This window comes from Chionomys nivalis, chromosome 25, assembly GCF_950005125.1.
Source record: "Chionomys nivalis chromosome 25, mChiNiv1.1, whole genome shotgun sequence".
Lineage (NCBI taxonomy): Eukaryota > Metazoa > Chordata > Mammalia > Rodentia > Cricetidae > Chionomys > Chionomys nivalis.
In genome coordinates this window covers 12,213,035-12,285,123 of record NC_080110.1, presented here as the reverse complement: position 1 = coordinate 12,285,123, position 72,089 = coordinate 12,213,035, and the positions used below count along the sequence as shown (strand labels likewise).

The following is a 72,089-nucleotide window of genomic DNA, read 5'->3' as shown; positions in this document are numbered from 1 at the left end:
CTGGATAAAAAAATCCAGAGTCACATAGCAATATGTTGAAATAAATATATAATTATAGTGCATTTTGCCAACACAATCAGATTATTTATTAATATTCTGTTTTTCTTTTTTTTCTTGAATGAACTGATTATTTTAAATTAGGAGATCCACAATTATTAAATACTTAAGGTGTGCCAATTTCTTTTTATGTTCATGCATGCGTTGTTAGTTCATGGCTACTGACACATAGAGAGGTGACCAGTCCCATCTGTGCTCTTTCAAAAATGCTACTAGGTATGGCACAGTTTTCTCCCACGGGTCATGTGCATCATGGCCACTAGGTGGCAGATGTATATCGAACTAGGGAATTTAAGTTTTTCAGAGCCTTTAAGACATAGCAGTTAAAAAAAAATAGTCAGTTTGATTAACAGTGTTTTCTATTTAAATATTTGTGCAGAAAGTAGTTTGGGACAACATAATATTTTAAAGAAGAGATAAAAGCCTTGACATTTTACTTTCTTTTAAAAATGAAAATACTAAAAAAAATTAAAATAAAATTTAAAAAATTAAAATAAAATAAAATAAATGAGAATACTGACTTTGAAAAAAAAAAGGTGGGATATAAAGCCAGAACACAGAAGCCATTTCATTTCGTCTTAACTTCAGTTTGCCATTATGATCTCCAAGTTCAAGGAGATCCCACCATTAATAAGAAGTTAACAAAATACAAAACCCCTGACTGCATTTGGAGCATTGAATTTCTGACTTTGGTGGTGGTGTTTAGTTATGGTAAATGTTAAAGGATAGAAGGTAATTGGAGCATTTTGAGAAATAGCAAATTATATAGGCAAACATTTTAAATTAATAGAATTAAAATACACATGGAACATATGAATATATCCATAGGTAAGAATTCTCCACCATAGATACTTCAAATGCCTTTGAGACTGTGAAAGCATGTGCATATCAATAGCACATAGCTCCATACATGGCACTTAATGTCTGGAACATGTAAAAAGGAATATAAAACTTAATTCTTACATGTTACAAATATATTCCCATTAACTATACTGAGATAGTCAATATCTCCCATCAAATTTGAACAGTTTGAAAAAATTAAAATATATTAGAGCAAGCATCCAGCTTGTGTTACAGCCATTCCTACCGATTCTCTTCTTAAAATGAATTTTTTAAAACTGTAATGTTGAATGGATGTAGTATTGACTCAATGTGAGGTAGCAATATAAAGCTATTCAACATTCAAATCATGAGATGTGTCTGTTGTAGTCTGGAATCATCAGTGTCTTAAATCTGGAAAAAGCCCATTTTAAAAGCAACATCAAAGAAAAAATTCAGAATATAGAAACCCAGCAGGATGACTTGTAGGGACACATGTACAAGAAGCAGTGGTTCAGATAGTTCATGATCTGTCTGTGAAAGATATTTTAAATGCCTCACACCCTTACCTTTTTTAAAATATATTACATTTTCTATATTTTCTTGTAGAGAAAATTTGGGGCAAATTGGTGTACAAAGGCTTGTCCAATTTATTTTTTGTATGTTTATAGTATGGTTGTGTGTGTGTGTGTTTATGTGTGTGTGCCAAAGAGACAGAGAGGTTCTTCATTGATTTTGTCTATTTGAGACAAGCTATCTCACCTCTGAATGTAGAGCACATCAGTAGCTGGCTAGGTGGTCAGTGACCTCCAGGCATCTACCTGTATACCTATCTACAGATAGGTATATCTCTACTTCTTCAGGCTTGGGGTTTCAGATGCATAGCTATCTGTAGACAGAGACCGCACTTTCACTTTTCAGTCACCCAGACCTGAATAATCACACAGGGACTATATTAATTACACCACTGTTTGGCCAATGGCTGAGGCGTATTTCTAGCTAGATCTTACATCTTAAATTAACCTGATTTTATTACTCTATATATTGCCATGAGGCTGTGACTTACCCGTAATGTTCTGGCACGTTCTCCTTTGATGGCTACCTGTCATCTCTTTGACTCCACCTACTGTCTCCATATATGTCTGTTCAGATTTCCCACCTGGCTTTAGTCTGCTAAAACAACCTTATTAATCAACCAGTAAATGCTACACATATATAGAAAGATATTCCACATTATCTATCCACTCAGCTTTTTATATAAATACTTGGAATCTGAACTTGGGTCTTCATGTCTGTGAGTCATGTCCACCATCCCTGAGAGTTCTCATAGCTGGAACTATGACTATGCATTTAAACATGCTATACATACCTCTGCAAGTGTCCTTCACATGGGAAATAATCCAGGCATGATTTACATAAAGCAAGATGAAAGAGGCTTGAACCTATGACTTATCAACACAAATATCTGTAAGCCTTTGATTCGGGGTCATTTATTGTCTAAAAATTTACAGTCCCAAGTGAGTAATTGGAAAACAAAGTGACAAATGCATTCACAGCCTGCATCCTTGAGATCAGCTTCTCATTTGAAGGGAGACTTGCTCATGGAGGTAACCATCTACCATAGCGAAATGGCCCTTTCTCATTACTGAAAAGCCTCGAGGAGACAAAGTGTTAAGAAATCAGAGCTAGTGCTCATAGCTATGGAAGAGTGCTGTTCCGTAACATTCTGTAGCTCTTTACCACCTGCATGTCAGAATGTCTGCTTGGACAATCTTCTCAATGTGCAGTCTTCCTTTAGAGGAAGTCTTCTCTGTGCCTCTGTTCAGGCATGTAGCTGTATATGGTGATTTTTCAAAAAGTAACTAATATCTACTAGCTAAATATTGAGTATGTTTTGAGGTAAAAGATGAGTTCCCAAAAAAATATTTAATTGTAGCTTGTTTCAGCAATAAATTTGTCTCAAATCTTTCTTCTTTCTCCCAGTAATGAAACAATTATAACTATCTCTACACCAATGTGAATGCAAGTAGAGAAATATAGTCTAACATTTTTTCTTGTGTCCTAATGATTCCAAAAAGATCACCATTAATTCTGCTTGATTATATGAAAAGAATATACTCTAGCAATACTGACTTGTGTCTAATAGCCTGGAGAGAATCAACCTTGCACATGACATAAGACTTGTATATATACTACCAGAAGGTAGGAATGTTGGTTTATTTCTTAGGTGTCTATTTGTTGTTGGTCTCGTACTGAAGAAACTATTTTGCTACTCAGAATTCAGCTCAAACTTAGGTTGTTCCTAAATTGTTTTATTTACCTTCTCCATACTTTTCTCCTTTCCTTTCTTTCTTCTGTTTTGGATAAAGTTCCAAATTGACTACAGGGAAGTATATTCAAGTAAGAAAGCATATATACAATTTTGATCTAAAAGTAAACAACTTGGGACTGAAAACAATTTCTTCATTTGATTTTTCCTTTATATGTAACTGGTAAGTAAAATATTAGTTGTGAGGGTGGTTATATGCTTAAAATGGATAATGTTTACCGAAGACCTTATATATGCTCAAATATTTTTTTTGGAATATGAGTTGGATTTTTTTATACTCATACTGTTTACTGATATTACTCAGGATTGTCATTGTTTTTTATCTATAATGAAATTTTAAAAGTGCGGCATAAACAGAATTTTCAGCTATTAACTTACAAATGATATTGTTGCGTTGCAAACTTAGAACATCACCTATAAAATCATGAGTATTTTTAAGTGAAAGTTTGTTACAGTTATTAATGAGATGTAATAAAATTAGACTACTTTACCTGGTATTTTCTACCAAAAAATATATGTAATTATTTAAACCTATACATATAAGCAAATGTATATACTATATACATATATATTGGTAATTTGTTCAGTTGTGTTCATATAACTGACACAAAGCATTTAACAAATATTAACTGAAATGTTTCCTTCAAATATCATATTAGTTTTAGAAATGAGTGCATCTAATATCTCATGTTTATATAGAACATAATGGATAAAGCTTAGCACCTATTATCAAAGTACTATGTCAGCCCTAAAAATAAAGAGAGGAGGAGGAGAAGAAAAGAATTAGTTTCCTTGAGACATGTTTTTTTTTCCTTCCAATGCTCAAGTCAACTAAACCATCCTTAGGTTAGCAGAATAAGCTATGTGGAATTCCTGAATGGATGGTAAGAAGTAGGTACAACAGTCATGCTAAGTGAACTCAACATACTTCATTGAGTGATAGAGTGAGATGATCTGGTCTATGAAATATATAATGGTGTACTGTGTTGCTGGTCACCTCAGTTCTCAACATGATTTTATTTTTTCATATTAACCTATAGGATCATATTGTGTCTGTTTCTAAAATAAGTTTAGGTAGGGAGTCAACAGTGAGCAGTTTTTCTTTGTTTTGCTCATGTCTTTCAAAAGATAGAGATGAGCACAGAGATTTAGTAGATAATGACCAGGGAGGGGAGCAAAGAAAAATGTAGAGCTCAATAAAAATCAGTTTTAAAAAGGGAAATAAAAAGTAGATAATGACTTCTGCCTACTTCTTTGGCTTCTTATTGACTGCTTCTTCCTCCAGACTCTATTCCTTAGGTCATCCAGATCCCCAATGTCACAAAGCTTCTCCCAGATGCTGGCCATCTTGGGCTCCAATCTCCCCATCCCCAGACACATAGCAAACATCCCAGCCTCACTCTAAGGTTTCCTTAGGGTTTGAGCTTTCATAGTCTTCCTTCAGAGGAATGTGTTTTAGTGGATCATCACTGTGCCATTATTTTTCACATTGTTTAGTTAATCATAGTAAATAATAGTAGTGCAGTAACTATTGAATGACAGTCCCTAGATTAGAATGTAAACTTCTAAATAGTTGCTTATATCCCTGTGATAGTTGATATAAATTCCTCCCCTCCCTGCAGGCTCATATCTTTACTCAGCCACCAGTGAGTGGCACCATTGGAAAGGATTAGAAGGATTAAATGTTGCCTTGTTGGAGGAAATGTTTCAATGGAGGTGGGTTTTTAGGTCTCAAAAATTAATGGTAGTCTGAGGTGCTCTCTCTCTCTCTTCTCTTCCTCCTTCTTCCCCCCTCCTCTTTCTCTACCTGTAGATCCGGATGCAGGTATCAAGTCTTCTCTATCATCTTCCCCTGCCACTCCTGCTGCCTTGCTCCTTGTCATGATGATTATGGACTAAACCTCTGAAACTCTAAGAAAGCCCCAAATTAAATGACTTGGTCATGGTGTCTTTTCAAAATGGTAGTGTAGTAAGAGCTGTGGGCCTCTTCCCACGGCCCAGCTCATGGTCACCTGGCTAGCTTATGCCCCGAAATAACGACACGCAAACTATTCTTTTAAACACTGCCTGGCCCATTATATCTAGCCTTTTCTTGGCTAATTCTCACATATTAATTTAGCCCATTTCTAATAATCTCAGTAGCACCCCAAGGTGTGCTTACCGGGAAGATTCTAGCCTACGTCCATCCTGGGTCGGAGCTTTATTGTGTCTGCTGGGAAGAGGGGAGCATGGCGTCTGCTCCAGAGAGCAGAGCTGTCGAGTCTGAGCTCACTTTCTCTTCCTCCCAGCATTCTATTCTGTTTACTCCACCCACCTAAAGGTTGGCCAATCAAATGGGCCAAGGCAGTTTCTTTATTAGCCAATGACCTTCCTCCATCATGGTAGGACAGAGACTAAGGCAATCCGTAGTAGTGATCTAAAAAAAGAAAAGCTTTGGAATCATTTAATTTGCTGAATTTAATTTTTAGAAGCTACAAAGTTAGGAAGATGTTAAGATGGTGTGTCAGGAAACCAAGGGAGGTAATTGAGTGGCGTGGGTATGATTCTAATGCATTGCATACATGGATAAAATTCACAAATAATAAAAATTAGAAGTTTTAAATTTACAAGAAGTATCTCTTACAAGGAGAGATTGAGAATTTTCTAGGTGTGATATTGTAAAGACAGTCAAAGCTAGATAGCTTTCTTAAATAGAAAGCTATACTCATTTGCCATAGTGATTTTTTCACAAATGTTTTGAACGAAGCACATTTGACTTTTAATGTATATGGAATAGCCAGTATCAGTGGTGTAGAGTTTTTTCCCCATATATGTGTATAATAAATGCATTAGGAAGGCATATAGTAGCTAATTTAAATCAATTTGATAGGATATTTAGACTGAGTCATACATAAAGTAATACTTTCCTAGCTTACCATAAAATGTTTGATATTTATTGATGTAATTTGTAATGTGTGGTGTGGTTTGTAGAATCTTACAAAGAGGGTTTTTTTTTTCCCTTCATCCCGTTGGACCCTGGAGAACAGCTGCATAGATTTGAGATGTTTAAATACAAATGAGGACATTTTTAATAATTTTATTACTCAATTGCCCAAAATCCTGCAAATAAATCAATACCTACCCAAGAAAGAGATCAACAAGAAAATAGTCTGTTCAACCAACAAATACTAGTGTATCAAGTTAAGAAGCCTAACTGACAAGGTGGAATTCTGAAGCCTTTGTAGTCAAATTCTTCATCATGGATGACTCTAAACAAATGCTGTCAGTGGAATTTACACAATTGGAGGGAGATATGTTTTTACTCCTTAAAACTCTTTGTACCCTGGTAGCTATTTGGAATGATGTGTTCTCCATAGATTATCAAAAACTATTCACACATCATTTTTACTCTCTTTTTTTAAAGAAGACAAACTGGGAAGCAAAATTAGATATTCTACCCCCGTGAAAAAGTCAACAATCATTTCTTTAATCCATTCTGCAAAACTAAGTTTCTATTTTCCTCTGAACGTATGCAAGAAATATATTCATGAACAAGGCTTCAAAATCTAAGCCATTGTTTGCAGTTACCTTGGATCTTAACTAGATGTACAAGTTGACTTCTGACCATGGGGAATCCTCTCCATGCATGGATTATGGATTGCTGAGGCCATGGCAAATAACCAGTTCCACAGAAGCAACTTCATGTTCCTCTGAGGAAGATCCATAGCACTGTGGAATAAGGAATATAAATGAGCAATGGCACAACAGCCTGCAAACGGGGTTACAAAAATACAGCCCTCAAAAATGAACTCTGAGGGTGGAAAATCTACAGCTGTGGAAAAGGACTGTTCTCAGTGCCCTCAGTGACAAAAGCAGTGGTAAATATTCAGTGGTCACCATGCATGTTTCTTAAGCATGTGACAGCCAAAAATCTGTTTTGATATTGCAAAAAAAATTTTGAACTACAAATCTCAGTTGTCTGAAGAGGGAGACAGCAAATGAAAATATTCAAACTGTAGTAATAAAATATTTGGCCTTTAATCATTTCCAATAAAATATATCTGAAATCTTTCCCTCCCCCACCCATCACAGTCATACACAAACACACCAATGTTTAAATATTTTATAGTGATCAACGAAGGTGTTTACATTGATGTTTATTAATGGAACTCACTTTTGAATTTGCATTTAATAAGTTGTTAATCCCCATTAGCCCTCAAATCAGTTTCATTTTTGTTTCTCAGTTCCCTTCCTGATGGCTAATGGCTAATGTCCGATGTCTGGTACCATAAACAGATCTGCCTCCGGCACATTGGGAATTCTTTGTTCTCGGCTTAATAAATCATAGTTTATAAAGTTCTCTCTTTCCTCTTCGTCCCCTACTAGGATTGACAAAGGCATTCCCAGAGGCAAGAATTTGTCTTCCTCTCTCTGCTGCCCCGCCTCCAGCCCCTCCTCTTCCAACATATCCTCATCTTCTTGGTCGTCTTCTCCTTCCATATTGTCAGTCTCTTCGACTTCCTCTTCATCTACATCTTCATCCTCTGCCTCTCTATCCTCCTCCTCGTCCTCCTCGCTCTCCTCCTTTTCATCACACACCTCTCCACACTCATCATTTTTCTCCTCCTCCTCTCCCCGCTGTGGGGTGGGAGACGGGATTTGCTGCACTGGAGCAGGACTGAAGGTTAGAGAGGGATCCTGCATGAAGCCATACAGATCTTCAGGCAATTGGGCGTCTTCCTCGACGCTGCAGTGAGGTGCCTCGTTGACAGTGAAGCCTCCCAGCGTTGTGCCACTGGCCTGGGCTTGCTGTGCTCTCAACACCGCCTGCTGGCGCTCCATCTTCTCTTGCTGCCTCATGTCTTCATAGACCTGGTTCATGATGAACTGAGTGGTGTTCCGAGGCGCTCTCATCCCAGGCGCTCGCCACCCATAAAGGTTGACCGGCCGCAGCAGCTTGCTCAGGTCTATAGGTGGGCTCCTCGGGAAGGAGCGACGAGGTTGGCGGCGCAGGCCACGGCTCCTGCGTCCCCAGCGCTTCTTTCTGCCAGGGGGTCTCTCCCAACAGGGGTTCCAGGGCCCGCTCCAGTAGCAACAGCAGCAAAGGCAGACCGGGTGCAGACCGTAGGCTCGGATCATCTGCGCTGGGCACAGGGGGCTATGGAATGCCATCAGAGGTGGGCGCCAGGGCTCTCCACAGCGTCCCCAGTTGGAGTACACCGCCGAGTAGGGCCCTCTGGGAGGTTGGAACCATGGGCCAGGGCTATGCTGTTGCTTGGGTTGTTTCCTGGGAGCTTCATACTCAGCTTTGGTGCCATCACGGTACCGCCGCTTGGACATCTGAGAGCCCCTCTGCCTTCGATGGTAGGAGGACCAAGTGCGCAATGGAATGGAGGATGCCCAGCCGCCTCCTCCCAGATTGAGGGGATCTTCCCTTTCGTTGACCGTCTGGGTCATGGTTTAGGGATCTCCACGAGTCTTGCTAGTGGTAGCCTCCTAGGAGCTGTCACTTTGGCCAGATCAGATGGTCAATCAGAAGAGCCTTTCTGTTGGTCCCTAGGGCCAGGTGCTAGTGTCTCTGACCTCGCCTGCCCTCTTTCTTCTCCACTTGCTAGCTCTTCCTTCAGAATCACTTTCTTTTCGCACCTGGGTTGTCTTGCCCAGGTGATTTGGGTAGGGTAAGGATGGTGGGGGAGGAAGGTGTTGGTGGGCTATGAGCTGTGAGAGCCACTCCCGGGTCCCTCACACACCCGCCTCACAGGAGGCTTGGGCTGGGGACTGGAGAGGCAGGGATCGCGTGTTACCTTACTCCTCCCTCTCAACCCAGGTGCTTCACCGTCGCCGTCCTGGCCGGACTGAATGGGCGTGGGCAGTGGCAGCCTTTATATACCTCCAGGGCCCCTCCACCCCCACCCCCGCATTCCCACCGCGTCCTTGGTTACCAAGGACGACAGCCAATTGGAGTGGACTTGGCATTGTCTGTGAGGAGGCGGGGTTCCCGCTGGAACTAGATGTGCAGTGAACATTCGCAAGGGGTTTTGTGACGCAGGATTTGAGGCAGAGGTAAAGGTGGGCAATGCTCACACCCTGGCAACGCTTGGGGAAGGGAGGTGTTTGCAATTTCTATTTTAAATCTGTTGGGATCTGTTGGAATATGGGCCTTCTCCTTCAGCAGAGTAGAATGGGAGAATGCTTTTTCTACCGCTCTGAGAGCGGCTGCAGTAAAGTGGAACCCCATTTCTTCCCTACTCTTATAAGTTCAGAAGTCGGATTGGTGGTACATGAAACATGACCACAAACATTTACTTCGTGTGCATCCCAAACGTATAATATCCTTGCCTACTGCCGGCCGTTGCGGCGAACACCATTAATCCCAGAACTCGGGAGGAAGAGGCAGGCACATTTGGGAGTTCTAGGCCAGCCTGGTCTACAAGATAGTTCCAGGATAGGTTCCAAAACTACAGAGACACTCGATAAACAAAACAAAACAACAACAACAAAAAAGTCCATGACCATTTTTCATAGATTCTGGAACTGAAGTGACTCTGCCCAGGGTCTTGGAGACTGATGAACTTCACAGTTAGCCTTTAAACCCAAGCCTGTTTGACCGTAGAGATAAGTTCATAACATCATCCTCCTATCAACTCATCTTTAGTAGACCCCTTATGATACAATGGAATATATATGAGAAAGCACCGTACTTAGTTCTAGTATCCCCCAGATAAATCTGTTGGTTAAACATTACCATAGAACACAACATGAAGCTGATTTTGACAACAGGACTCTTTTGTGGCTGTGAGTGGAGATATAGCCATTATTCTCTTAACTGGAAGTTAATGTCATAACTGAAAGGCCATCTGCAAGAACTCGGAACAAATGTCAGCTACAAGCACTGGACTTAATGCACATAGTTTCTCACGTTATTAAACAGTAAAAAAAAATCACTTTAATTTTTCCTAGAAAAACAGCTTTCAGGTTGTGTGTGTGTGTATGTGTGTGTGTGTGTCTGCCTGTCTGTTTGCCATAACAATGTCCATGGCATTTGTGGAAACAAAATCATTGATGTTCATCTTATACTTTGTTTACTAAGTGCATCAAGTAGATCCAGTAAAATATATTTTATATATTCATTAGTATTCACTTTATTTGAACAGTTTTGTGATATTCTACATTGGCATAGGTTAGCATGCTTTATACTTCATTTTCGATGGAAAAACATCTATAACTGTGTTGGAATCCTAACACTTGGTGGCAGTAGTAGTTCATCCCAAATCAGTCAGCATTTTTCTTTATTCAGAATAAAGAGACACAAATGCCTCACTTAACAAATATATACATTTTAAATTATAATAGAATTATGTTTCCTCCTTCCCCTTTTCTCCCTCCAGTTCCTTCCATGTACCCACCCTCCAACCCCTGCCTGACACCCCACTCTCAAATCAATACCCCTTTCTTTGATTATTATTGTTACATGCACACATATACTGTATGTGTGGTTTCGTATATTTTATATATTGTATTGGGTAACCAGTAAGGGCACTCATCTCTGTGACAGGCTAATTTTCCCTCTTCCAGCAGTCATTAGTTTCCTGTAGTTCTCTGTTTAGGGGTGGGGCCCCCAAATGCACTCCCTGTCACATTAGTCTGTCTACTGATACTGACATTCTTCTGGTCTTCATATAGTCATCCCACAGCCAACTTCCTGGTATTTTAACTCTTATGATCCCTATGCTCCCTCTCCTGTGATGTTCCCAGAACCATAGGTACAGGGGCTGTGGTACAGATGTATACATTGGGGCTGAGCTCCCCACCATCTATCTCTTCACCTATGCATAGTGTAGAGTTGCAGTTTTCTCTCATGATCTCCATTTGTTGTAAAAGAGAAATTTCTCGGATGAAGGGTGGTAGCTACATTCATCTATGGGTATAAGGGTAAGAGTTGGAATGTAGTAAGGCAGCGTGCTGGTCTAGCAGAGTGCTGAGAGTAACTTCTCTTCTAGGATGCCTGCATTACTAAGATAAAAAGGCCAACTGAAGCAGGAAAACTGATCCCTGAGCAGGAAACCAACCAAGCCCTGAGACCCTGGACTCAACCCAGAGTCAGTGAAAGAAACACAGTTTGGCCATGAAATCAGAGCCATCTCTGCCCCTGCCCTTTACCAGGGAAAGCTAACCGATCCTTTTTCTCTCTGGGAAAACTCTGCCCTTAGGAAGCCCTATATTAGCCTCTCTGCCTGTTCAGTTGAAGGCCTTTCACCACTCTGGCAGAGGTAGCCACTCTCCTGGACTCCTTTCCCAAATAAATCTCATTCTCAAAAGAGTCTTGGGTGATGATCTTCATTCGCCATTGCAGAAGAGAAGAACCTGATTGAGATGTTCCTTAGGGGACAGAACTGAAAAACATTGCTGAGACCATCCTTTGGGGAGCTGAGCATGGCTGAGCAGAGAAAGTAATAACTTTTTTGACAGAGCCAGAGGAGATTGCTACATTTCTTCAGGGGCTTCCCCTTTAACAGAATGTTAGCCAAACAAGTAACATCTTGGACTGAAGAAGAAGCTGATAGGACTGCTAGGACATTCCCTTAAGGGAACAGAAACGATCTCATCTGTAGCTGCTGTCCAGGAGAGGAGTGAGATTGCTATATCCTGCAGGGAGACCATCCCCCACTGCACCCCAACTTCAGGTAACCTGGCTTCTGGACAAGTCAGGACACCTTTCTCTCCAGGCCTGAGCTGTCCTATTGCGGCTCCAGCCTCCAGAGATGCCCCTTTGCAGCTCTAAGTACAGCCTGGCTATCTGATTGGTCAGGATATCGTTACAGTTCCACAGCTGTTAACACTTACAGTCCCCTACAGTTAGGATTGCTATTGCTCTGGTGAAGCATTTTGGCCAATAGTAAATTGAGAATGAAAGGTTTATTTAGCTTAGATTTCCACATCTTAGTCCATCTTAGGAACTCAGAGGCAGGAGCTGATGCAGAATCCATAGAGGAATGCTGATTACCGGCTTGTGCTCTGATTTGCTCAGTTTTGGCTTTCTTAAGGAACCCAAGAATACCAGCCCAAGGATGGCACCACCCACAATGGGCTAGGCCCTTCTGTATCAATCACTAGTTAAGAAAATGTCTTAGAAGTCTGTTTACAGCCCAGTTTTATAGAGACATTTTCATAACTGAGTTTTCCTTTTCCCAGAGGACTCTTCCTTTTGTCAAGTTGACGTAGAACTAGACAGGACAACTGACCCCTTTGTCAACTTGACACAGCAATATACTACTGCTAAGCCACAATATTTCCTATCTTGTTCATTTCCGAGATCATATACTAATATCAACATTGCATTATAAGCATTCCAACTTTTAAATGTCCCATGGTCTTTTAAACTTTCAAACACTTAAAAATTCAGTCTCTAAAGTATCCAGTCTCTTTTAAAGTCCAAAGTCTTTTAAAATCCATTATCTCTCAGCTGTGGTCTCCTTTCAAAAATCAAAAGTTATTTAAAGGCTTTGTTACTTCAAGAGGGAAGAACCAGGGCACAGTCACAACCTGAACAAAGCGAAACCAAACTCCCTCCAAAGGCTTAGGAATCACTGAAGAAGAGGGGCCAGGAAGAGTGTAAGTGCCTGAAGGAATAAATGACCACAAGGAAACTTTAACTTCTGCAAGGTAGTGGCACATATGAACTCACAATTTTTTCAGCAGCTTGTTTAACACCAATACAAGACACAATCCCAGACAAATAGCAATGCAAGACACAATCCCAAACAAATACCCAAAGCCATAGAGATGTTGGCAGTTACTAGCTGTGAGAGAAGGGAGGCAGCTAGTATTCTTTAAGAGTCTAACCCCCCGGTAAGCTGACTGCTCTCCAGTGACAGACCACACATCCAAGAATATGTGAGCAGCAAATATTGATCTTGAAGGATTAAAAACATACATACAAAGTTACATGAATATACAAAGCGTTAGTGATAGAAGGTTTTTTTTCAGGGAGGGATGTTGGGCAGAAATGATCAAAAACTTGCATGAAATTCTCAAAGATATAATAAAAAGATGTTTTAATTGTTTGGATACAGGTGATTATGAAAGGGGTATTGAAAAGAGGGGGACGAGTGGCTTTAACTGGGAAGGTGTAAGGGAACATTATAGAAAGAAGGAGGGAACAGGGATAAAGAACACTAAGGATATTTGAAAAAACATAAAGAATCATATTTTATGTGTGTCTAAAATTGTACACACACACACATGAAGTTAAGTCACTTAGGATGAAAATGTTCCTCCTAAAAGTCATTAACTAGCAAGAAACTCTGGTGAGAAACTTCTGTTTCAGTTGTTGGTTGGGTGAAACCAAGAAACTCCCCAAACATTATAGGCTATAGTGCTCAACCTTGGTTGCCTCCTAGATGTTCAGTGTAGGTCCCTATTGCAGAAGACACCACATAATTCAGACAGAGGATCCAGAAGATTCATGTTATATCTGACTCACCAACCTCCTCCCTGAGAACTAAGGTTCTAGTACTTGGTGGGGGCATTATATAACTGCAAAGACAGGGATGGAAACAATAGCCCCACCCAACTGTGGCTCTTCTGAATCCCAACAAAGATCAGAGTGGCAATATGTCCCTAAAAATGCAGCAGTAGCGCTTATAACTTGGCAGTCGCCAACATCTATCTAATGGACGTAAGACCCACTTAACAGAAGGGAAATACCATATGGTACTGGAAACTCAGCAATTTACCACAGCCAGTGTTTTACAGTATGGCTGCTTGATCAAGACTGGAATAATTCTAACACCAGGCAGATGGAGGAAATCTAATGGGGCTCCAAACTTAGATAAAGAACTGTAGAAAATTATCAGCTACTGAGACAGGAAGAATCAATCAGTCTTGCCCTAGGGATAATTTCCCTCATTGGGTTATCTAATACTAAGTGGTCGGCCCTGAAAACATATAAATAATATACTTACTCATATGTATACAATTAAAGGAAAAGAAGTGAGTATTTGTGAGGGAGTGAGAGAGCTTGGGGAAATTACTTATTCCTTGGGGATTTGGGAAGATATACAGCAATTTACAAATTTATGAGGTATGGGTTTTCCCATCTAGCAACCATTAAGTCATCTTATAAAGAGATGCTTAATGTTATGGTAAATACAGAGAGTGTTTTTTATTCCTATCAAGGCAATGTACTTAAAAATAAAACTGTCATCTGTATAGTGTCATTCAGTATCAGCTTTTGAAAATGCTATTAATCTTGCAATAACTAAGGACTTTCTGAAAACCGATAAGATAGACAGTATGAATAACACAGGGGAAATGTGTGCTCCGTGCAGGAATTCAAGGAAGGAAACTGGAGTCAGCAACCATAGAGGAAGACTTCTTACTCCTTGACCCACTGGCTCAGCCAGTTCTGTTGTATAAGCCACACCCATCTGCCTAGGAATGGTGCTGCCTGAAATAGGTAGGGTTCTCCCACATCAATTATGTTTCTCAAGAAGGCCTCTCCATTTAGAAAGAGGCATGCTTTTCATGGACTTCAACAAAGTATCACACATCAAGTTGAGACAGGACCAAGCCCCTCTCCTCAACCCATCAAGGTTGGGTTAGGCAACTCAGCAAGGGGAATGTGTTCCAAAAATCCAGCTTAAGCACCAGAGTGAATCCTGATTTCACTGCAAGAGCTCTACAAATAGACCGAGCTACACAACTGTCACATACATGCAGAGGGTCTTGGTCAGTCCCATGCCAGCTCCCATATTAGAAAAACTGCTCTAAAATTTGAATAATCATTTTAATGTTTATGGGTAGTGGATATATAAATGATATAGAACAAGGGGAAATTTGGTTTTTGTGATGTAGCTGAGGAGTCTAGAGGAGAGCCTTCTATTTTATTTTATTAAGAGCACATGGTATCGTTGCCGTCTAGATACGTATTTTTATAGCTGTAGATTGGTGCAGCTCTCAACCTTTATCAGAGAAGCTTCTTTTTCAGCAGATGGAGGTTAATACAGAAACATAAAACTGGTCAAAATGAGTGTAAGTGTTAATGGTGCCCAACCCTAGGTGCAGAATCTGTAACAAACTCTACCCTGCTCAAGGCGGAACAAAATACATTTGATATCTTGTATGTCAATTTCATAATACTTATTAAGAACTTAATAGTATTTCACCCAGAATCCTATTTCTTTGACTTTATCCATAGAGGTACTCTCAAGCATATAGTTATGTATGCTCAAGCATGGCCATTATTTATAATTTTGGTATAAATGCAAAATTTGAGTATCTATGAAATGGGATGACAACGCCTCAGAATTCCAGGGACTGTACTCGTGTGGAAATGTCCCCAGAAACTATTTTGAAATTTCACAAGTAAGGTTCAGGATACTTAGTACCTTTTGCACTTAAAAATGAATGCTCATGTATGCAGACATGTAACAGTACCGGGTACTATGCGCGCACACATATATACATATATTACATTTGCAGAAATATATTTCTTTTCTTTCTTTTCTTTTTCTTCATTTTATTTTTTTTTTTGAGACAGGATTTGCCCATGTAACTGGAATGTTCTTGGTAGACAAGTCTGACCTCGAACTCAACTGAGATCTGCCTGCCTCTGCCTCCCAAGTACTGGGTGGAATTTAAGCTGTGCACCACTACCAACCAACAGAAATACATTTCTAAAGAAGGAGGAATTACTTTCCTTTTTTCCTGGGAGAATTTTTTATGGAGGTCTATAAGATCAGTGACTGGAACCCGGGGTCTTGTACCCAGGAGCAAGTCGTTTCCATTGTTTCAGATTTTAGCCATGTGCTCACATCATTATTCATTTTCAAAGATTTAAAAAAATCCAGTCCCCTTATAAAGTTTTTTCTCCTGCTCTTCTCTGGTGTTGTTACCATGGCATCTTCAGTATGTTGCTTATTCTATACATTATTTTCAAAGGTAGAGAAACACAGGTCTTACAGATGATAGATGTCCCATGCATGCTCCCGGCTGTCAGTCTAGAGTTCTTGAGCTCCCACACAGGTCTCAGGTCAGCTGTCTCTGTGGGTTTCCCCATCATGATTATGACTGTCCTTGCTCATATAATCCCTCCCCCCTCTCTTTGCACTTGGGGAGCTCTGCCTGGTCCTTGACTGTGGATCTCTGCATCTGCTTCCATCAGTTACTGTATGGAGGTTCTGTGATGACAGTTAGGGTAGTCATGAGCTGGCGTTTTGGAGCCCATTCTCTATGGTGGGATGCCTTGCTCAGCCTTAATGAAGAGGGAAGGAGCTTGGTTCTACTTTAACTTAATGTGCCAGGTTTTGTTCACTTCCTATGGGAGACCTTACCCTTTCTGAGGAGTGAATGGGGGGTCGGTAGGAGAGGAGGTGGGGAGGAAGTAGAAAGAGGGGAAGGGGGAACTAGGGTTGGTATACAAAGTGAATAAAAAATAATTGAAAATTACATGAGAAAGATGATAGATATCATTAGGAAAGTGCACACTGTGCTTATAAGAAATACTTTCTCACAAGACCATGTATTTTTCAAACACATTTATTATTTTCTTTGTGTTCTTAAATGAATTAGGTGGGAAACATATATCAATGAAAATTAAGACTAAAATGTTTAATTAAAATGTACACATCTTATCAGCTTATCTAAAGTATTCATTTCAAATGTTTTCTTTCTTATTCAACTTGATATGATACCTAAAATTTTCAAATCATATGTGATTTGTAAGAATAGCTGAAATATGTTATCATTTAATTTACTTTCTATATGTTTTATAGATTTATACCTAATTCATGTTTAGTTAAATTATTAAATTCTTATCTTAACACCTTCAGCTTATTGTTTTATATAATCATGCCACATTCTTTACTGCATCTGAAATATACTGAGTTTGGTTTTGAAGAGATCGATGTGTCACTTGGCTACAAAAAGCATCACAATTCAGACGTTTGCCTAACATTCTAACACTAGACAAAACTTCCAATGGGCAAACGAGGTAGACACATGTATGCTTGAGGAGTTTTGCTGAGATTGATAGGGTTTCCATCCAGTCGAATGTCCTCTAATGCCTTACGAACATAGGTTAAATTTTTAACATTGCAGAAAGTATCCTCATGCATTTCTAGAATGTTGTTATTCTAAAAAAAAAAGACAAAAAAGTGAAAAGACAAGACTATAAACCTAAGGTATTGAGCAAAACTGTAGTACATTGTAATATGCAAAATGTATTAATTCTTGTATTTGTTCCACTAGTCCAGACTATTCAGTGTATGATTATTATACATGAAGCATTGTTTGTACAATAGGGATAAATTAATTAACTAAATAGACTTATTCTTACCAGTACAGAGCACATGATAAATACAAGTAGGTGAGGAAGATTATTGAAAGAAAGAAGTTATTCTTAAAATGATAAAAAAAAATTAAGACAATGTAGTGTAGCAGGAAGACACAGGCTTGGGGAGAGCCAAGGGAGGAATATCCAGGGAAGAGAAAGAGCAAGCAAAAAGTCCCAAGCATCTTCATGGTATGACTTCTGCACAATTCACACTCAGGTCAACCTGGCTGCAGTAAAGTGAGAGACTAAGCAAGCAGATTTTGGGGAAATACACTTTTCTATTTTTCCCCAACTCCTGGACAGTGACTGACATACTTTCTGTTTTTATAGATTTCTCAGTTCTGAGATTTTATGCATGTGGCATTATGAAGTGCTATCTCCTGAAATAAATGCATGTTTCCAAAAAATATTGAATACTAGAAGAAAGAGGAGGTGGTCTTTTCAAGCTGGCTTAAGAGGCAGCATTGAGGTTTGTTCACTTACTGTCGTGTCTTTGAGTTGTAACTTTTTTTTTGTATTTGGCGGAACTGTTGATGTATTTTTCAAGTAGCTAGAATGTTTTACACCCTAAACAGCAGAATGCAATTTCCTTGAAACCTAAAAAAGTTGTAGGTATGAATATTAGCTACAGTTGATCTTATAATATTATGGAATAATATATTATGGATTATGGGTCTTACAATAATATGAAAAATACAGATATGAGTTGATCTCATGTCTGTTACACCGCTGAACTCCTCTGCTATACCAAAAGCTTAGTAAGTTACTCATAATTTGCTACATGCAAAACTTGTAGGTGAATCTAAGAAGTACGTGCACCTTAATAACCCAGGTTTCTGATTTGTGGTATTAGGACATTATCCAGATATTCTTCCTTGTTTCACTCCATATTGCAGTTGTGACTGCACAATGCTTATCATTGTTTTGATAAGTGTAATCTATGTATTTAAGATATCTGACATTTTAAAAGAGAATATCTTTTGTGTGTGTGTGGTAGGGCACCCTGTAAAGTTGTACACTGAAAAGGCAAAAACAAGAAGCTCTCTGGCAAGTTTAAGTTCAGTTTGTTATATATAGACAATTCCAAGATAGCAAAGCTACATAATAAGACTCTGTGCCAAAGATCAGATAGATATAGATAGATGACAGATAGTTGGATAGATAGATAGATAGATAGATAGATAGATAGATAGATAGATAGATAGATAGATAGATAGATAGATAGACAAACATAGACAGGTGATAGATGTTAGTTTAATGTATGACAGATGATAGTGACAGATTATAAATAGTGAAAATAATTTTAATGTAGTTTTCAGGATGATTATTGTTAATGAACAAGAAGTATAATTGGCATTTGCATAATTATTTTACAGCTTGTCTCATTGCTAAACTCATGAGTTATGGTAGCTTTTAATGGATTCCTTGAGATTTTCTGTATACAAGATTTTGTCATTTGAAAGCGAAGGAAGAAAATCTAATTCATTCTTTAAAAATATAGAACAATAAACCCTTTATTAGATGAGTTATGAATGATGGTTTATTTTCCTTTCCAGGCTTTGATCTTCCTCAGATAGAGCTCCATCTCTTTGCCTTCTAACATAGCCATCTGTTCTGCCACATTGGCCTGGTCTTGAGGCAATACAGGTAAGAAGCTTGCCCTGCTGAAACTACTCCTCAAGAAGACTGCTGATACTGTTGCTCTTTTTCCTTTCATCATATTTCTTTTGAATTTTCTTTGGTCATTTATTGCTTAATATTTCTCCATCCTCAGGAGTCAGCTTGGCTTCCTTCTTGCGGTTCAGGTTCAGTGCATAGTGGGACTCATACCACTGTCAGTGCACAATGCAGTTCTTTACCATGTTCGTTATTGGATGTATATAGATGACATCAATGATCCTTGTTTTGCGAGTACAACACTCAGAACCCCAGGAAAAGTTTCCCACATCCAATTGTAGGACACAGTACTTCTTATTGCCTGCTAGCACTCGGACTGTGTGCATATGATGAGGGCCAATCTTAGTGTCGGAGTAGGATGTCCCAGCTCATAATTCTCCTTGTGGTAGGGCTTTCTCTTACCCCTGGTCTTGTGGTGCTTGTGCCAGTTATCCCAAGAGATGCCCATTGCTCAGCACTGGCTTGAAAACCTATTTCTTTTGCCATCTATGTGTTCCTTTCTAGTTTAATTATTTTTCTATTTTTCGCATTAGAACCTTCAAACATAATATTTAATAAGACATTAAGACCAAACATTCCCTATCTTTTTTTTTTTGAGCTTATCAAGAAAGTGTTGAGTGTTTCTCTATTAAATACTAACTTTCTGTGTGTTTGGAATACATATTCTTTATTGGGTTGTGGAACTTCCTTAGTTTTTGTTTCTTCTGATACTTAATGATAAAGGGTTATTGAGTTTTGACAAATGCATTCTTTGTATCTATTTAAATAATCAGGAAGTTTTATTCTGTTATTATATCATATTTATATCTGATAATGTTTAAACTATTATTTTATTCTTGAAGTAAATGCTACAGTCTAGTGGCGTGTCATTTATTTTACACATTAGTAGATTTGTTGCATGCCATGCTGCATTATGTTCATAACATGCATTGATCTACAGTTTCCTCTTCTGCTGATTGCTTTGTTTAAGTCTAATTTTGTTATTAGGATGGAATTAACTTTAGGGTGATGACATATTCTTCTTTTCCATTATTTGGGATTGTTTGTAAGAGATCATAAAATATTAAAGAAATGAGTATGGTCAGAAAAAAAAATCAAGAGATCATTATCCAGATCTCACATATTTACATAAATACAAGAAAAGTGTAGAAATATAATCATTACTAGGAATAAGAAAAATGCAGAAGTAAACATTAACATAATGTACAGAGAAAATCACTAGAACCAGAGATTACTTCTTGCAAAGTAAAATCCCTTATTATAATGGGTTATAATTCAGCAAATAATGAATATTTTTCCTATTTGTTTATCCCATAAAAATTAGAAAATACCAGAGAAAGCAAATTGTAGCTATAAAGCAAGTTACTTTCATGTGGTTTGAAGCAAATCCCATTGTTTCAAAAACTAAGTGTTTTACTGAACACATTGTAACCATATGGATGACAATGAAGCATATTTAGAAACTATTAGAACATGGCATTTTGAAAATGTGTTTTCACTTATCTCTCTAAAAATAGAATGCTGCTTATTAGGAGCAGAAACAATGTAAACTTCCAAGTGTGTGTGTGTATGTTGATTTAAAAAAAGAAGTTAAAGAAAAAGACTGAAGTTTCTTTAACTTAAAAATTGGAGAAATGCCACTTTTAGGACATGTCGATGGCTTTGCATGGTACTTAATTCAATATGAAATCTGATAACTATGAGAAAATAAAATTGACATATTTTTATGAAGACTAGACATCAAGGTAGATTGTTGTCTTCCCTTTATGGTTCTTATGTATTTTTTCAGTAAGTGGAAGCTCTTGCTTTAAAGAAAAGTTTATTATCTAAATCTTATTTCTAAAATAACAAAATAATGACTGAAGGTTCCAGCGTGTTAGTAGAATAGATAATAAGATGAAGGTGTGAACACTTTGTTAGCTGACAGAATGAATGGGTGGAGAAGCAGAAGAATGTATGCTCATGTCAATATGTCATGACAGATAAATTTGTTAGTCCTTGCTCCCTTCTGTTTCTGGTTGTTCTCCCTGGAGTTTTAAGGCTCACTTTATCATACAAAACCTACCTGAAGGTGAAGAGCCTGTAGACTTTCTGGAAGTGGCAGAGGGATGTGGTCCAAGCTGTTATCCGTGATATAGAGATGGTGGAGGTCATACATGTCCTGTAAACATTCATATGGAAAACTTACCTGAAGTTTCTTCTCTATGCAGTGATTAGTAAGCTAGCATGCCTCTGTCAGTATCCTCTAAATCACTAGGCAATTCAATGCAATTTTGGAAAATTTGACTGTAGGCATATTTCTTTAAGAAAATGAAATTATTTTCAGTCTCTTATAAAAACACTTATGTTCAATATACTTTCATAGTTTCCACAGGCAGTTCTTTTCCATGGAATACTATTTGAAATTAGTTCCTTAAGATTTATTTTTGATGCATAGCAAGATCGTCCTTTATTTTATAGGTTTGGAGAAATGAAAATTTCTTTTTAGCCAAAGACTAGTTACTTAGTAAGGAAAATGGTAGGAAGCCAAGACAGAAAACATTTAGACAATAACTGGTCTATGTTAAGGAAACAGCACAGTAAAACAGCAATTCATCTAGTTTAGTGCCCTCTCATTTAAACCCTTGCCAGTCAGACTACTGTGAGAGTCCCTTGCTCAGCTACCATCGACAGAATAATTAACAGAGAATCTTAAGAACAAGCTCACACTACCCATCACCATCTCCCTGAGTATATGTTTCTTTTCAAAGACCAAGTAAAAACTTGTGTAAGAAACTCAGCTGATCATTGTTCCTGAATTGTGGCACTGTTCTAAGCAGGAACTCCAAATTCAAACCTGTTTTCTTCACTTCCAAAACACGTTCCCACAGGATGACTCTATCTAGACTCCTTATGGCCTTCTGTCTTTAGAGCACTGCACTACTGCTCCCTGCCCAATCACCTAACATCTTATCTGCCCCTGGGGGAATTCTTTTTTTTTTTTTTTTTTTTTTGGTTTTTCGAGACAGGGTTTCTCTGTGGTTTTGGAGCCTGTCCTGGAACTAGCTCTTGTAGACCAGGCTGGTCTCGAACTCACAGAGATCCGCCTGCCTCTGCCTCCCAAGTGCTGGGATTAAATGCATGCGCCACCACCGCCCGGCCCCAGGGGGAATTCTAAGTAAACCCAAATTTTCTGGATTGAGCCTCTTCCAGGAGCTTTTTGCATGTGGCCAAGAACTATCCACTTCTAATTCAAGCCCCACTTTCCATTCTTGGTGCTTGACCAATCTCAAAATGAACCAGAAGATATCTTATTTTCAAAGTTTTCATAGATAATGCAGAGAAGTTTGCTTTAGAAGGTAGAGGCAACGTTCCAGGAAATGCTTTCAGAGAAATGAAAAGGCTAGTCCAGGACAGAGGGGGGGAAGAGAAAGATGAGGGCTACCACGTGGACGTAAAACTTACTTTAAATGCTTCTTGCTTAATCCCTTTTCTTCCTAGTCTATTGTTGCTGATATCGATAAATGTCAAAGTGGCTGGGAGTTCTGGAAGCTGCTTTATTTTATTGTCACGTAGGACAAGCTCTTGGAGATGGGGCAGCTTGCGGAATGCATCTTCATCAATCTCCGAAATTAAATTTGATGTCAGATCAATCCTTTTTAAGTCACCTAGTAGAAAAAGGGACGTCAGTAGCTAAACATGCTTGAATGTGGTTTACTCAAATAAAACACGAATAAACAGAAATCACAAATATAAATAAGAATGTAATTTGTATTAGTTCTGCACTATAATATCCATACTTAGGCTTGCAAAGTCATTTTGGTTGATCTTCTTAATTCTGTTGAAGCGCGAATAGAAGTACGCAGTCTTCTTAGGGAGTGGAGGAATGGCATCAAGTTCATGGTCATCACAGTATACAGTGGTACTTATACAAGTACACAGAAGGCAGGTTGGAAAGTCTGAAATGTATAGGTGAGTAATTATATTCACTAAAAGAATTCTAAGAATAATGTAGTTCTGGTTATTTAGCAATTAATATTAAAATATCACTCAGAGCATCCTGATATAGTTCACATTTTCTCAAAGCAGAAAATTAAAGCACATTAAAGTCAAATCTATAAGCTAAAGCATCTATATACTATTGCTTGGAAAACCTATTTAAGTGAATATATTACGGCTGTTACATTACCTAGTATGAATTCTGTTTTTAAAACAAATATTAAGATTATATCTTTTATAAAGTTAAATTACCATGTATTCATTACATATATGACTCGATATTTAAATATTCCAATAACATGTGTTTCAAGGAAAGATAAAACAGATTAATATTTGTTCATTCAATACATACACATTTCATACAAATGATAGGATAGTGGGTACTGAAACAATGATGAAAAAGACATACAGCTCTGCTTTGTGATCTATTAGATAGACTGAATGCTAACTGCACATCTCTGTATTTTCAAATATGCTATGAATATAAATATGAGTCATTGGGCTTAGTTGAAAAATTATGAAAGGGAATCTCTGGCATAGCAAATGTCATCCTGTGATATACATGAAAAGAAGAGTTAGGATGAAGGTGAGAAAAATTTTTTACAAAGGTCCTTTCTCCAAGCCTCAGAGACAGTCCTTGAGGCTAAACTCAGAGGAGGCCAACCACACCCCAGGTGAGAGCCCTTGTGTGTTGTGACACAGGAGGTTTTCCCTCTCTTGTAGAGGAACAGAGTTACTGTCCAGTCTTACTTGTATCAGCTCACTCTGTCTGAGACAGTGGACAGACCGAAAGAGGGCCAAGTGGGATGAGAGGGTCTGAGTTGCAGAAAGCAGAGATATATTATGCATGATACGATGTGGTTGCTTGGCTATGGTAATGGTGACAGGGATGTCAAAGACAGGCGGGGGCAAGACAGAGGGAGGGAGAAAAGGAAAGAGGGAGGGAAAAAGAGAGGAAGAGAGAGAGAATCTTTTTTTTTTTTACTCTATACTTAGTATTTACCTAGAGATTGATAATCTTTAATGGAGACAGAGAAACAATGATCAGAAAGAAAGTATGAAAATGAGGTATAGGGCCATATTGGTGAACACTAAACGGAGGAAGAGTTTGAAAGAAGTGGAAATTTAATTAACTTAGTTTGCTAGGTAAATAAGTGATTCTCGAATTTGATATTGCAGGAATATTCAGACTTTGTAAAGGCTGTATAATGATGGCGATGGATAATGAATTAAAATCTTTTACAGCTAAAATTAGAGAGAAGCAAAACAAGACAGTATTCTAGAAGTGTTTACTGAAAAGAAGGAGGACAGAATGGTGATAACTAAGATGCATCCTGCAGCCGTTCAGTTACAAAGAAACATACAGAGGTTCTAGAGATCTACTCTCCCAGACTGTGAGGTGGAGAGAACTAACATTTTCCTAAAAGTACAGCCTAGAATCCTAACAAGTTTGTTAGGGACTGCAGACCCTCAGACCCTGAATTTTCTATGACCCTTTGCCTGACAGAGTAAACAACTTGTTTTCCTATGCTTGCAGCTGCTCTGAGCATGAGACCTCATGAGTTCCTGATGGCAGGGGAGTGGTTTCTCATGGGCATGCAGCTGAAAAATCCTGAGAGCTAGGGCATGGCCATTAGTCAGAGAGCCCTATATAAGCTGCCCTGGAACACAATAAAATTGTCATTCTTGTTTCAAGGATGACCTCCTTCTCCCTCCCTCCCTCTCTCTCTCTTTCTCTTTCAATTTCTCTCTCTCTCTCTCTCTCTCTCTCTCTCTCTCTCTCTGTGTGTGTGTGTGTGTGTGTGTGTATGTGTGTGTGTTTCAATCTCCAGCCCCTTGCCTGACTTACAAACCATAACATGGTGCAGGCACCACACAAGTTGACTTGCAGTCTGAAATCACTACCCTTTCTAATTATGTCTTTCCTAGTGACAAGAGTATTATTAACACCCCAGAGAGATTTGAAGAGGTAAAGGAAGTATACAGTGTGCTGTTGCTATAGTCTACAGATAGCAGATGCCCAATTAGCACATGTTATCCTTATTCTACTCAACATCATTATGTCTTATGACTTTGAACTGTGCTGGTTTGATCTAAAAGTAAGAGTTTCATCAATTTGCCCCATGTTGTGTGCTGGAAATGTATGCCACAGAAAAAATATTTCCACCCTGAGTCTTTGGTTATTTGATCATTTCCAACAGACCAAAGATGCATTATGCAAGCTATTGTATGTCTGACAACAAAATACATTATAACTTCCCACTTCAAAATATATTGCAACATTCTAGAACTTTTATCTTTGGACTATGCACATTTCTTTTAGAGTGGAGCTGAAAATTGGCAAGTCATTTTAATTTTAGTTTTCTTTCTTTTTTGAAGGTGTCATGTATTTGTACCATGTATGTTGGTCATGTACACCCAGCACTGTCTCTAAAATCCCTCAGTGTCCAATATTGTATCTCCGTCCTAGCTTCATATTCTCTTATTTATTTCTATTTCTATTTGGCCCACTGAACTCAGTTCTGCCCATGACATGCACATGGTTGCTGAGTTTATTCATTAAGACATCAGGAACCTAATTGTTCCCTAGCCAATACAGTTAGTGTTTTGGGAGCACTTCTCTCATCCATACCAGAACTTTTAACTGTCTTGATCTTGTGTTGGTACTATTTCTGTGAGTTTTTTGTGCAGCAGCCATGTCATGTCCAGAGGGCAGCATTTCATAGTATCCCCCTCATCCTTTGGAAATGGCATTCTTTGAGCCTCCTCTTCCAAGATGTTTCCAAAGACCCTGGTTGTGGTGGGCGTTCATCTGTGTCTAAGCAGCCACAGTTGTTTCTATTAAGCACTTTGAACAATAATGTGCCCGTGTTACCACTACATACTGAAATAAAAAGCTTCTCTGAAAAGGGTTGGAAACAACAACAATCATTATAAACAAATCTTTAGAAAGCTCATAGACAACATGGCTATTTAGCAATACATAAGTAAGTTTCCCCTAGGGTCCATGACCTCATCAGGCTTGGGCAAGGCAGACTACACTTGTTGAGTGGGATGAAGCCTACCATTTTGAGAGATAGCAAAATGCATTCAGTTATAATTCAGTATCAACTTATCTAACCTTCATTGGTGTGTGGGCCCAGAAGTCCTGGGAATTCTGGCTCCTGTGGGGAAGATCCATCTATCAGCCGGGGAGTGGATTCTTCATCCTTGTCCTCGTCCTGTGTGTCTTCTAGCTCTGGCCCTGGGGTGAGGAGTACTCTGCTCCCAGAAAGCCTCTCTGTCACTTTTTCAGTCTGGAAACAAGCAGAAATTTCACAGCAACCCCAATCACCCTCTAAGCCCATGATGCAAATTTAAAACATTTCCAATTGTGCCACAAGATGTCACTCGTGTCCTTACATTCAACACAGTGTGCCTCACCCACCAGCTGGAGGCAGCAAGTTTCTCAGAAATACTGTTACTGCTTTAAATTAAGTTTGTTTCTCAACTCTTGGGAATTGGTTTCAATGCTGTACTTTTGGTTGCTATATTCTTTTAGCTTTATATGCTTCTTCATTTGATAGATTTAGAAGTATCTCACTTACTGTTTTCTGATGATACACAGCTTTGTGAGAACACGATGTTAGGAAAGATTCACTTTAACCTAGAAGTGTGCAGAACAAAACTCAAAACTCCCCTCACTCTTGCGCCCAGTTCACTCCTCTCTTGCATAGCTGTTGAGACACTGACTAGTATTTTCACTCCTCTCTTGCATAGCTGTTGAGACACTGACTAGTATTTTCTTCCTTTAGGTTTTTCACTTCTGAAATTCAAATCTCCTCCTCCTTGCAATTATTGTGCAGTACTTTTAATAGTCTTTTAGTAAAAATTACCCTTCCTACTAAGGCAAAATCTTTGTGGCATGAAAACTGTATAATTTAATTGTGGGATGCCATTTCTTACATACTTTTTAACATGGATACTAACTATAGTAACAATGTTTGATAATGTTAAATTGATATTTTTGAGAGATTTGGCAATGGGGCCAAAATGGCAATATGGTAAAAAATTATAGTTTTCAAAACCCTTTTTTTAAATTTCACTATTTTTTTTACCTTACATCTTTTCTGTTACAAGTTGTTTCTAAAAATATTTAGTAACACCCTCATTTTTAATACCTTTCCTTCAGGCTAGTGGTTATCCCTTTCTATTTCTTGATAAGTGTGGTCTTCTCAATGCCCTTGTGAGCCTCAGATAGGAATTTGCTTAAGGCATTTAAAGCATCCTGGACCCACTTCTTGTTGTCTGCTATTATGATAATATCACCAGAAATCTTACATTCTTGATTGATCACATCGGCAAGCACTCATCTGAATTTATTTTTGCTCATTAAAAAAGCAAAACCACCCAAATTACTTCTCAGTTATTTATTATCAAAATGGTGTAAAAACTACTTTCATTTTTATTTAACACAGGAATATAAATTAGACTGGTTATTTATTGCTTGTTTTATATACCTATGTGATTTTTAAAACAAATGCAAGTATTTTTAATGTCACTTTTGATAGATCTGAATACATTTCATTACTAATGAAAGAAGTATTTTTTAAGGAACAATTTCATAGGTTCTCTATTTTAGCCCTTTTTTATCCTAGATTAGCGTTCATTGTCTAATTCCATGCCCAGATCTTTTAAGTAGTAAACACTGAATTAAGACTTTATCTTTGAATTCTAGGCTTCAGCATAATAAGCAACCTATAAGATTTTGGAGTATATTCATCAAAAAAGATTCTTGTCCAAGATGCATTTAATTCATATCTACAGAAACTAAGTATTTCCTGCAAAGGGTCAGTGAGTGTGTTGATGCCCATTTTCAAACATTCAAAATACAAAGTCCAAGAGAAATGACTTGCTAATGTAGGAGAGCCATCCAGGCAGAGTCAGGAAAGCCAAGCCAGAAATCCCCAGCTGAGAAGTCACACGGTTTCCATCAGTGTGGTCATGGTGAGGCAGCTTCAGAAGAATAGCTTTTCAGAGACTAAAAGTAGGCTCCAGGAAGAGCGGAAATTGAGACAGATGTTTCACAGAATGGAGGGGCTGCCTAGAGGGGGGAACACATGCTAGACACATTGCCTTGAATCTTTAACTTTGTAGGAAAATGTTTGCACATCTTTTTCCCCCCCTTCAGATAATTGTTATTCCACTGATTTGATGTGAAGCTGTAAGGTCTCCTTTGTCATTCACTATAATGAGGCCAAGCAGCTTTGGGTGTTCATCAGAAATGATTTTGTTCACGTTTGCTTGCAAATAAAAGAACATCCTTTAAACCACGGAAAGGGAATGCATTCTCATTTCAGCAAAACTGCAGAAGAATAATCCCATTACAGTGTGCCCAGAGAGTCCTCTGCAGGGTAGATACATTTATTCTGACTATTAAATAGAAGTTCTTTGGGCTCCCATCTTTTCCACTCTTTTAACAATCTTCAAACTTCAATATGAAGTTAGAAGCCATTCATTCTAAAAAGTGTGGCTAGGGAATTGAAAACACATGTTTGTCATAATGATAGATTTTATATGCGTGCTTCAGAAACCTAAATATGGATATGCACACGACACCCCCACCCCAAATATCCTTCATCTATAATTGGTATCACTCAAATGAAAGCACAATTGAATTTCTTATGTCAATGTTCATTGATTATTTCAGATTTTTCACTGTTTTCCTTTTCATTTATTTCTTGATTTTACTCTTATTTGCTTCCTGTAACTCTCTGTTTAACCTGGACATTATGCGTCTCTAAGCTTTACACGAGCATTCAAAAACATAATCACTGCACTTGAAGAAATTAACCTAGAACTAGGTAGCAAGACAAAATTTAGCTTATTTTACTTTATTCCTTTAAATTGGCTTTGCAGTAACTTGTGTGTCTCTGGCACCTTGCTTACCTAACCGCAAACATTCATATTTGTCATGGTAGACTATGTTTAGTAGTATATTCTATTTTGAGAAGAGAGTAGATACCAGAAGTGATATAGATCAGAGACAGCATCATGGACTTGGGAGAACTCAGCAGAGATTGGCAAGGAGAGGTAACTTCCAAGTAAGTAATGATGTCCTCAGGGCTGGTCTCTGTGTGTTTCCAACACAGCTAGGATTTGAGGTAGTTCTCCCAACCACAGTGCCCTATATGGCGCATGACCTGACAAGACCATAATGTGAGGAGGACCTAATGACTGCTGCTTGTGGGAAGTGTCTCCATAAAATAAATGACATTATGTATTTTTATATCAAACTATATTGAAATTTGTACTGAAATATTAATATTGATATGAATAATCCTGTGAAATACTTAAGATTTGCATTTCTTGTCATTGGCAGTATTGTTCTTATACATAGAAGAATCTCCTTATAGAAGTATGTTGTGCTATTCTAAGCGACAATAATACTTCGTCAAAATTACTTTGACCAAATCCATGTGTTTCAGGAAAACCATATCTGACTGATCCATGTAATTATATTATTAGTAGTAAGTCTGCTTTATTTATTTGGCATAATTCCAGAGGGATAATATGAAAAATGAATGTCACATTCTCCTAGGTTGTTTTCTTTGGCAGAGTCTCTTCAATGCACACCCTATCTTTGAGAAGAATTTATTTTCATTCCTTCAGTTTGTTATTGTCAAACAGCACTCTTGTAGTCTTTAGTTTGGGTTGTTCCTTTCTCTTCCTCTCTCTCCTCTTCTCCCTGTCCCCCACTCCACACATCTGTCTCCCCCTTTCATCTCCTACCAACTCTCTTCCTCTCCACACCCCTTCCCACACATCTTTCTTCCTCTCATGGGCTCCTTTCTAGTTCCCTGGACAATGTCCACAAGCATTCCCACATAAAAATACATGTATAAAAATGAGAAGCTCGGGGAGGACACAAGATATCTGCTAGAAGGTTCAGAGTTCCAGTGAGCATGGCGTACCAGAAACCAGAGGCCACGAACCAGATCAACGACTCACTGTAAGGAACATTTGCAAGTAATATCGATTGGACAAAAAAAAAAAAATAGGGGTGTACTGAATGACATGCTGAGTCTCCCAATGCCTCCAAGATAAGCAAAGAGGTGTTGGGATAGGAAAGGAGGAGGAGTGAAGAGGGTATTTTTTAATTAATTTGTTTGTTTATTTGATTGATTTGTTTGGCTCAGTTTTATTTATTTTTTAAATTTTCTTTGGGGGTGGACCCAAGGGTAAAGAGAAGATATGGGGGGTGGGGTCTGGGAAATAAGTAGAATGATGTGAAATTTCCAAAGAATCAATAAAGAAACTGTGTTAGAAATTTGGAAACTAAACTCACAAATGAGAGAGAACCTGTGCTATTTTTCTCTGATCCTGGGTGGTCTCAATTAAGACAATATATTCCAACTGTGTCCTTTCTCCTGTAAAGTTCACAGTCTCACTTTTCTTCCCATTTGAATAAGATTCCATTTCACGTATAAGCCACATATTCCTTATCTGATGATCATGTCGTATATGTCTAGGGGTGATTCTGTTTCCTGGCTATTGTAAACGCTGCAACAATTGATACAACTGTGGAAGTGTCAGTACAGTAGAATATATATTCCTTGCCACTCGAGAGTTCCTGAGCTTGGTCCGCAATAGTTCTCTCTTGAGAGTTTTAGAAGCCTGCGCACTGATTTCAAAATGACTGCACCAGTCCACATTTCTACCAATACATGATGCTTCCCCTTCTCCCACATTCCTGAGAGTATTTCTTGTTGTTTGTTTTCTTGATTGAACAGGCTCACTGCATACTGATATGTGAAAGATAGCCTGTCAAAATAGCATTAAATTACATTTACCTAATAGCTAAGGTGTCAAACATGTATGATTCGTGTTAATGCTTTTGTGAGAAAAGTCAAACTCATTAATAAATTATTTTGACAAAATTAGATATTTAATCACTGAATAACATTTTCTTTATCTCATACCTTTCATTAAAAAATCAGTTCAAGCCGATCAAAGATATTAAGACCTGCAGTCTTACAAATAGAGAAAGTAGAGCTAAAATGAAAATTACAATGTGAGAAAAGTTTAATGAATAGTCACTAGATAGCAAATTAGTTTCAAAATACATTAAAAAACGAGTTTGATTAGATATATCCTGTTAGTGAACTAAAACTACTCCCAGAAGGCATTAGTTATTAAATGAAAATCATAATACAAAGAATAGACGACCCATACAAGACCACAGAGGTATCCATAGCAACACAGGCTCTTACCATTACCCTTGGTTTTCCCACTAAAACTACATAGTAAGAGGCAGTTAATGAAGACAACAAGCATTTTGGCTATCAGTAATAGAAAGAAGATCATTCTCAAGATAATTTGGAAACTTCTTTCTGTCTGTCTAGTTTTTATAGCACAGAAAGGTGGTACATCAGATCTCAGTCATTTTAACTAGTCCTCAACCCACCATGCCACAGGACACAGCAATGTGCCAGGAAAAAAATGTGCCCCCTGATGCAATAGTAACAGACGTATTAAGAGGTAACTAAGTGCATTCTTGTGGAAGAATGCTCTGCAAGAAGAAATTTCTTTTTTTTTTTTTTTTTTTTTGGTTTTTCGAGACAGGGTTTCTCTGTGGTTTTGGAGCCTGTCCTGGAACTAGCTCTTGTAGACCAGGCTGGTCTCGAACTCACAGAGATCCACCTGCCTCTGCCTCCCAAGTGCTGGGATTAAAGGCGTGCGCCACCACCGCCCGGCATTTAAGAAGAAATTTCTTGATTGGTATTGTAGTGCTGTTTAAAACCTTTGTCCTAGGAGATTAGAGATCTTAGGATAGAACTTAGTACTTTTGTTTACCTAAATGCTCATACTATCAAATAACCTTTTAAATATTTATGCTTATACTGATGGGTAACTGGCCAAAGTGAGGAGAATAAGACACCGAGTTCTTGGTCCTGTTGGGTCATGTTCTTCACTGCCCTCAGTTGAGGCCCAGGAAACATGTAGAAGGGAAAAATGTAAGATCTGGATAGTGGGAAAGAGTGTTGTGATGAGTTATCTTCAGGATATGATATCAGCCTTCTAAATTCACAGAAGATGAGTTTTCCAGAACAGGTGAGTGTAATCTACACCTTCCTAGGAAGCCATTAGCAGTTGCTAGCTGCTGAGAGAGGGGAAATCATTTCTTTGAGGGTGTGAACACAAGTATGTGTATCACTAATTAGATTGAGTTTATTACCCAAATAAGAAATAAGACATCAATTTGGGGGGGAGGGGAAGATGTGTTGAGGGAAGGATAGAGATGGAACTTCAGGGAAAATATGAGGGATAGATATGATTATTTCATATTACCAAAGGAGAAAAGTTATGTATATAAATGCATGTGAAAATAATTTAAGAATGCAGCAGAAGTGGTCAGAATAAAGCAGTAAAAGTACCTCAACATGAAACCTGACTCTCACTGACCACACGCTGATTGTAGTTTTGTGATTGTGGTTTCAACATTGGAAGATCTTAAAGCTATAGAAGTAATTCAGCTCCAGCTGAAGGGCTCAGTTGGTAAAGCACTTACTATAGATATGTGGGATATTAGCTTGAAATCCAAGAACCCACATGAAAACTAGACATTGGGAGCATCCGTAATCTTGGGAGGGAGATGCTCATGAGTCAGCTAAGCTCCTGTCTGCAGTAGAAAAAGGAAAAAGAGACCTTGTCATTACTAAAGTAGAAGATAAGGGTTGATAGCCAAGGTTGTCCTCTGAATTCCACATGTGTGCACCCATGTTTACACACACACACACACACACACACCACTTGATTCAAATATTGATCAAAGATTGACCAGAGAAGCATTTTCTCATGCAGAACATGAGCTGCAGCAGCGAGAAAGAATATTTCAATCTTGTACAGCTGAGAATCTGAAAGAGAGAGGTTGGTTTTCACAATTCAGCAAAAGTTTCAGGGAATATCTATAGCAACTTCCATAGAAGAATATGCTGAGTTGGGTTCTTCAACTAAAACTAAAAGAAAGGTGAGCCATCAGAAGATTCTCCAGAAATCACACTGCTGAAGCTTCACAGATGCAAGAGGAAAAGAAACCAGGCATGTGGTGTCTAGCCAAGATAGCTCTAATAGAAAAATCCTTGATTTCACCCAAAAGTCTAGGGTGACAGAACACACCATTGCCATGTCAACCATCACAAATACCAGGTTTGTATGGACAAATGGGAATGCCACTTCAATGAATAAGCAGAGCGCAAAATGAACTTCAGAGAAGTGCTGGTGCTTGAATTGCCAGTATGCTACTAAGTGGGGAGAGGAGGGAATTTGTGATATGAGCATTTCCAAAGTTCATCAAAATGACCTTGAGTGAAGGTTACTAGAAACTTGACAGTAGTTTCTAAGTCTTTAAAGTAGATATGTCCTTCATGTCTATATTTCTGTGAGTGTCTTTGTGTAGATATTTTCACGTGAATGCTGTGCTCTTGGAAACCAGAGGCATCATAGCTCTCTGGAGGTGGAATTAAACGTGGTTGCAAGCTTCCAGAAGTTAGTCCTGGGAACTCAACTCTAAGCACTACTGGAAGAACAGTATACTCTTCACTGCAGGGCTATCTTTCATTACATTTATTTATGTAAGTGACCTAAGACACTGATAAGAAAAGGAGGTAGAATAATACTTTCACATCATACTAGCTAACAAATTCTTGATTATGAAAAATTCAAGGACAATTTATTAGCATATATATATATAAATATATTAGGAGTATAATCATATAAATTTACATTGCAATATACAATATACATTGTTTCCTTTGCTCTGGTGCAGTTAACTTGCATATTTATAAGACTACTAGTCTAAAGTTCTTGAGGAACAGAAAGAAGTGGTCTGATCAGTTCCCATACAAATATCAATCCAAGCACAGCAGAGGTTAGCACTCATTATTACCCTAGGTCCATTTTTTCCATGAAGGAATCTACATCTCCAGAATATATACTGCAGTAGCTTTTCTTTGAATGAGCCAATTATAAAACTACCTGCAATTATTAGATGTTTTCTATGCCCCAGGGTCTCCATTCAACAGTTCATGTGTTTATCTTACTCAATCTTCAAAAGATATCCGAGGAATCTGAGACTGGGAGGAACTTAAAGACTTCCTGGAGGTCATGGAATTGGTATGAGGCATGAGTTTATCATTTCTAGGTAATCCAATTATCGTACATAGTGACAGACTGCATTCTGATACAGAAATGGGTTTATAACAGAAAGGATGCTTGCCCAGTCTACAGTCCCAGGGAAAACCAGATTCAGAAGAAGACCCACTAAACTCTGTTCTTAATTAGTTTGCACTAACACCATGCTGCCCAATTCCTAAGCAGCAATATTGCTCTTTAGCCAATCTTATTTACCTTATAAATTCATCTTCTATTCATTCTTAGAAAAAAAGTGTTTGGACATGCATGCCAATTGGGGATCTATTCAAACACAAACAAAGATTCTATTGATGAAAATGGATCTCTGAATTTACCTGTCTCCCCAAATACATGTCAGAGTTGAGCCAATAAATCCTGGCACTATGCAATAACTGTGATGTCAGCAATTGGATTCCCGGGTGTTAAAAGGCTCGGAGCTATTCAGCCTATGCTGCTAATGATGCATTCTGATGAATTTGACACACTGGCACACAGCTATGTTTGGCACTGTGGAATTCTGCTTTAAACCTGAGCCTGGTGCTCAGATTTATTGAAGTTTTCTGTATTAATTATTTAAACATCGTGATCCTGAACACCTGACAGTAAATACTGTGCTTCCCTCCATGGACCTTGAAACTGGATCAGGGAGAACTGTGCTTGGCAGCAAACACCCTCCTCACATTTCCAAGTTCTGCTTTTAGGTCAGAAGGACCTATTTTGCCTGTGCTGAGCCTTTAACAACATTGACAGCTGAGACTCATATTGCTTTACTCTGCCAATTATAATCATTTCAAAGCTGCTGTTTTTCTAATGACTTAATTTCATAGAAAATAAAGCTCTGTTTGGACATAGTTAAAAGAATTCAAGATTAGAAATCAAGCAGAAAATTGCAGAGACTGTTAGTGCCAAAGTCTTCTTGCTTTCACATTAAGAGAATCTAGCTTAAATTTCACTCTGAAATTTATTGGGCAAGTAACCTAGAGCAAAATTTGAGTTCTCAGTTGCTATTATTAAATGAACACCATAATATCTTATTTTCAGGAGTAGTCAGAATTAATTTATTAGTATGACCTCATTAAAATGTAAGACAAACTAAAGTGAGTGATTGATGAAGATTATTAATATATCTTCCCAGTTGGAAACTATGATTGTATATTTCTTGGTGTTCCAGTTTTATAGTTTTGAAACAGTTCAAAATAAGAATCATATTGTTTAGAATGCTCAACTAAAGAAAATGAGTTAATTAGTCTATTTAAATCTCATCATTAAAATTCTCCCCTCCTGATTTAACTAGTCTCCTCAGTAAATAGGGATGTTCACTTTTATTCTTCATCAAACCTAGAACAGAATGTTTAACTATGGTTGATGAGTTAGAATCTTTCTATTAATAGAAATCCATTTCATATGTGATTCTCATGTTTAAAACTTTAATATGCGCTATATAATTGGTCCAAATGAGGCAGTAGTATTAAAACATAAAGATTAATAATGGCTTATATTTTATTACTTAAGGAATAAATAATAATGATACTGAAGGGAGCAGCCAAAAGACACCTTGGCCTGAGTAATGCCGTTTTGACTTCAGACTCCATTTTACCTGTAGGGTGAAATAAAGTTCAGGTTCCCAAGACCTGGGGGAGCTGAGAACTTTCCAATGGCTGACCAACCTCCTCCTAAAACCACAGAAATAGTCCTTTGCATCTTTAGTTCTATAGAAACACCATGGCTGTTCCTAACAACAGAAGGAACAAATCAATCTGATTGATTGCACTGAAAGGCTTACATTGTATGTTGATTGATAATGATGGAACATTCAAGGGAGCCCCTACTCTCTAAATCCTGATAGATGAAAATTGTAACGATAATTTGTTAATAAACATTTGTGATTTTTATGCTTGTAAATTCCACTTTTGCCCCTCCTTGGGGCTATGAGGGGGATTAAGGCTCCAGAATCCTTGTCCTGGAGCCTTGATCCATCAGTGACCCGCTATTTGGTGAATTATTAAAATCTTTAGAACCCGCTAGTGCTGTCTCTCTTTTTCCTTGTGCCATCAAACAGGCTAGGTGCAGCAATACTACTAATTTATGACCTTTTCAGAAAACAAAAAGAATATATTTAATACGAACTAAATCCCTATACAGAGAATGCAATCACTAATGGTAAGAGGGAGAAATTCATATTTTCCAGGCATGCCTTAAGCCATTCTTTTGTAGAAAAATCAGGTTACAGACAGAGCTATCTAAAAGCTTACTTCCAGTTCATGTTAAGGATAACATAGATGAATGCTTTTCTTGCCCTTGTAAGGATGTTGGAGCATTTTTAATTCAGTCCTGAGAGGAATTTCCATCAGGGCCAATGCCAGCAGTGATGGCATACCAGAAACCAGAGGCCTTGAACCAGACCAATGACTCAATGCAATGAACATTTTGTTTTGTGGGTGGAACTGATTCGACAAAAGGGGTGTACTGCATGGTGACACACCACAGCTCCCGCAGTCACTGGCATGAGGTGTTGGAAAGATGGAGGAAGGAGCTAGGTGGGTTTCTTATCTGTTTGATTGCTTTGTTTTTTTTTTTTTATTAATTTGTGAGGGGCATACTGAAGGAGTGAGGGACAGATACGCAGGGACTGGGAGGTGAGTGGGATTGTGGTCTGTGATGTGACATTTCCAATGAACCAATAAAGAGCTATGCTTAAAATAAAAAAAATAGACAGATATCTAGTTAAAAGGACAATTTGGTACTAGGAAGAAAGGAAAGGAATACATAATCTAATGGAAGTTACTTTCTGTTGTGAGTGGTATTGTGTGTATATGCAGCCTTGTCATAAACTCTTAAGACCTGTTATTTAAAAGTTTTGTCTTCATAATAACATCTGTTCGATGGAAATAGTAACAGGTCTTCAAAAAATTGTTCAAGGAATCAAGTGAGCATGAGCTATGCCTTAAAACAAAATTCTGTCATGAAGAAGGGATATTAGCAGGAGGCAAGAGCGGAGACAGGTATCACATGGAGGAACACAGGAGTACGTTCATTTAGAACAGTGGTCCTCAACCTCCCTGATGCTGTGATCTTTGATACAGTTCCTCATGCTGTGGTGCCCCCAGCTATGAAATTATTTTGCTTCTACTTCATAACTATAATTTTACTAATGTTATGAATCACGATACAAATATTTGAGATGCATGATATTTGATATGTGACCCTCAAAGGGATTGAGACCTACAGGTTGAGAAGCACTGGTTTAGAACTTGCAAGCCCTGAGAGAAGGCTGCATACCAAGTCATTTTTATACAGACACACACTCAAATTTCTCTCTCACAGGAGGAATTCCATTTATTTCTACGAATATCCGGGACAGTTGGGGCAATGTGCAGGATTCTAACAGAGATGAGTGGGCTTTACATTTTATGTAGGTGATGTTATTTCCTTCACAATCTTCCCTGGAAAGGACTCAGAATTAATCAGTATTTCTTAAACTGTTCATTGAGTTCTTCTGAAGGAAATGAACAAAACCCTTAGCCCACTCCTTAACCATGCTTAAACAGAATTCTTTGGTGATAACCACTAAATGTTTAATCCCTAAATTATTTTCCTTTTTAAATGTGTATTAAATAAAATAAGTCTGAACTAAAATATTTGTCTTGACAGATAACTACTAAGAGACTTTGTTAAAAACAGAAGAAAATAAGATAAAATTATAAGAAAGAGGCTGAGAGTGAAGGAGAAAAGTGGGGAAATTATTTTGTTAAGAAATTGGATTCTTATTTCATAAGGCAACATGAATGGTATCGATTTTGACATCTTATATTTCATACAAGTTAAATATATCATATTGTCTAGATATTTTGTAGTCAAGGCCATAAAAATGGTAATTCTAAGATTTACACTTGAAAGAGTGTACAGAATTTGCAATGATCATTTAAAGAAAAATCTGATTTTCCCCTTATTTATTTATATCTCCCTTTTGCCAATGTTGTATATAAATCAGGCTTCAAGGTCTGCTTGCTTCTGCCTCATGAGAATTAGCTTGTATCCTTTAGTTATGTGCAAGTGTAAGAAGACCAGCTTTTAATTAGAAACATGTCATATCAGATTTATGTAATGGACTGTAACCTTGCCAATGCCTCCTTTACTGCTAGGGAGAAAAAACAACCATTCAAAAATGCACATTCCTTCTTGTACACAGCACAATTTTTAAATCAGTGTGCTCCCTCTGCTTGCTTTCCTTTTTCTTCTTGTCTGCTTTAATCTCATATGTTTTTCTTTATGTTTTTTCAGCATTGCATAGTGAATGTTTTAACTCTTCCTTGCTTTTTAAAAATGTACATGTTGTGACTTAAGAGAAGATATTGTTGCTTTTTTCAGGCTAGTCAGATGTGTTAATGGATAAAGGCATTTTGAGGTTGGTCTCCTGAATCCAAATGGTGGAAGTTGACAGCCAGCTTCTTCAAATTTTTTCTTTCATTTCCACGTGTGTCCTGGTGTGCAAACACATATGCACAAAAACGTGTGTGTGTGAGCACGTGCACACACACAATAAAATGCTATTGTTTTTGTTTTTCCTATTGGGAACCAAAAGACTGTCTCAGCATTTACATTTTTAAAAAGTTGCATATGTTGTAGCCAAATGTTTATAGGAAATTGAGATCCAACCTTTGCTTATATGTAAGCAAAATTATTTGCAAAAACAAATAAGTTCTTATCAGTCACCATTCAATTCTTTTAAAAGCCTCAAGAGTGGGAGGAAGACATTACCTGTACTTGGTTGATAGGTATCTGTTCATAGTTATAAAAGGGTTCCACATCTTCCAAAATGGCATCGTAGACTTCTGAGTCATAGTTGAAGAGCTCTGTAGTCGGGGCAGTCAATGCAGCATCAAAGATGACAAGTACCAGGACACTTCTTGCTAGCATTTTCATCTTCCAAGCTTTCCTAACCATAGAATATAAAATTGTGCAAAGATATAGTTGATAATAACTTATTTTTATTTTTTTCTAACACTTTTAACAGGTTTAAAGGGAATAAAAATTGCTTTTTATTCCTTAACATTTTGTTTAAATTATGGATAACTGAGACTTAGACTGAAAAAGCAACGAGACTACGCATGCAAAAGGCAGTGTTTGCATGATTGAGAGGGGATTTGCACACGCATAGTAAGGGTGCAATCTTTTGCTCTGCAATTGTTAGGAAACATAATTTGTTTTCTTTTATAACATAAGGTGTTGCAGCAGTTCAGACACAATCTTAGCCTTAGCATCTAACAATTTTAGTTTTGTATGTTTGCCTTTGACTAGAACTTAGTTGAAGAACAAAAATCTCACGCTTAATTTTAAGTGTTTACATTGGCAATATCAAGAATATTAGTTATAATCAATTGTTCACCATGCAAAATAGTGTAGTCTCTTACTTATGTGTAATGTGAAAATATTTTATATGTTGGACTTCTTTTTTGAGTGTAAGGACAGGATCTGTGGTTTTAATGCCTCTGAACACAGAGAGAAGGGATATATTACTTTTCTACTTAAAGGTAGCTTTGGTCACTTGAAACAAACCTTTATGAAGCTGATGAAAACAGAGAAACTGGGGATTCCCTGACAATCAGAACAGGACAAAGGGTTCTTTTCTATCCTCTCGTATGCTTAATTCAAATACTTCTTTTTTTTTTTCCACACTTGATGAACTTGGCTCTATCTCAGTTGCCTTTGGAAATAGCTTTGTAGGCTGTGGATTTAGAACTGTGAGAAGCAGTGGCCAGTGCTCTGGCACCATGGTTCACCAGTGCTCTACAAATTATGCTCCAACAGTCAAGGGAGCTGAAGCTGAAAATTAAGTTTCCTTGTATATTTTAGCAAATTCCAGCATTCAAAGAAAACATGCACTTTTTAATCCTGTGTTTCATTTCTTATTCTCTCTGTAATTGCAAATGTCTGCATATAAGGGTTTGTTAGCATTTGGCTTTCCCAGTAAAGTCACCACGACAAGGACAAACAGCTTGTGTGAAATAAAATTTATAAGCATATCAATGCGCATTTTGTTGCAAATACTTATCTTCCTTCAAGTAGTTATAAGTGTATTTAAAGTTATAAATGTATTTAATGTAGTTGTTGATTTTTTTCAGTTTGCTGTTTATATTAAAATAGTCTAAAACTATAAGCTTACTTTAAATTTTAAGTATTTATCACAAAAGACATCCTAAAATGAAAGTGCCATATAGTTATCAGTACATTTTAACCACCTGAAACATCATTAGTCCTACCTCTGCATAATATTTCAATCAATATCAATCAATGTTGTCTGTCTCTACTGCCAAAGGCTGTGGCCAGTGCCAGAGCTATTGATTTAAAGCATATATTGGAAACCACTATAATTCTATTCACATCTGTTATAACTATTAAGATTAACTATTTTGCCCAGTCATTAATTCCTAAGATAATCCACAAGTTTGGATTTTCCAAGCAAAATATGAGTGTACAGTCATCAGTAAAATTAAGGCAAACCCACTGGATTAAAGACCAGCAGCAGATCTTAAAGCAAGTTGAATTATTTTTTTACAGGTTGTTATACTAGGGAGAAAAAGAAGAAAGCAAGTGTAAAATCTTACCTTTGGCTCCGAGTTGACGAAGTAGCACGAAATGACTGTGGATGCAGAACTCTTGGTATTTGCCCCTGACCAATGGATATGAATTCTGGTCTGTGGGAGGTGGAATTTATAACACTCAACCTTCTGTTTGGAAAATCTAACCTGGAGAAGGCTTCTCTGTCTTTAAAAACCACACATTATTTTATAGTCACACAAGCTAAACTGCGTAATCCCAATTACACAGTACACAAAGCTTTCAATGGTGTTAATTAGAGTTATCATTGCCAACATGTCACCTAAAAATATTTAAGTAGAAAATTGTTAGTTTTAATGCATCTCATCTATAAGAAAATTCACCAACTTTGAAAGGAAGGGAATGAGCAGAAGGTTATTATAGATGAAGGATTCTTAAGTAAATAGGCTAATAAATATTTTCCCCACACTTTGTCTGTCTTGAATTACGTTCTTCACTTTCCACTGTTAACTGAAATCTCAAATGTTGCAAAAGCCTTACCCATTTTACTTTGTGTAAGAAAAGATATCCCAAATTATTCTGATTACCTAGACTGCTTTGATAACAGTGAACAATGAACCTCTTGTATGAAGAATTTTAAAAGCCTTATTTCTAGAAATAATGCACAAATATGATCTGAGTGTTCTAGAAAGTCTCCTTTTCCTCTTTTATCTAACAGAGACAAACAAATCAAATTACATTAGAAAAGAAATCTCCAAATTAAAAAAAATGCTTTAAACATTTGTTATAGGAAATAGTTTGTAAAGTTGAGTCTCATTACAGGGAGAGAAAAAAAAAAAGAATGTTGGTTTTCCATGCCTTACATTCCAAACTATAGAAGTCCTAGAGAACAGTAGCATTTTCTATAATGTTATATTTTATGGACTTCTAGAAGTCCAACTCTTGTGCATCAAGAATCTTTCCTACATGACCAAACTAATAGCTGTATTGGATTCTGAAAGCCAGTTTAGCTCTGGTCAAACTTATGTGTAATATAAGGGTCTATTCTCAGGATCTAATCCTTCTCCTTATACCACTTCCCCAGACTTCTCTGCCTTCAAAACATCTTTCTCCACCCATCCTGTTGAGAGTCTCAAATCTGTCATTTCCAGCATCCAGACTTGCTTTGAATTGACAGGTTTAATTTAATGCATATTCCTTTTGTGGGGACCAACTTTGTTTGGAATGGAAATAATAATGATGACTATGGTAAGAAGCCTGTGAAGATCACCCCTCAAAATAGAGGCTATCTTGTAGCAGGGCATTTTTCCTGATCCTTCATGTGGGGAAAATTAGATTGTGGTTGAGAGGCCAAATCTTGGTTCCTGTACCAGCTCTGTTTAGCAGCAAAGTCCTTCATTGAGTCAGACAATTTATAAGCTCTTAATTCTTCTAATGCCTTTTAGGCAGTATGATTATCACTATTCACAGGCGGGGACATTCAAAGTCAGATGCTAATATCCAGCAATATGCATGGCACAAGAAAGAGAAAAACCAATTGTATTTCCCATTGTTTCAGTACCCTGTGTCTTGGATGATGCTAAACTTATATGATGGCTATGGGAGTGGATTATTAAGGCAGTGGTAGCTCTCAGATCCTTAGGTTCTATTTTAAACCTGTTTACCTATCAGTAGATTTTAGTGCTCTTTGGTTTTTTACAATAATAAGTAAGTTGACAAAAATCCATGAAATACTTAATATTTCTTTCACTTCTCTTATTATGTAAGTTTCATGTGCATATTGACAAGGAAGGGAAGCATTAGATAGACATGAAGTTTCCTTCAAGGTTCTGGCTGATTTTTTAGGATTAGTTCCAGAAATAATATTCCCATAATGTCCATTGGTAAACTGGTATTTAAATGATGTCTTCCTCCAGTTTCAGAATACTATCTACCAAAGTAGTAGACACATCACATTTATCACAATTGAAAAGCCAAGACTAGCGCGTTATGTTGGAAGAGTGCCTGCCTAGTTTTTGCAAAACTCTGTGTTCAAACTCCAGTACCTCCCAATCAGACTGCAGTGGTACCTATAATCTCAGAAGTTGGGTAGTAAGAAGAACGAAAATTTAAAGCCATCCTCTGATATATTAGTTTGAGGCCTGATTGGGATACACGAGCCTCTGTTAAAATAAAATAAAATAAATAAATAGACAAGATACTTGTCATAGTGCAAAATTTAAACAAAAATTTTAATTCCTCAAGCTTTCCAAATTAACCACACTTATATTTATTCTTATAAAAATGATAATTTCTTGAATTATTTCCCTTGATCTTATTTGGGCTTCTTGCAAAGTTCAAAATCTGTTTGGAACGGCTAGTGTTCAAGTTTGTAACAACCTCCTGGGGACCTAATCAGCACCGAGCAGGGAGGAAGGATTAATTACCAGTTCCAGTCTGCTTTATCCTCAGTAAACATCTTTTAGTCTCCTGATAATTTTCCTAATAGAGACTAAGCTTGTTTATCAGAAACCCCAGGGAATCAGTTATTATGACAAGTTGCATTAGCTCATAACTGAAGCTTTATGAAACCTTTTTGGCCTTTGAGCTCCAAAACATTTCACAAAACCTTTTGGCTACAACTCCTTACAGAATCAAAAACTAGGTTGATTGCTTCAACGGCATTAGTGCTGGAAAAAAGAAAGTAGAGAGCCTTTTTCTAATGATTACTTCTTTATATTCTGTAGCAAGTTATCCAAAAGCAGCAGTCACAATCCTTCCCTTGGCACTGGTTCTAAGAGACTCTATCAAAGTGGTACAAGTGAGGACACATACTTTATACCTCTGATGCTAATCAATGAAGCCATTGCTCACAACTTTTAGCTATCTTCTTATAAGGACCTATGAATCCTCCATGGCCTTGGACAATCATACACATCAAGGAGGGTTGCAAAACCCCATTTCTACCAGTGTTACCATAAACCCACATGCACCAAATTGCCTGCATCCACAAGCATAGGCATTTCCCTCCCACGATCACTTCAACCTGATCTACAGTCTGTAAATATAGTGTGTCTTTGGTTTTGGGGGGAAGGTTTTCCTTTCCTTATTTTATCTTGAAAAGCATAGCTCCTGACAAAGATTTTCTGTGGTAGCCACTTTCACTTCCATTTCATGGATGGGAGAATTTCTTCCCAACATTTTATCTTCCAAGAGATTTCTCCTCTTTGCTCTGTCAACAGGCGAATCTCTTCTGACTTTATGATACTTTGCTTCGTTACCTGTTACCTACAACTTCTTGGTTTAGCACTCGACTTTGATCCTGGCTTCCTCTACCTTCCACACTTACCTGTGTCATCATTCCCAGTGACAAGATTCTCCACAGGCCTGCTTTGTTTGTCTTGGTGCCATGTGACTGCGCTGTCTTTTCATTGATAGCAAGGTCACATTCCTAGTCAGTAACACATCACCATTGTCACATCCTCCAACTGTCACCCCTAGTTACTTCATCATCTTGTTAGGGTACCCTTGACTGTATACTGGCCTCTTGCCTTCTGAGAGCTGCATCCCACAAGCTCTCCCATCTTTTCACCACCTCCCCTTTCCTCTAGCGCTTATGGCGGATAATCAGTTACCATAATTCTCTGCACTTGTAATACATCTCTTCCCTCTCCTTCCATCTATCCTGAGACGCTGCAGCTATTGCTATTAAAACTTATACGAAAGCCATGGCTGTTTAGATTTTAAATCCACAAAGGTAAGCTGTAGTGTTGACTGATAGACAGTGGCTTTCTGCTGATTCTATTATGAACACTAAGAAGGTTGGAAAGGGCATTTGGTCACACCATTTCCTGTATCTGCAGTTCTTCACATATGAGTCATGGTCCCTTTGGGAGCTCAAACAACCCTTTCACAGAGGTCTCCTAAGACCATCAGAAAACACAGATGTTTTATGATTCATAATAGTAGCAAAATTACAGTTACGAAGTCATGACAAAGATAATTTTATGGTTGGGGGTTGCCACAATGTGAGGAACTTTAAAGGGTCTTTATCTCATTACTTGTAGTGACCAACACCCGTCTGTGCTCTATGCGCTACCATACAGTTCGTGAACAGGGCAAGGGACTGGAGATTGAAACACACAAAGACTCACAGAGACACAGGTCATCCATGATGCCAGAATGCCCCAAGAATACCCCCTTTATTGTGTCCAGGGGCAGCTTATGTAGGGATAGTCACGCCCCATCCAAATGCAACAGAAATCACTCCCCTGCCATCAGGAACTTCTCAGAGTCTCATGCTCAGAGCACCTGCAAGCATTACAAGTTGTTTACCAGAAATTCAGGATCTGGGGAGTTCACAGCTACCAACAATTACTGAAAAGGGATAAACATCGAATGATTAGCTTTCTAACCTCAGATCCACCTGCACTTATGACAAAACTTTGACTTCCCTTCTGTGTCTGTGCAAGAATTTATAAGTGTGTTCTCTACCCAGTGCCTGACATTTTGTTCCTTCATTTCTTACAGTCCATATTTGTCCACTTATCTCTTCTTGGAATCTCCTCTTTAAGCAGTTACCAAAAGGAGGCTTTCCTGACTCCTGCACACAGACGTAAACTTGTTCTTTCTCACCCTGTTCTGTATTACTGCTTGATTCTTTTACCCATCTGCTTCTATACATGTATTCCAGTCTGGCTTCATTTCTGAGATTCCCTCACCCACTTTCCTTATTGCTGACATTAGAGGAGTGTCCGAACATGTCCACCTGCCTTATTCTGCTCTTACAAATTACTGATTTTATATAATATGAACCTGTTGTATATAAAGCCTAGAAATTGCACTCCATCAAATTTGCTAGTCAGAGTCACAGTTATATCTTCAGTCCTAAGACACTTGATGCTCAGTGTTCATTTCTTTTTTATATGCAAATCTATTATATATCCATGTCTGTATGGGTGTGTATATGTGTATGAGAGGGCATATTTATCATGTGTCACCCTCTACTGCTCTCTTAGCTTGTGAGACAGGACAGCTCATTGAACTCATCCGTTCAGCTAATCTCATCGGTCAATTGACTTCAGGCCAATCTGTTTGTCTTTGTTTCCTAAGAGTTAGGGTTACAGACTCACACCACCACTCTCAACTTTGTACTTTGGTGCCTATGATCTGAACATGTCCTGATGCTTTAGTGGTGGGCACTTTAACAATTGAGCTATCTTTCTAGCTTTCCCAACCATCCTTGTCTTTAAAAGGATTAATTAAATGCTTGCCTGGGTAATTAACTCATCACTTAATACCTGTCAAGTTTTTTTTTTTGGTTTATTCTAATAGACACAGAGATATTTGCGTTGACAACAATATCTTGTTCTTTACAGAGCACATAAATTAATACTCTTTCTATGTTGTTTTCTTTACTTTTTGTTGTTGTTGAAAACCTATATGGCGACTCAAAATGCTTTCTAAACTTTCAGGTTTAAATCACCAGAGAAAAAGGGATAGCCTAAAATCATTTTTTATGATACTAGTTATAATCAAACCAACTGATACCTGTCACTCAAGAAGCTTTATAAATGTTTATGAGAGAATCATATGTTGTAATTGTCTACTCACTTCACTCCAAGCTCTGCTCAAATGTAACCTCAATTACTCATTTCCTGACTGTTCCATTTAAAATAAGAACAATTTCTCCAAAACACTTAAAAGATTATAACCTTATTGTACAAAATATTAGGTCATATATCACTTTTTCCAGAATGCATTTCCATAAAGACATTATTTAACTGACTTTCTTTTGTTGGTATGTTTCCATCCAGTAACAGGTACTTGATGAATGCCCATTGTCAATAAACTAATGAACTAAGTTAGAAGTTGGTATAAAAGCTTTCGCTTAAGTCTTTGGTGGGCTGAAAGGGAAATGAAGGATGATTTCAACAAGACTCATGAAAGAAGAAGGAAGGCATTTTGAACAGAAGTCTTTGAATCTGAAGACATTTTTGGCTGATTTCATGCTTCATTCTCTGAAGTTATGATTCTTATCTGTCTTCTAAATGTCTTGGAAGATGCCAAGAGTAATGGACAGTATGAACTGTTTAATATGTTCTGCTTTGTGTTCAGCTTATGACACATTAAATTTTCCAAATAGTTATTCAAAGTTCTCATGCTTAATATTTAAAATAAGAAATTGGATATGGTGTCACACACCTGTAATTACAGGCTAAAGCCTCCCAGGATCAGAAATTTGAGGACAGCCTGTGCTGCAAAGCAACTGCAAGACCAGTTTGTTCATGTTAGTAAGACCTGAACTCAAAATAAAAATGAACGATTACTAGATAAATAGCTCAACAGTAGAGTACCTGCTCAGTATTTGTAAAACCTAAGCCTGTCCTAGATCTAGCTCTTGTAGACCAGGCTGTCACTGAACTCACAGAAATCTGCCAGCCTCTTCTTCCTGAGTGCTTGGATTAAAGCCATGTGCCGCCAATGCATAGCTAAATTACTTTTTTTTTCTTTTAAAGCTTATTTTGATCATTTGTCCCAAATATTAGCAATATTGTTTTAATTTTATTTTGCGTTTTATTTAGCCTCATAATATTTTTCAGTTTGGTAGTTTTATTCCTTTTATATGTAGAATCTTCATCTTTCTATTTTATTGCCTTTAGAAAATATTTTGACTTATTTCTAAGGAAGAGTAAAGGCCTATCCTCTGTTGGAACCTTCTCTAACTGAGCTCCATGTGACTTGTGATAAATATATTCAGTCAATCACAGGCTCATTCAGTCTTCTAACTCAATCTCAGAAGTGAAAAATAAAAGTCTAAATGCTTCTGAAGGGCCTTAGCTTAGGAACTCAAGTCTACCAAACTTTGGGACTTAACCATAAGTAGCTAGAAGACTTACTCTCCTGGTGACTGTATCAGCAGGCTGTTCTTTTGGGAATGGGAAATGATAAATGGAGCAAGTTCAAGACACATTTGGTGGTATAAAGGGTTTATAGGAAACTCAGCAAAATTAGAAGGGTAAAGTTCAGAAATGAAATGGTCTCTCTGACTCTCTCAGCTATGGTGTAAACAATTAGACACATGCCAAGCTTCACCTACCCTACAATTAATGCCCAGGACTTAGTACCTTCAGCCAAATTTCAACCAAAATGAATGACAGAAAGTTTTCCATTGGCTTTTGAATGTATTGAGCAAGGCCAAGAAAGGAATCACTGTTTCTAGAGGCATATCGATTGGAATCACAAAGAGAAACAGGAAAAAATAAAATTTATAGAATATACAAGAACTGCAGGACAATTACAAAATAACTAATGTATAAGTATTTGAAAAGGAATATATAAGAGCTAGAAAAGACAATATAGATGTTTGAAGTAATCACGGTGGAAAATGTTTCTTTTAAAATTGGTGATAGATTCCGATTGACAGAACCAGGGAACTGAGAATGACAAGTAAGATAGACACAGAAGGATATGTACAAACTGAAAAGAAATCAAAGACAAAATTAATCCTTGAAAAATGTGAAAGAAATAAAACACTTTCTTCAGAGGAAAAAACAACAATCTTATTATACTCACTAGAAACTATTCAAGCAAGAAGTAAATTGGATGGGATTTCTAGAAGGTTATAAAAAACTAAATTTATATGTTTATTACAGTTACATTTCAAAGTAAAGGAAACAATTAGATTTTTTTTCAGACACACTCAAATCAATGGGACATGCCATGCAATCATTGTGAGTAGTCTTTTGAAAGAAAGAGATGATATAGGCAGAAACTTGGATCTAACGTAAAATAAAACAAAACTCTAAAATGAGGAGTAAATTAAGGAAACATACTACACTTCTCATATTCTTCATTTATTTAACCAACTGCAATTTGCTTCCAGTATTAATAGTAAGAGCATGTTAGGCCACTGCACTACATGGAGATACGGAAAGAATGGCAGCTGCATTGGAAAAGCTGAGACGCATGACTGCAACACTGCAGACAGTGGTTTTATTCAAAAGTGTTCAACCCTGGGAGTAAGATACTCTTCAGTAGGTATATTAGTGTTGCTGTATGGTGCATTGTATTCAGAGAGCTTTAATTACAAGCTATCGAGGCTTAGAAGAAGATTGAGTACATATAGTTAAATATGAAAAGCCAGATGTGCCAAGTCTATGTGTTGTAAATTATAACCAAATGCCATTCTAGGAAAGGGGAAAAGTACACAGATAATTTTTTATTAAAAAACTACAACGACAACATCAGGAGGTTAAAAAAGAGAGTGGGGGGACAGGCAAACAAAGGGATTTCAAGAATTACAAAGCTGTGCTGTATTCCCAGGAAATGGGGTAGGGGGAGATGGTGGTATCTGCTACATTATGTATTTATCAAAACCCATAAGACATAATTCTATTATATAATAGCTGACCTAGGGAATTTTAATAAAAAGCTGTCTGTAAATCTTAATGAATGAAGCTGTATCAACACTGGCTTATTAGTATTGCTGAGTGTTGCATACTAACAGACTTTACTGACCGGGGAAATGTGTGGTGGAGTGTATTGTGTGGATCTCTGCACTATCAAGTTAGGTTTTCTGTAATTCTAACGTTGACTCAAATTTGCAGCACTGTCCTTTAGTAACAGTGAGGCAGAGCAATAATTTCTTTATTTACTGGTTTGCCATATTTTTAAGATATTATATCTTTGCGGTATGTTTGCTTATTGAGCTCCTGGGGGATTCTCATGGACCAGTGAGAACATACAGTCAGTCTAACTGGAACACTGGTTTCAGGATGGATCATGTCTTAAAATGAAGTGACTATTCTAAAGTCCATTTTACCGTACACTGGGATGAATGACTTCTAGTCTGGGCTCAACTCCTTCAGTCATCAAAGAGGTAACCACACACTATGTACATTATACTTCGAGAAGTTTTATCTTTGCTAGTAAATATATCCTACTTTGGAAAACATTTTAAATCAATAGATGTTTTTACTAGAGAAAGAAAACTAAATACAGAACATTTATGGGGCTCTCACTACAAATCTCCAACTTGCACATATTAATGTCAGCACAAGCCTGCTATGTTAGCGTTGTTAACACTTGGCTCTTGATTCTTCACTGTGAGGTTAGTGAGAATTCATACCGAGTCTTCTTCTGGCTGAAGCTGCTCTCTGCTTGTCTAATGTGTTTAGCCTGAATTAAAATAAGTTGATTCATGGACTTATTTACAAAATGATATACTTTGCACATTGGCTTTCATAGCTGTAGTATATGAATAGGCTTTTGATTTAGATCCCAAAACATTTTCCAAAGTTCACTCCTTTGCTTCAGTTATTAATGTTGTGCTGCTCTTGGCAGCAAGGGGTGGCATACAGCACAGGTTTAAAATTTGTTACTGCTTGTTTGCTACTAATTTTATAAGTTACTTTATTTTAATTACCAGATATGATGTCCTTAAGGTATGTATTACTGCCATGATTAATATTGAAAAAGTACTTAGGTAATCTAAAGAAATACATCTTGGAAATAAATGTGCAGAAGTTTTATTAACTATTATTATTTGATAAATATATATGTCAATTATTTTATGTGTTATACTGTTATACAATTTATACAGAGGTGAACTTTTGTTTTGCCTTCTTATAATGTGGGTTACTGCACAGATACCACCAGAACGAGAGGCGCTCTTGCTTTCTATTGAAAATTACACATAGCATGGTATGTCACACATAGGCAAAATTTACATAGGTGGAAACAGTGTATGTTTTTGCTTGGCTAATCTCATCTGATTTGATTTTATTATTCTCCTGAATGCTGAGACAACAAGTGAATGCAACTATGATGAGCTGAAAATACAGGTTTTAGATAGGTCTTTCCCTCTCTTCTTCCCTGACTTCTGACCTCTGCCTGTTACAATCTTCCTAACCCTCTTGAGGCTGAACATGTCATAAAACTGATAAATTATGACCTTCTGTGTTAATTACTGAATATTGCACCATAAACTTCACTAATAAGGTCTGAGATTTGGATATCACAATACGAATTTAGAGGTCAATTTTACATAATCTTCATTTAGCTAAACAATAGTAGTAGGTCTGCCCACTCCACCCCCCCCCCAAAAAAAGCTAGAAGAATCCTACCTAGCCTTGGGTTGTTGATGAGATTTATAGCACCGGATGTGTGCTTCCTGTGGAATGGATCTTATATCATACAAATAGGTAGTTGGATTCTCCCTAATATTGTGCCTCTATTGAACCTATGGCCATGTCTTCTCATGAATGAGTCCATTACTGTAGTTCATAGAGCACATAGCTGGCTAAGATAGCCATCTATTTATTTATTTATTTATTTATTTATTTATTTATTTATTTATATCTTGATAGTCTACATAGAACCTTCTGGGGGACTGCTTCCTGTTTATTACTAAGTTCATTTATCCACGTTCTGTGTCTAAAGTATCATTAATGATCAAATCTCACTATCACGTTCTGGTGGGTCATTGCAAACAGTGTCTTCTGGACACGGCAAAACCAACAAACTGATGAACTCACAGAAGCTGTGGATATCCTTGTACAGCATCAAGCCAGTTAACAGTCTAGCTTCACGGAGTGTGGCTCTTCACTGAGGCACAACTGACCAGTAATGGATTTTGGTAAAGGGAAACTGAGTTGCCCTGAGGGTGTGGCTCCCTGTAGGTGGACCATTCTTTATAGGATGACTCCACACCTAGGAGTGTTGGGGCAATGTGAGCTGGAGTTGTGAAATCATTTTTAAAAAGGAGAACACAAATTTCTGAAAGAATAAGAAGGCTGATTGAGTGAAGTAACCCAGACCCAGAAAGACAGTTATCATATGTACTCACTCATAAGTGGTTTTTAAATATAAAGCAAAGAAAACAGCCCACAAATCACAATCCCAGAGAACCTAGACAACAATGAGAACCCTAAGAGAGACATACATGGATCTAATCTACATGGGAAGTAGAAAAAGACAAGATCTCCTGAGTAAATTGTGAGCATGGGGACCATGGGAGAGGGTTGAAGGGGAGGGGAGAGTAAAGAAGGGAGGCAGAGAAAAATATATAGCTCAATTTAAAAAAAAAGGTTGGTGGTATAAATCTGAGAAGAGTTGATAAGAAGAGTGGGAGGAGAATATGATTATACAACCTTGTATAAAATTCTCAAAGATTCAACAAAATATTACATTAAAAATTGTATTTCCCAAACTTCTTTCAGTAAGCAATTTTTAAAATTATAAAAGCAAACCAGGAGTACTATATACTATGAATGCAGAATATTTGGAGTAATAAACACTTCTGCTTTCATTCTGTATGCTTTCGAGTTATGGTAATAGGTAAAAAAAGAAGCAAATTAAAAGTTATCATAGGTTATTAAGAAAATCAGACAGATAAAAATAAAACAAACACATTTTTTTTCATGAACAGTATGGTGATTAGCCCACTTCTTCTTGATAATTACTTGGAATTAATTAATTGATTGATTGGAAGATAAGAAATAGAAGCATGAAGTCCATTCTATAAAACCAAATAAGGATTATAGAGTAGGAAAGTAAATTAAATTGTCCAAACTCAATAGCAAAAACCAATAGGAATATAGAAGAAGGATTTCTGTAGTTGTAGTCTCTCATAAAAAAGCAACCAACTAACCAACCAACCAACCATCATAAATACCCCATTGCCATAAAGAGGTTGTGCAGTCTTAAGACTAAAAACAACCAAGTTAGCAATTGTGCCTGTACGGATGAGGGAAGCTTTTTTCCATGTGACTTAATTTTGAGAAAAATAAGACAGAGAGGCATAGTGAACAATCATATGAAAAACCACAGTTGTGTGTCTTTCCAAAATGTTCTTCATATAGCTATGTGCTGCCTGCCAGTTTTTGACCTCAATATTTTTGGAGAAGTAAAAGCTAATAAACTTCTCACACATAGCAACCTAGTTCATGAAACTATTTCCCATCAGCCTGGAATAAAACACTGGCTTATTCTTCGGAAAAAAATTTCTTCAAAAATTAAGCTTTTATACAAGTATTAGCTATCAGAGTGGAGCCAAGCAGAGCCAAATACAGTATCAAGTAACTCTAAGTTGCCTAAGAAAATCCAAACCATATATACTAATCTTTGGAATAAACACAAAAGGAGAAATATATCTCCAAAAGATGGAGAAGTTAAAATAAAACCACAAAACATACCAAAATATATTTTGCTGGAAAGGAAAAAATATAAAATAAAAAAATTTAAAAAAGCAATCAACAAATAAAATGAGAAAAAAGTCGTAAGACCGTTATGCTGAAAAAATATATGGCAGCAATTCCTTTAAAAGTTAGAAGACTAACCAAACAAAGGCAAAACAAGAATTCATCAAAGACAGGAAATATTTTTCTAACTAACAGATCAAAGAAAATTTTACAGTACAATGGAAAAACAATTTTCATTCAAATCAAAATCAATGCTTGTCTAAGAATATTAGATGAAAATTTATTCATACATGTAAATTAATATAATGAATATTTAATCTAAAGGCAAGATTAAATTAATTATAAGACTCTGTAGAGCATCTAAATATAAGGAAGGAAAATAAACGAAAAACTAATGCAGTTGGAAAATAAAATATAAATAAAAAGTAAAACACAATCCAGAAAATGAAATTCAGTATTTGAAAAAGACAGGCAGGGAAGAGAGCTCAGCATCTAATGAAACTCATAGTCACACGTTTCAGCCTGAGCTGGATGCCTGGAACTAACACAATGGAAAGGGATGGTTGACCCCTGTAGCTTTTCCTCACCTCCACCTCCACCTCCACATGCACCAACACACACACACACACCAACACACACACACACATGCACGCATACACACACACACACACACTCATCATGCACCCCTAATATTTATAAAGTAAAAGTTAAGTAATTAATTAAAGTGGTAAAATACCTTTGAAAGAAATTACAAGAGTAGTAAAACCTTTATGAGTGACCACTAAATAAAAGTATTAGTAGTTCCCATGAATTTTTATAAAGTAAACAATGATGCTTTAGAAAAATTTTTTGCAAGTGAACTTAGTTCATATCATCTGTCATTCACTGAACTCAATAATCATGGGTTGCAATATTTCTACAAAACTATTTTAAAAATAATAATGGATAATATTTACTGAATGATGATGGAATGGGTCAAAATTTTCCAATTTTTTGATTAATGTGACAGTTCGTTTTGACTGTCAACTTGATTGAATGGAATAATGCCTTGTCCATGAAAGACACAAAAAGATAACAAAAATGTAATATGATTTGTCAAGGGCTTAAAAAAAGGGAAAACACCAAAATAAAGAGAGAATATTGAAGACATAGTGCAGGCAACAAAGTTGAAAGAAATAAAGTATGAACATAGGAACATAGAGATTAAGTTAATGATTAAAATTGATTAAAAAAATGATTAAAGTGTCTCTGGTGACACTTGGTGATGACCTGGTAAAAGGAAGTTGCCAATATGTTGGGACTAAGAGCCAAAATTAAATTCAGGAAATCTTTATGCTTTAAATATAAAACCATATAAAAAGAAAATCAATATGAATTCAATTCTAAAGAAAAGAGTAGCCACACAGGGTTTGATGTGGGAGTACCCTCTGTGTGCTGTGATTACCATTAATGAATAAAGAAACTGCTTTGGGCCTATAGCAGAATTATAGGGGAATAGAGCTAGGCAGAGAAAATGAAGGTGAACGCTGAGAGAAGAGAGGAGGAGGAGTCAGAGAGAAACCTTGCAGCCACCACCAGATAGAAACATGCTGAAACTTTGCCAGTAAGCCACTGCCACGTGGCAATACACAGATTAATAGAAATGGGTTAAATTCATATGTAAGAGTTAGCCAATAAGAAGCTAGAGCTAATGGGACAAGCAGTGACTTAATTAATACAGTTTCTGTGTAATTGTTTCGAGGCTGAGCAGCCGAGAACCAACAAGCGGCACCTCCTCCAAAATGGGTTATCTATGAACATTACACAATGCAGTGGCTGTGTTCACGTTTATTTTACTTTTCAAGTTTTGAAAGTTTAATTAAATTTTGTTGCAAATTCTCAAAAATGTTTCTCTGTGTTTCCAACTATGAACATACTTCTATATAAAAGTATGTGTTAGACATAGTAACTATTGCAAATTATTTTTTCTTAAATTGTAAAGAGATTCCGATGACACAGTCAAGATCAAGATTAGCTTGAAAACCAGTTGTCATACATGTGAGCTTTGAGAGGAGCAGGACAGAGAGGCAGCCTGTGACCTAAAGCCAATCAGTAGATGCAGCCTTTTTTCTGCATTTCTCATTTGTGAAAGGGCTTCATGGAGAACTTTCAAGTCTTCTGTTTCAGATGACAAATGGAAGAAATGCCAGGACTGCTGATTTTGAAGGGGACAAAGTTCAAAACAACATGGGTAATGTTTGTCCCTCAGACCCGTCGAATAAGAATGAAAAGTAGGATTGACATTTACAAATGCCTAGAAAGGGCTGTGTTTGCACAACTGTTTGTAATAGATAAATCCATCTGCCATATCTCTTACAGAGAGGAATGTATGAAGAATCCAACTTGAGTAAATAGAATTTCCTTTGAAATTTATTGGGAAGCCTTTAGCATTACTAAATATTAAGTTCAGAGTTCTCGTTTCAAAGATGAACCCGTTCAAGATTTAGAGGTAGAAAGGAAAGCAGCATTTCATTTTGGGAGAGTTCTGTTTTCCAGATGCAATATTACTTTCCGTGTGGTTTGATATTCAATCATGAATGCTTCAGTCATGCTGTAAATACTTGCGGGTACAAAGTTAAGTTTATAAGTTAGCATTATATTTTGTAGTACAAACAGATAACTGAGTATTTTGCTATTTCCCATTCATTTTTCTATGTATTATTCTTCTGCTGTGCTATGGAAATTACTATGCCTCCAGGTATTGATGCATTTAATAGATATTAACTGATTTTACTCAAAATTAGTTTATTTTGCTTTAAAACGTAAAGCATATATTTCCAATGTCCTAAGTAGATAGAGGTTAGCAGAATTAGTAATGGAGACACAATTTTGAGAGACAGATTATCATGCAATACTTACAACTCTGGAATCTTTCATTTTATGCAAATAGTTATAATCAGGTATAACATTTAAGAAATTAAACCTTAACTATTGCAAGTTTCATTTATCTTTACCTCATTCTATTAATTCTTCGAGAATTTCATATAGTCTATTTTGAGCCTATTTATGGCCCTTCCATCCCAACTCCTTAGATCCACCCATTCTCTTTATTCACCAAACATTGTGTCGTCTCTTTTCTTTTTTTCTTTCTTTGTCCAACCCATCAAGTAAGGTTTGTACTGTCCATACTCTTGTGGATGTGTGCCATTCCACTAAAGAATTATCTACCTGTTGAAAGTCACACACTTATGGAAAGTTGACTCTCCTTTCAGCTTCTGTCCATTCCCAATAGGTCTTTAGGTAGGGGTGTGATTTTGTATTCTCCTATGTTATCTATGCTGGGATTATGTCTTGCTTGAGCTTTTCAGATCTTGGGCCTCCTATCACAATCATTGTGCGTTCAAACATACAACTTTCCAACAATATCTGGAAAATACTGTTTCCTTGTAGTAATCTACCACCTCTGGCTCTTACTATCTTTCTTCCATAATATTCCCAGGGTCTCATGGGAGGTGGTATGATATAGATGGCCCATTTTAGGCTGATATTGACAGGGGTTTCTGTCCTGCCCAGATCCTACTGTTGTTAAGTCCCAAAGAAATACACACAGGGCTCTACATAATTATAAACTGATTGGCCTAGTATCTCAGGCTTCTTATTAACTCTTTTAACTTATATAGAGAGTGCTGCTATCAAGAAGCCATGCTTAACTCTATTCTTTTCTATCTAGAATAACTTCCCAAGCTCTCTCAGGCTTTTAAGTGGATTTGGTCAGCCCCATGTTGGCATGCCATTCTGTTGACTGAGGTTTCTGTCCCACCCAGCCCTTTAGTCTTTCAGTCCCAAGGAAACACACAAGGTCTACATTAATTATAAACTGATTGGCCTATTAGTTCAGGCTTCTTATTAACTCTTATAATTTATATTAGTTTATGATTCTTGCTTGTGTTAGCCACGTGGCTTGGTACCTTCATCAGCGATGCAGCCACATCTTGCTTGCTCTATCTGCCTTTCTTTGTGTCTGAGCGACAACTGCAGACTGACTGTTTCCTCTTTCCAGAATTCTCTTGTTTTCGTTGCCCCACCTATACTTCTCACCTGGTTGCCCTGCCTATACTTCCTGCCTGGCTATTGGCCAATCAGTGTTTTATTAAACTACAGTTGACAGGGTACAGACCATTGTCCCTCCTTTTTTAAAAACAAGAACTCTGAATCAAATCTCCTTTGTTTAGTTTTTCTCCTGACCATTATCCATAACAACTTGTAACCAATATTCTAAACAAAGGCAAACACCCATAATCCATTTTTGGGGAATGTGGGTATAGTTTTCCAGGCTACTTCCTGCTGATTGGGGGAGCTGATAATCTTATGGGGACCTAAAAAAAATTTATAATCCTGAAGGGATTATCCTGTGAGGCTTGGTCATCTCAGGCAGCAATCTTTGAACTGTTCTGGATGTAGAACTCAGACATCTGGGCCATTCCTCCTATTGGAGATTTCTCAGGGGTCTTTCTTGGTCAAACCCGATTTTTCTTAATGCAGAATGAACCCACAGTCCCTCATTTACTTAGGAAACAAAAAGAAACCTCTTCTCCAAAGTTACATATCTTTTGATTTAAATTTTAAAGTCAAAGAATATATATATATATATACTTTGTCTTTTAAGGACTTTATTCTTTTTTTTTTTGTTCAAGTCTACATATATTTTTAAACACAGAGTAAACCATTTAGAGGTTTTCTTCATCTTTGAATCTATCTTTACTGTATCTCTCTTTTCTGACCACATGACTCTTTAATTTGCTAAGCAATATGACTAGGATTAAAGTTGTGGCCTGGACAGCTGGGTCCAACCCATTTCTTAGCCTCATGGCACAAAGGTACTGGCCAGAGCCGTGTTTATTGCCACAACTCTATGGCATTTTAAGGTTCCTGCCATCACCAAAAAGTATGTCATCAGCTTTTCATCAACACCGTTTAAGTGTTTTGTGGCAGGCCTCTTAAAAGAGCTGCAACGTTTTGCAGCTAAAGCAGAGTCAGGAGGTCTCTCTTGAATGAGAGCACTTGCCTCTAGCAATCCCATTTTCCAAGCGGGAGATTTCAGTATGGGAAGTAATAATTAAAAGAACACAGAAATGATTGGATGAAAGAATGCGTTGTAGTCAATGACTGAGATGGAACTAACTCAAATGGCATCTTTCTAGGCTCTTTGCTTCACAATGAATTTTCAGGACATTTTGTTTAAAACCTTACAGGTCATTGGTGTATGTGTTTTTGTTTCCAATTTTGTGCCTATGTCGGATTTGGGTGTGTGAACATGTGTACTTTTTCATTGTTTCTTTTTTCTTATTTGTTTGTTTCTTTGTTGTCTCTTCTTTTATTGTATTTGTTTTATCTTATCTTAATGTGTTTTATTATTATTTTTAGATGCCCATTTGTATTCTAACTAGAGAGAGAGAAAGGAAGGGTATAGATCCTGATGTGTGTAGAGGAGTAGAGAATCAAAAATATGTTGTATGAAAATATCTATTTTGAATTAAGAAATAAAAATAAAATGTATTTACAATAAAAAATTCAAAAAATTCATTGTAAGTGGAAAGAAAAATCAGTGAAATAGAGAAACTTTAGGGAAGAGATGTTAAATGTAGGCATCTAGGCATGTTGGTACTTGTTGGTACTAAAATAGCACCCTGGGCCAGGGTGCTACTACCAAAGCCGTGGCATGTGGATCCGGGTTAACAGACAAGTCCAGATTCAGAGCTATGACGGCAGGTTGCAGATGTGATTATCATCAATGAAAGCTAATTAAATATGCAAAAATAAAAGCTCTCAGCAATCTCTTAAAACACAAGTGTTTATTTTGATCGCATGCCTACTGACCTCAAACTGTCTAGGACTTTTCCTCCTCAAAATTATGCATTTTAACCTGGAAAGGAGATTTTGACCATATAAAACACAAATATCTGTGGAAGAACGATTTACTGTGTCCCTGATTACCTAACCAGATACGCTCCAGCTCCTTTTTCCCCCCTAAGTTAACTTTCTACTGTTTAAAATGGAGATTTCTCTCTCCATAACTTCTTTATCTTCTGTTTCCATGATAAACATCTGGCATCCATCGCAGAATAGTTTGGGAAGCAATTTTGATCATGAGGGCTGAGGGAGGATCTGGTTTGTTTGTGATTAAATCTTTATTACTTACACATGGTGCCCTTCTTTCCCATTTTCTCTCTCTACAAACTCAAAATTAAAATACGGATGAAACTTCTTGCCAGATTCTGAGGAAATATTGCTGTTTCTGTGTGGACCATCATGAATATCTATGAGCTTTTTCCAGTTACTTTTATGGTTAATTTCTCCTGCAAAAGGTTTTATTCAGTCTTGCTAATTATTCACTTTATAGATGGTTTTCTGGCATTGTTTTCTCTTTCAGAAAAAAAGGTTAATGTGCCACAAGAGATTCAGATCAAAAAAGAAAAAGAGTAAATTTCTTTAAGTAGGTGCCCCTAGAGCTCAGAATCAGAATAAGAGATACTTTTGATGTTCAAATTTATTCTTTTTCAGATGGCAAATCTCACAGTGAAGACAGAAACTGTTCCATTTTTTCTCTCATCTCTTAACAGGATCAGGATTGGATAAAATCTACAGATGCAACTCTGTTTTGAAGTTTTGTGAATAAGCACTGATAATAAAGTATGAGACCTTAACATATGTTAGGAAAGAACTATACTATTTACCTATGTATTAAACTCTTATTTTTTCCCCATGGCTGCAAATGTCACCCAAACCACCATTATGTGAGAATGCATGCTGCACTGAGGCATCTCCACAGTTCAGCATGTATGTTAGTATGTTTATTTTCCAAACTTTATAAAAAATATCAGTTGCTTGGGGTTCATGCACATCAAGCTACCCATTTAATAGAGAAGAAATATTCATCAGTCAGAATGGAAAGGATCCCGTACAAAAAATTCAAACAGTTCCCTCACCTTACACTGGATATTTTTTATGAGGTCTGCACTGTAGTCTCTCAGAAATCCCAGGAGTGGTTCCATCCCCATTGTTCCACTCCTATAATTGCTCATGATCCTATTCATGGTTGACTTTCCTGCCTCACTTCATTAATTCCATACTAATGTAACTTCTAAGAAGCATTCATTCCCAAATGCTTGTCTCAAAATTTCTTGTGTAGATAGTTGAAATAGCAACAAGGGAAGTTCAGGATAGTACCTAGCCTTTCTAGTCTTTTGGGATGAAGTTGGTTGTAGGCAGCAATCTCTTTCTGCTTTAGAATATATTTTATCATTTTGTTGTTGTTGTTTTTTGAGACAGGTTTCTCTGTGTAGCTTTGGTGCTGTCCTGGAACTAGCTCTTGTAGAGCAGCCTGGCCTCGAACTCAAGAGATCTTACCTGCTTTTGCCTCCCAAGTCCTGAGATTAATGGTGTGTGCTGCCACAGCCCGGCTCTTTGTCATTTTTTTTTTAAAAAAAACTAACAAAACTAAATCTAGATATTGCCTTGAATTTTATAGAAAGTCAGTTGTGTGGTTGACAAACATGTCACCTAACTTGTCCCCAGCCACTGGGATTCAGACCATATTGCTCATGGCTTGATTAAGATAGATACAGGAAGCCTGTTGGTCTTTTTTCTTTTGTTTATTCTCCTGTCTTTTTTCTCTGCATTTCAGAGTAGAAATAATATATCTGATGTTAGGGTTATCATAATTCCTCCAGGTTGCTCATGGGATTAAGGCTGCTTTTATAATTGATCAATAATTATCACATGCATAGGTCAGTAAGTAATAATTCATTTGCCCCATAATTTACTCTCAGTGATTAGAAACCAATGCCATTATCCTCTCTAAGTGTTTTTTCTTATTGATCTTTACTATAACCTTAAAGATGAGAATACCTGCCTATCTAACAGGTTAACTGCTTTTAGAAACAGGCCCAACTGCTATCTAGAGATTTCTGATTACAGAATTTACCATGTCCTTATGATATCGATAAAGAATAGCATTTACCATCTCTCTTTCTTTCAAAATCGACCAGTTTGTTTCTTTGCCATATATGACATGCTGGTTATATTTGTAGATAGATATTTCATATTTTTGAACACTTCCATAAAGAAATCACATAGCCCAATAAATGCTTGTTTAAGCACTGCAAGTAAAGGCTGACTTCTCACTTAAAACAAGAGGTTAGGTGTCTCTGTATCTTTATTGCTTTCCAAGAATACTGCCAACACCACTGTCATCGCCCTAAAGAAAAGGGCGGCGTAAAGCAAAAACTCCAAAACCATTGTGCTTTTGTTTGCCAAAGAGTTTTATGTTCTGGGAGTTATGTATCTTTTGATAGATGATACTATGTAACAATTTCCATCTGGAATCAAAATGCTTGTCATTTAATAAGGCAGACGAAGAAATAACATTTGGACATCTTTACCGTATTTTTGTAGAAAAGCAATCCTCAGATTGTAACAAATGATACTTAGGGAAAAAAATCACCAGTGTTCCCTTGCATGCATGAAATATGAGAAATTAAATAAATGTAAAGCTATTTTCCCTATGAACTTTTCCTTGGTGTTTGCCAATAAAGAATTCTTTCCAGATTTGTTCTGCTTTTATGACTCCATGTGTGTATTTGTGTGTGTGTGTGTGTGTGTGTGCGTGTGTCTATGTATATGTGCGTGTGTACTCTGTATGTATGTAAGAGGGGACTACGATAAATGGGACAACATTTGAGAATATTCATCCTCATTTGTCACGCTGCACAATTTAAATTTAACAGAATGGTGACATACTTTTGGCATGGACTCACAGAACTAATTATGTAGCTTTTAATTACAAAGCTGATTGGCATATATTGCATGGTGTCTGTAAAGGTCATTTCAAATGGGTATGAGCTTATTATATTTTTGAGCACTTTCAATTTCATAACTTCATTTCAGAATAGCTGAATATTAATTCATTGCCTTCAGGGTCCTTAGCCACAGCTGCTTTTTGCAGATGTCAGGGCTTTGATGTGGCAATACTCATTTTATTCTGCTGAGATCTTTCAGCAAACATTTGGAATTATTCCTTGGAACCAGTGATTCTTTCAAATAACTTAGAAATTGTTGAACTATCTTTGTCATTTAATTTCATTGAGAATTGATACAATCACCCATTCTTTGTAAAGTTCTGAGATTCCACCCATAAAGAAGTCATTTTGGGAGCAATGAAGTGATATAGACAACATTTTACTGATTAATTTTATTTCTAGTTGAAATTATATTTTCTTATATTTAATGCCATGCATATTTTGAATTCTGATGACTGAGGGCTAAATATCTTCAGAATAAGTAGGTTTCTCTTTCTCTAAAATGTCCTGCATTCTAAACCCTTTTAAAAAACCAATGGAATTGGTCTTAAAGCTGCAGCAACTAATGCTATCAAAGTATCTTCAAATCTATGAAATTCTAAACTGCCAGCATAAGTGAGTATTAAAAGTTGGTAGACCAATAGTTGGACTGTCAAACAGGAAGAGAAATATGAATGCAATCCATTATTTATACATCTATTTAACAATAACTGGGGTATGAAAATGAGACAATTACATCTTCAGATGGTATTTTGCATGAACAAAATACTTATGACTGGGTAATTGCCTTAAGAAAGATTCCTTTTCACTGCCTTTGTGGCTCTAAGCCAATGACGGAGGTGTTAGCTAATGGTTTCTCCCCCACAGCCCTAACACTTTAGTCTTAATAGGGTGTGGCTCTCAAAGCTTGAATATCTGCAACAGGAGCACATAATACTCTATGTGGTCTCTTCGATAAAGGTTTTAATTCCTTTTATTACTGTCTTAGATAAGGTTTTATTGTTTTAAAGGGACACCATGACCCGAATAACACTTATAAAAGAAAACATTTAATTGGGTTCAGACCCTTAGTCCCTTATCATGGCAGGAAGCATGGTGGAACGCCAGCAGAGATGATGCTAAAGAGGTCACTGAAAGTTCTATATCAGGATCTGCAGGCAGCAGGAAGAGACTGAGCCATTAGATCTGGTTTGAACTTCTGAAGTCTCAAAGCCTGGCCCCAGAAACACACTTCCAACAAGGCTGCACATACTCCCTATAATGTGGCTTGGAAGGGGTGTCTGGCTAGCTGCCTCTTGCACCATGGCTAGATCCTCTCTTTTAATTTGTTTACTTTCTTTTGAGAAGATGGAAAATGTTGACTCTCTTATGCATTTCTGAAACAGAGGATAATGGCCATTCCTGTCACAATCAGGAAGTCTGTATTTCAAGCTTTGGGGTAGGTACATTAGTATCTGATGCCATACCCCGAGGCTCTTCTTGATAACCTTCCCGTCTTCAATCTGAAGTAAGTCAGTTTCTCGTGCGTTTGTCCCCAGAGTGCTTTAAGGACAGAGTGTGATCTGAATTTTCAGAAGTAGCATGTCTTACACAGAAATCTCATTGGTCCGTCTCTTTCCATTGCTCTAAGGCAGGATCTCTACATCTACAAGTGTATAGTGATGCCAGTCTGCAATGGCTGTGCCCAACAGCTTTGAATCATTCCTTTGAATGCAAGCAAAGGGGCCTGAAAATGTAATATATGGCAGGGGTTTTTTCCCCCTCATTGGAAACAAACACTGACACCCTATTGTGTATTGTCTATAACTTTCCTGACAGTTTCTGCCAAAGCGAAAAACAAAACAATAATAAGCATTCCTACTAGTCATTTTACTGTTCTGATCTTTCTCCAGGAATTTTTTTGATTTGTCTTCTGAAACCTTTAAAACCTCAAAGAGTCCCTTTCTGTACTTCGATTTTGTTTGCTCAGCTGAATGTCAGTGAAAAGGGATATTTTAAAACTAGAAGAATAAATGGGAATTTAAACAAAAGAGCCTGCAGCTTTTTAATTCTGTATTAAACGTACGTATAAGATTTTGATTATATATAAATATATTTCCATGTATATTTAATGTAGAGAGTCACTATGTAGCCTTGTCTTGTCCCAAATTCACTGTATTGGCTATTCTTGGTTGTCAACTTAACTACAACTGGAATTAACCAAAACCCCAAAATGGAGGACACACTATTTATTGCTTAATTTGAAGTAGGGCAATCCACTTCTAATCTATAACCTTATGAAAAAACAAATAAGCAACAACAAAATACCCACCATTAATGCAGATTATTTGAACTAGGAAAAGACACACCTTTAATCCTGACCCTGAGTTAGGAAAACACACATTTATTCTGGATCATTTGAGTTGGGAAAATGCACCTCTCATCTGGGCCATACCATCTGCTGGAAGCCTATATAAACACATGAAAAACGGGAGCCATTGCTCTTATCCTACTTGATATAACTTTGCTAACAAGTCCATTTCTACACTGGCATTGGAGCCTACTTCACTGGGACGTCAGTGCATACTGAAGACCAACTCAGACAGATATCTAGAAAGTGGACTAAGAAACGAATGGATTCTTGGCCTTTCTTTAATAACTAGTTGTTATTGAATTAGGCTGCAGCATGTAAGTCATTCCAATAAATCCTCCTATGTATAAATATGTATTTATGGAGTAATAGGAAGAGTGTGAGAGAGAGAGAGAGAGAGAGAGAGAGAGAGAGAGAGAGAGAGAGAGATTCATTCTGTAAGTTACGTAACTTTGGAGAACCCTTGCTAATTCAGTCATAGAGATTCATCTACCTCTGCCTCTGAGTGTTGGGATTAAATGGAATAGTATCAATGTAATTTTTTTTGTTTTCACAAAATAGAATCACTTTCACCAAGGTATCTTAAGATGCATAAAGAGTATATTCCTAGAGCTCTTTTGGCAAATAAAACATATTGCTCCTTTCCTGAATCATAAATTACTTCTAAATAAGGCAATCCTTCAAATATTTTTCAAAATCTGACCAAAAGTAGACAGTTTAGACTGGTATTTTAATAATCAGTTGCAGATACATATTGCTTTAGAGTAATTAGGTGATTTTTCCTTTTCTTTGTATTTACATTAATTTATTTATTATTAGGATAATTGTGATTAAAAGGATTCAATATTACCCCATAATTTAACTCCAATAGATTGTGCTGAGTGCATTTTATTTTAATTTAAGACCCACAAATTAAATGCCAGTATGATTAGCATAATGAATGAGTCCTAAACTTTTAAACCTGCACAACTTTTAAATATAATAGTTTTATTGATTCTTGAAAAATTTTCATACCGTTCATTTTGATCATCTTTGTCTTGCAGTGTTCTCCCTAACTATTCAAATCTCTGAGCCTATTGAACCCTTCTCCTTCAAATCACCACACTTATGAACAAATGTTAAAGGGTTGTCAGTCATAATTTCTTTCCTTTGTGTTTTGGTAGGCAGTCAAAAGCAGTGACAATAGTGTGTATTATTATGTGGCTCTAGGAACCTTGAAAAATAACTCCACAGAAGGTCTGCACAGCTGGTAGTGATTGGGGTTTCATTGGTTCAACCTACACTTTCCAGAAAAAAAAATGTATTTTAAAATACAGATGACAGTATTTGATTAGAAGGGATATATAGCATACCTCCTGGTCAGAAGCTGGAGTTCTGAGGCCCGACTAGTCAAGCTGAATTTTGACTCATCATTTAGCAGGTAAATGGTAGGTAACTACAAGGTACATAAACTATTAGTGTTATTTAAAAAAATCATCATTTTATCCTGATTTTTCTGTGAGAACTTGTATCAGATTCTTATGTACAGTTTGCTTGCTTGATCTTCTAACCTCTAGAATTTTATTTTCTCTGATCTCCTTTTCATTTCTTAGCCTCGGGCATTTAAAACTTTGCAAATTATAGTATCTAAGGTTCAAATAGCTTTTCTTCTTGCTTGAATGTACCACAATCTCCATCAACCTGTATTTAATTCCACAGAGCCCTCGGTCTGTTCTCTGCTAAATGAATTGCTTTCGTGATCCAACACAACCTCATTGTCCTCCAGCTCTGCAGCTTTAATCGCCCTTCAATCTTCCCTTCATCAAAATTTCAAACCTTTAATTTCAATCAGTCCAAACCCCTTTTTCTCCCCCATTCTGACTTTGTACAGTGCTCTTATTTGGAAAGGAAAATCCTTAAAATTTCACATCTGAGGGCCAGCACATAATAAAATTCTGACTTACTCTTTTTTATTGGGTGCTTTCCACACATCAGGCGAAAAAAGATCAACATCTGTTCTCTAGATCGGAAAGATAGATGATACTGCTCCCTGTTTCACAGATGAGAGCCCAGTGCCTAGAATCCAACAGGAACTTGACAAACATCAGATCTATGGTAAATAGCACCTGCTAATTAGAAATGTCATTATTTTCACCAGAGCAGCTTATAATCACAACATCACATGCTTCTCCTAAAAAGCTCCGGATGCATTGCTAAGCTTTCTGCTCCGTGCTCCCTCTTGGCTCCACAAATACTCTGATTTTATTATTCCTTTGCATTAGTTTTGGAGTTGCAAAATCTCTATGATATTTTTAACTTCAGAAAAATAAAACGTGTTCATATTTCAATAAGCTGTCTGTCCCCAGACACAGTAGCTCTTAGAGCTTTTGAATCTAAAATATCTCCCTATATGTTTATATGTTAATCAAATATCCATATTTGACAGTAATATCCATATTGACCTCTGTCTCTAGTCTCTGACACTTGCAGATGAGTACCCTAGGGTAAACTTTGTTCCCACAGTTGGTCTTTGAGTCTGGTTACTGACATAGCTTCTAAATCCTTCAGAGTTGTCTTAGTTTAAAAAAAAATCTTTGTTCTTTCTAAATAGACAATCTTAGTGGCTGTGATTAAAGTGTTGAACTTCGGATTCTCCTGATTTGATGTCCCAAAGGCTGGGATTACAACATACCTCTCCTAGACACATATATTATTTAACATCATAATTTTAACATTCATTGCCATTCTATTATTGTGTCTTTCTTACTGCTGCTGTTTGTTGGTGCCTTTCCTCCTTGTGTATTGTGCTAAGTTCATGCTACTTACATGGGGAAAGCATAGAATGCAGCAATATGCTTTATTTTGTGTTTAAAATTAAAAAATAAATAAGCATTCATTAAGACCTTTAGTTTCAAAATGGTTTAGCTTGATTTTTCGAATTAATGCTCGGTAATTTTTCTCTTAGTAGTCACATGTGTTGACATCAGAAATGAGACCACCATGAAACTTTGACATATATTAACATATTGCTGAGAGCAAGATTACTCAACCTTCCATTGGTCAGTATTTGGAATGATGTCTGCATCACCAGCATCTGCCCCTAACCAACTGCAGTCTATAAATATTTTTATTGCAGAGTTATTCCAAAATCATCAGATACATTTTTCAAACTCTAGAAAATGTCAACACCATCTCCCTTGCAGATCTCTTGTTAGATTTAAATGTGGTATAGGATAAAAGGAATTTCAAGCTGCCTGAAAAGAAATGATCTCTGCATACATCTCTCTGGGTAAATGTGTTGTCATGAACCTTAATGTTTGAGACAGAGATGTTAACATCTGCCTTCCTCTAAGTCCCCTCTGTAAAACTATCACCAAATCCTGCAAATTTTGCCTCCAGATGTTCTCAAATCTGTATGATGCTATATCTAACACCACTCCCAGACTCCTATATTCTAAATCATGTTTGTTTTGTTTTAATTTGAACAAGTATAAAGGAGTAAAATCCTAGCTGATTTCTTCAGATGCAATCTTAGGTTCCCTCAAATGTCACACAATAGTTCAGATAAATCATACAACATTTGCCAGGTACTGGGAGTTTCTAGATTCTTCCAATGTTTACACTCCCTTAGATCCTCATTATAAGGAGGTGTTATTTCTTGTCGCCATTTGACAGGTGAAAAGAAACTGAAGAACAGAGAATTTGAAAATTCTGACCAAGAGTAAATGGCAAAGTTGAGATGTGAACTCGGAAGTTTTAGCTTTATGCTTGAAAGTCTTCACAACTACACGATACTACCCCTGAAGAACATAATCCTTCCCATATTAAATGTCTTCTGTAATTCCTAAATTTGTCCAAAGATCACAGTCTTTATATGTAAAATATTTTTTTCTCCCACCTTGGTTATTAAGTACTTTTTATTCTTTATATGTTTGTTTAGTCATTATCTCTTTAGAAAATTCTTCATCAAATTAGTGTGACTAATTAATTACTTGTAGAATGAAAACATTTGTTACAAGTAAAATCTTTCATGATTTTGTGATATTGCCCTAATCTGCATGCCATGCACTATGGTATAAACGGAACAAAATTTGATCTTGCCTGTTTAACACAGTCTGGAACGTGGGTGCCTACAGACACAAAGACACACAGACACACACACAAGCTGCCAAATAAATGTTTGAAATAAATACAGGAAGATAACACAAGAAAGGCAGGCTGGAAGAAAGGTATGGGAATAAAGATAGAGATACTGAGGGTGGAAAGAGAAGATAGAGTGGGGGTCATGGAGAGAGAGGGAGGGGGACGAAAGAAGAGTAATGAGGGAGAGGGAGGGAAAAAATTACAAATGTCTGGCAGGAATATTTCACAATGAGACCTCAGATTAGCCATGTTTTGTATCTTTTCTCACCCAGTCTCTATTTAAACAATAGTAATTGCTTCAAGATAAACCGCTGGGCAAATCTATATATCTAGATTTATTCACCTGTTATCTGTGAAATATGCATTTGGAGACCATAGTGGATGGCTGAAACCATGGAGAGCTCTAAACCATAAGTATGCAGTCTTTCATTACATACGTACCTGTAGAACAGTTGAATTTGTAAGTTAAACACAGAAAGAGATTCACACTAACAACTGATGCAGAGAGAGAGCATGTGTATAATAATAGCAGTCTACAGGAATACGTGATTTGATATCATTCCTTTCTCAAATTATTATACTGCACCCTTCCTGTAGCAAAGACTGGAGATGACATCAATGTCTACAGCATGAGATGAAATGAGGTGAAGGATGCAAGCCTTGTGGTGCACACATAGAGGGTATTTGGATAAGAACATCATGATATTGTGACAGCAGGTCTCTTAATTCAGATGGCTATTATGTGACTAAAGGCCGGCTAGGGTTTCCAGCATGATTCACTGGATAAAGGAGAGCTCACTTCCTTACTGTGGTGCATCAGAACAGTGAAAACCTACCATTCTTAGAAAGGTGCAAAACTTAAAACTCATAATGTCTTTAGTTCTGGAATATTCCATTTAAAACATTCAGACTACTGTGAATGCTAGTAACAGAAATGTCAGAAAACCAAAGTGTGGGTTATAGGATATGTTCATATTAGAAAACCTGCATTTACAAAGAATTTGATTCCTTATAAATTTTACCCATTCAAATATCCTAAAATATGTTTTCAAATCATGATATTTTGAATATTTATAAGTATTATACTTTCTCTGTTCCAATGTAAGTTGTAATGGTGTCCTTGAAGCAAATATCACACTTCTATTTTGTTAGAAAACATTCGATATTTTTATTTAGAAAATCAAAAAAAAATCATGAACAAAGTAAGAACTAAATAATTTGCATTTTGTGTGAATTTCCATTGTTAAGACACTATGTATCTATGAGAATTGTGTTATGATAACCGTAAAATTTAGGGCTTCAGTTCCTGGAGAATAGAATATTAGATCTAAGAAAGACACATATAACAAATGATAGTTAACCCCAAATGTCTGACACTTCATCTTTAATCTAAATAACTAGAAGATCTCTCTCTCTCTCTCTCTCTCTCTCTCTCTCTCTCTCTCTCTCTCTCTTTTGGCTTTCTCTGTTGTTTAGCTCTAATGGCCAGATATTTCTATTTGGAGACATTGGACTAGCAGGTTCATGATAATTATCACAAAAGCATATTTAGTTTTTCATTTTTTTTTCAGAACTTCCTACTGCTGTCTCAATATACACTACCAGCACACAAAAACTTGGTCATAGACAAGTAAATCATTTTGAATATTTCACCATTAAAAAGTTTACTTGATATTAGTAGCTGCAAAGAGATGAAAATAGCTTTGAGTTGAGAAGTTACCTCAACTCTGTGTCTGTTTAGTTAATCAGAGACAAGCAAATGAATACAAGTGATACCTGTATGCCACGGACCAAAGCATCTTCCCATGGAAACAGCAAGCTACACATATGCAAATAGTGGTTAAGACAATTGTAAGTGTGGCTTGAGACCTAAACCTAGGAGAAACAACCAAATTCCATACCACACTCATCTACTCTTAATCCAGTGTGTGTTTGGTGGCTGTTTATATAATGAAGGCCTGAAGCAGCTTGAAGCATGTCACTAAATCCATTGGGATTGGCGGCTTGATTTCATTTCCGTCCAGGCGCAGGTAGCTCAGTTGGGGTCCGTGAATGAAGGCATCCTGTTCTGCACGCAGTGTGGTGGGACATATTACTGACATGTTCACGTCTGTGGAGGGAAAGATAGCATGAATGATTAAATTGAAGCACCAGAAAGTCTAAGGGTCAAGATGAAAAAAATAATGCGGTGGCCGTAGGGGACCAAATGACCTTATGTAATGAAAGCTGTAGAGATACAAACCATTGTCCAATAAGGTTTTACGCATATCTGTTTCATAAGAATAATCCTGAAAAATATTTGACATAACAGGTGCAGTATTTTCACTCTATGCCCTGTTGTATTTTAGTATGAAATATTACATAGGAAATTGGTATAAGAAGTCCTTCTATATATGTGTTGCCTTTTTTGGTTACTGAATAGAGAAGCTGTCTTGGTCTGTGATAGGGTAGAGATAGAGGTAGGCAGGGGAAACTAATCTGAATGCTGGGAGAAAGAAGGCAAAGTAAAGAGATGACATGTACCAACCAGAGGGGAAAGACGCCAGCGAGTAAGCTGCCAGCTGGAATGTTGCCAGTAGGCCATGAGCCTCATGGTAAAATATAAAATAATGGAAATGGGTTAATTCTAGACGTAAGAGCTAGATAGAAATAAACTTAAGATATTGGCCAAAAATTATTACAAATGATAATAGATTCTGAGTGATTATTTCGGGAGTGAGCAGCTGGGAACAAACAAGTGGCCTCTTACAACAGGAAATATTATTGAAATCAGTGATAGATCCAAGATAAATAAGATATCTCAGTTATTTTCTAAGTTTACAGGTGAGATGGAGAAGGTCAAAATTGCCTTACTATGCAAAACTGAGAAGCATATCCAGAGGACTAAAGGCAGAGACAGCAGTTAGACCTGCTACAAAGGTAGGTGTGTTGACTGATGGCTGGAAGAGATCTTGAAAGGATAAAATGCTGTGATGTTACCTTGAAATATTCCAAATAATATATGGTACATATATATATATATAAGGTATTTATCATAATTCTAATATAATACTTAAGGTCATAGATCCCTCCACTTAAATATATTTAGTTGGAAGAAGGCATTTGCTAACAGTTTAGAGGATTGAGGCCAGGAAATATCACATCAACCTTTATATCTACTATTGATGGGAGAAAGAGCACCTGCCTTGCTCATGGAACCAACAACCACATTGAGAGTGTACTCTGAGTGAAGGGCTGTTACTTACCCAAAATTGAGAGAAGCTTGGATCAGATGATCTCAAGCACAATTCCATGCATTCTGCTTTTGTCAAAAATTGAACAAGAGCTCTTTTTCCACTATACCCACCTAACTTGGGGACCATCTCTGCCCTATTTCCTAATGGTGCAAACAAATTCACAATAGAATTTTAAGAGATTTTATGCTTGGATCATGGCTATTTTGTTCAAACCTTACATTATCTTGTGAACTAACTTGATATAAACAGTGGCTCACATATGTAAATCAGATTTGTAGTTATATTTATTTTTTGCATACATAATTACTTTATCCTCATACAGACTCTACCAGAAAATATGACTACACTTTCTACCTTGGTATTGTATAAAAAGTTGGCTCAGACTACCCCTTTTCTTTAACTTGGGATCCTTGCCCACCAGGGATACTGTTTCATTCAGTGCCTTATTTAATATCCTT

At 37.1% G+C, this 72,089-nt stretch overlaps 3 protein-coding genes and 1 pseudogene across 4 annotated transcripts in view; all 4 read right to left on the bottom strand.

The window, feature by feature from the left end:
* Positions 1-7,450: 7,450 nt before the first annotated feature.
* Positions 7,451-8,641, bottom strand: Ccer1 (coiled-coil glutamate rich protein 1). Its single transcript, XM_057757984.1, has one exon. It carries the CDS (start codon positions 8,639-8,641, stop codon positions 7,451-7,453), a length of 1,191 nt encoding a protein of 396 aa, XP_057613967.1.
* An 8,507-nt stretch (positions 8,642-17,148) lies between these two features.
* On the bottom strand, positions 17,149-39,277 carry Epyc (epiphycan). Its single transcript, XM_057757989.1, has 6 exons — positions 39,105-39,277; positions 26,296-26,470; positions 22,976-23,134; positions 22,641-22,843; positions 21,262-21,357; positions 17,149-17,319 (listed from the first exon to the last, which is right to left on the bottom strand). The coding sequence occupies exons 1-6, from the start codon at positions 39,267-39,269 to the stop codon at positions 17,149-17,151; spliced, it is 969 nt and encodes a 322-aa protein (XP_057613972.1). The 5' UTR covers positions 39,270-39,277.
* On the bottom strand, positions 19,060-19,644 carry LOC130866500 (40S ribosomal protein S8-like; annotated as a pseudogene).
* Positions 39,278-69,858: 30,581 nt separating the features above from the next.
* The window catches only part of Kera (keratocan), a 7,462-nt gene continuing 5,231 nt past the window's right edge, over positions 69,859-72,089 (bottom strand). For both annotated transcript variants that reach the window (XM_057757987.1, XM_057757985.1), the window contains exon 3: positions 69,859-70,505. In XM_057757987.1, coding sequence (XP_057613970.1) covers positions 70,339-70,505 — 167 coding nt within the window. In that variant the 3' untranslated portion in view covers positions 69,859-70,338. The remainder of the gene's footprint in view (positions 70,506-72,089) is intronic.

Coding starts and splice junctions, on each gene's coding strand:
- Ccer1 (XM_057757984.1), bottom strand. CDS start 8,641: ATGACCCAGACGGTCAACGAAAGGGAAGATCCCCTCAATCTGGGAGGA.
- Epyc (XM_057757989.1), bottom strand. CDS start 39,269: ATGAAAATGCTAGCAAGAAGTGTCCTGGTACTTGTCATCTTTGATGCT. Junction 26,471..39,104: donor TACCTATCAACCAAGTACAG/GTAATGTCTTCC, acceptor GCTTGTTTCCAG/ACTGAAAAAGTGACAGAGAG. Junction 17,320..21,261: donor TACAGGCTCTTCACCTTCAG/GTAGGTTTTGTA, acceptor TTTTTTTTTTAG/AATAACAACATTCTAGAAAT.